The sequence below is a fragment of the Thermobia domestica genome, chromosome 1 (genome assembly GCF_964235325.1).
Source record: "Thermobia domestica chromosome 1, izTheDome1.hap1.1, whole genome shotgun sequence".
In the NCBI taxonomy this organism is placed as follows: Eukaryota; Metazoa; Arthropoda; class Insecta; order Zygentoma; family Lepismatidae; genus Thermobia; species Thermobia domestica.
The window spans coordinates 313,990,673-314,062,761 of NC_137454.1; the positions used below are offsets into that span (position 1 = coordinate 313,990,673).

At 36.3% G+C, this 72,089-nt stretch overlaps 2 protein-coding genes across 7 annotated transcripts in view; one reads left to right on the forward strand and one right to left on the reverse strand.

Annotated features, from left to right (window-relative positions):
• Window positions 1-11,768: 11,768 nt before the first annotated feature.
• On the reverse strand, window positions 11,769-42,195 carry LOC145662404 (D-aminoacyl-tRNA deacylase 2-like). 5 transcript variants are annotated; one of them, XM_081727966.1, is made up of 5 exons: window positions 42,039-42,190; window positions 25,588-25,922; window positions 22,999-23,139; window positions 19,281-19,350; window positions 11,769-13,023 (listed from the first exon to the last, which is right to left on the reverse strand). In XM_081727966.1, exons 2-5 carry the CDS (start codon window positions 25,603-25,605, stop codon window positions 12,695-12,697), a joined length of 558 nt encoding a protein of 185 aa, XP_081584092.1. In that variant the 5' UTR covers window positions 25,606-25,922; window positions 42,039-42,190; the 3' UTR covers window positions 11,769-12,694. The 5 variants fall into 5 exon arrangements, with proteins under 5 accessions (XP_081584092.1, XP_081584083.1, XP_081584101.1 ...); XM_081727957.1 differs by lacking the exon at window positions 42,039-42,190 and adding an exon at window positions 41,622-41,639; XM_081727975.1 differs by lacking the exon at window positions 42,039-42,190 and adding an exon at window positions 41,622-41,636 and having other exon boundaries at window positions 25,588-25,650.
• Window positions 42,196-58,824: 16,629 nt separating this feature from the next.
• CHMP2B (Charged multivesicular body protein 2b) overlaps window positions 58,825-72,089 on the forward strand; it is a 25,771-nt gene continuing 12,506 nt past the window's right edge. Inside the window, exons 1-4 of one of the 2 annotated variants that reach the window (XM_081727995.1) lie at window positions 58,825-59,239; window positions 61,734-61,825; window positions 67,604-67,720; window positions 68,325-68,505. In XM_081727995.1, coding sequence (XP_081584121.1) covers window positions 59,206-59,239; window positions 61,734-61,825; window positions 67,604-67,720; window positions 68,325-68,505 — 424 coding nt within the window. In that variant the 5' untranslated portion in view covers window positions 58,825-59,205. Of the gene's footprint in view, window positions 59,240-59,448; window positions 59,489-61,733; window positions 61,826-67,603; window positions 67,721-68,324; window positions 68,506-72,089 lie in introns of those variants that run through there. The other variant, XM_081728001.1, reaches the window with a different exon arrangement.

Consider the following 72,089-nt stretch of genomic DNA (forward strand, 5'->3'; position numbering starts at 1 on the left):
TAATGATGACCCATTAATGCTATTATTTGGTTAATGCCTATCTTTTAATGTGTTGTCAAAGTATTTTGTGTTTCTTCATTGTATTTAATATTCTTAATATTTATTTCAAGTTTCCCAGAACAAAAGATTCAATTGTGCTTAAAGCACGCAACTATGTGTTGATTATTCAACGATAATACTATTTTCCAGTACTACATAAAGTGTATATACTTGCCCTGTATAACATATTGGCTAACGTTTGTGCCATCGGTTCATTTCCCATTTGATCGAAAAAGCATATCACCGTAATTCAAGTTTTCCAACGTAAAATGTTACCTAACTTATACGACCAAAACAAGTTTATCATTCCTTTTCCTCAAATAGTGTACTCTTAAACGCACATCATCCCTCACAACACGAAACCGTAGAAATTCTTCGAATCATATAAAAATATTCTCATATGCTCCCAAATTCATTGTCAGCACGTCCTAATTTTCTCTTAGAATTACAATACTCACCTGCCAACATTGTGCCAACATATTTGTTACAATACTTCGTTTTCTAATTAACTAATAAATACTGACTACACAATATACTGAACAAGCTTACTCCAATGAATTTTCTGAAACATCTACTGTAAATATTGTACTAAGACAAACTTTATTAAAAACGCACAGCAAAAATAACAAGTGACAACCTAACATAAAATGTTATTTCATAATTTGCATATCCTTTGCCCTAGAGGACTCAGTGGAAGATTGTCACCTTTGGTGCATGGGGTCCCAACCCCGGCACGTAAGTTTTGTGGTGGACAATCATCGTGTGCGTGGATTTTTCCCATTTATCTTAAAAGTGAACTTTTTTCGTGATCTCATATATAAGATAGGCTATACGAAATAATTGTAGAACGTTATACTATGTCTCTGTTTCTTTAAGTCAACAGTGAAAAACAAACTTTTAAACGTTCGTCTCCTTTAGCCTCAATGCTGAAAATAAGAAATTAGAATTTCAGTTCACAGGTAAAGAGCAACACACATTAAAAAACACAACCTTATCCCTTTAAAACAAGTAATTTGTATCCACAATAGGGCTAACACAACAAGAATAAATCTTGCCTCTTTCATCAGCAACAACTAACCAAATCATCTTTTCTTTTCTCTAGATATACCAATTCAAAAGACAAGGTTCACATTTTGTTAAAATAAAACATCAAATTTTATCTACAACTAATGTAAATTCATTTTCCTTTCATTATTTTTTTCACTATATACAAATATTTACAATTTTTCGTGCAGTTTCACAATACGGATCCATAGTATAAGTAGTAATAGGAGCACAAGTAGGGGCAGGGGTAGCAGTAGAAGTAGGAACGGATGAGAAGCCCCGCCGGGGTTCGTTGGGTTCTGTTCTTGACATAAAATGAGGAAATTAAAGACCCCAAAATTTTTTGTACATTTTACAATCTGTGGATCCGTATAGTAAAACTGCACTCAATTTTTTCTTTCTTACTTTCATCACGGCTTTTTATGGGAGTCCAAAAATAATCTCACCCTTCATTATTTTTTCTTTTTGTTGTTCTCCTTTATTTCCTTTTTCCTCCTATAGCACCTCACGTGTTATATTCACCTTTCCCTTCAAGGTCCCATTTTAACCCCAAAATCATTTTTTCTGCACTTTCTCCCTTTTTCCGTCTTTATAAAGTTCCAATAGCGTCACATTGACACAATCAATGCATGTGTGCCATCTTTTCTTTATCAGTTTATTAATCAGACAACTACTGGAAATATAATACACTTTTTTCTTTTCCCTTCTTATTTTTTGTTTGCAATAATCAGCAGTGGTCATTGCTGTACTACATGCGCTTGCCAACATCTTTTCTAAAAAAAAAAAAAAAAAAAAAAAAAAATGCTTTAATTCTAAAACAGTGAACGTAAATTAAACTTCAAAAATCACACCATAACATTTTCATCATAACAGTTTCTCTAATAAATATTCACATTTAAAACACAAAATTCATTTTCCAGTTTGGCGCTCTCTTCACCTTACATCACTGCGATAAAAACCATCGTAAGCCTGCCATATTTTATCATGAGAATATGGGACACCTTCGATGCGCCTCCCCTCACCAATTTTCTAATACAATCCAATGAACAACAGTAGCTCTGCTTATGAACAACAGTATGGTAGGTCAAAATTCCCTCAGCTGCAGCTGCTCTTCTCCTGCAATAAATTGTACGGAGTGAAAGTATTTACAGTGCAACTAGAAAAGAATCGCCTTAAAAACTAAAGATGACGTCTTACGGGAAAACAATATGCAAATAATATCGTTTTATTTAAATCACTGATACAATTTACCTTCAATATTCTTCGGGCGTTACTGTATGGGCAAAAATTACATTTGTCAATTTAATCTGATGAAAATTTAGCTAATTTTACTCCTTGCGTCGTGTGTGATTGTCAGAGCCGCATTCACACATTTCTTAGCCCTAAACCAAAGCACAATTCGTCGCCCCTAGCCTATTATTTATATTTTATGTTAACTTGCACATTGTGCAATGGAAAAAGTAACATAGCAAATTGTGTCAGTCAACTTCATTGCTTTCAGAAAATGGTACTTCTTCAAATTGGAAGAAAACTTGCATTTCGGTTTATTCATTCTCGTTTATACAAAATTGGAAAACCACTTGTAATGTAGGCTATTACCAACAGTAACTCAGCTGGTGCAGTTTTTCAAAAATTCCAGATCCCCTTGACTGCCAACGGACAACTGCAACTCTGCGCTGCGAGTCTACTGGTTTGTTCGTTATGAAATGAGAGGGTGGCTTGATAAAGCTTTAGGTCGTGCTTAAATCCACACCCCCTCAAGAGAGGCGAGAGGATAGAAGCTATCAAATTTTGACTGCTGTATGATGTCACTATTCATAGCAGCCAATCACTTTTTCCGTATCAAAAGCAAAGGGTAAACATAGGGTTTTACGTCATATGAGCGGACATATTTGAATGAAAAAAACATAAGTGAGTGCAGTTTGTGTGTTCAGTTTTATCATCTTGTATGTTTAAGTTATTAGTAGGTGTGCTTATTATTTCGTAGGTGTGCCACCCTTAATTTCTGATTACAAAGTATAATGTTACTGTTGTGAAACCATTACAAAGGCCATGGTAGGGTTTACATGGGTAATTACAAAATCAAGCGTTTTTGTACTTAGTTTTCTGCATATGCAGGGTGGCACAGTGGTTTACTGGTAGTCTTATTTTTGGTGCGTGGGCTCCTTCGATCCCCGTCCAAGTCAATGTGGTAGATAACATCGAGGCATTTTTTCCGAAGGTGGTCGCCCGTCTGGTTCTTGGGGATCCTATGGTACAATTTGTACTATACGGGTGTTTCATGGTTTCATTGCGTTATAACTCTCCTATTTGAGCTTTTTCGTCCGTTTTCTTTTCAAGTCCAGAGGCATTGTAGAAGACCTTACGTATGGTTTTACACCTTCCTGCGTCGAGACATAGGAGGTTATGACGTCAAAATTCTAAATATATATTTTCTTTTATTAAACCTATGTTCATTATTTTTGGCGGGCTTATTTTTGCACGTAGAAGATTGAAATTTTGCACAAACATTCAGTCCACCGAGTAGTATTTACCAGATTTTTTCAGATTTCTGCGTTAAAACAGGTGGGATACAGAGGGGCAAAGGGTTGAAAAAAGAGATATTTTTACCCCAAAAATACCTTTTTTCGGGATTTTCCCGCCTTAGATACATGATGGAGACATGTGAATGGTACCGCCTGAAAGGCAGTTCTATTCTGAAGAAAATGATATGCAAACCATGATCCTAGGGTAATTAGGAATGTCTCAGGGAATTTTTACAAAATATCCTTCTGTATACGGGAATATGGTACAGTCGGTATATATATATTTTTGGAGGGCTTACTTTTGCACCTAGAAGATTGAAATTGTGCATAAACATTCAGCACACCTAGTAGTATTTATCAGATTTTTCAGATCTCTGCGTTAAAACAGGGGGGTCCAGAGGGGCTAAAAGTTGAAAAAAGGGATATATAGACCAAAAAAACCTTTTTTCGGGATTTTCCCGCCTGAGATACATGATGGATACACGTGAGTCATACCGTCTGAAAGGCAGTTCTATTCTGAAGAGAATGATGGGCGAAACATTACCTTAGGGTAATTAGGGATGTGTCAGGGAATTTTTATCAAAATATACTTCTGTATAGGGGAATATGGGACATTTTCGGTATTTTTTTTGGCGGGCTTATTTTTGCACCTAGAAGATTGAAATTGTGCACGAACATTCAATCCACCGAGTAGTATTTAACAGTTTTTTTAGATTTCTGCGTTAAAACAGGGGGATCCAGTGGGGCTAAAAGTTGAAAAAAGGGATATTTAGACCAAAAAATCCCTTTCTTCGGGATTTTCCCGCCTTAAATACATGATGGAGACATGTGAATGGTACCGCCTGAAAGGCAGTTCTATTCTGAAGAGAATGGTTGGCGGATTATAGTCCTAGGGTAAGTAGAGATGTCTCAGGAAATTTTTTACCTGATATCATGGTGTTTTGCAGTAATTTGGGGCATTGTGGAAATTCTTGATAAAATTTCTCCCGCCCTTAGTATTCAAGATAGAAACTTGAAATTTGGCACCACATTCAGTATACCAAGTACTATTTATCAGATTTTTGAGATCTCTACGTTCACACAGGGCCGCTCCGGAGGGGCCCAAAGTGAAAAAAATTCCCCCCGAAAATTTCCCTTTGACATCATTTGGCCCTCTCCTGGTATATAGTATGAGCATGCAGGTGGTACCATTTGAAAACCAGCTTCATTCTGAAGAGAATGAGGTACGAACCATGATCCTAGGATAAATAGTGACGATGCAGTAGCTGCTTGACTGAAAGTCTAAAAAATACCCTAAAAAGCCCGGATCCCTTAAGGGTTAATTCTCACAGCGTATTTATTGTTCATTCACTGCTAACAGGGTTCCCAGCCGTCAAAATTCTTGATTTTTCACTTTTCGATAAGCGATATTGAGAGCAGAAATGGGACGGGATTAAAATCTAGGACATTCGCCTGTCCCGACTAAATTTACGGGGACGCGGGACACTCGAGTCCAAAATTGAGACTGTCCCGTTTTTTTACGGGACGTATGGTGGGCTTAACCATAGCCAACAATAAACGCTTTCTTTCGTATTTCCATGTCCATAAATGTATCATATTCGTAAATATGAAGTTACGATTTTTTCCTCCCTTGCTATTGAACTTATGCTTTTCATTTTTTATATCATTGCTCCGCATGTCTGGCCTACACGTGAGCATCTTTTTCCTTGCGTAGGACAATGATCAGTGTTGCCAGTCCCAGAATCGTCGAAAAACATGTTTTTTCTTTTTAATTTATTCTTCTTCTTCCACACATTTGGACAAGAATGTTATAAAATAGAGGATCTACCCATACAACAAAATCGTGAAACCATACGTCACAGCTTCGCCACACCTACTCTGCCCACTCCACGTCACTAAGATCGCAATGTTTCATGCCAACAATCATGGCGGTAACGAGAGTAACCAATCAGACGTGCCGGGTCAGTTGTTTTTTTGGCTTCACTGAGTTCATAAAATACGTATGGGCAGATCCTCTATTTACTAACATCCTTGCGTTTGGAAGAACGAGGCACAAAACCTCATTGGAATCGTTCCATAAGCTTTCCAACGAAATATCGTTCATGTCCCTGGGACAATTAGGGTCGGCGCTACGGCTGCCAAACTGGAGGCGACCATAACCCATCGAAAAATATATATAGGGTGATACGTAATTGCGAAGTTACGATTGTTTTCTCCCTTGCTATTGAAACTATACCCTTCATTTATATATATATATATATATATATATATATATATATATATATATATATATATATATATATATATATATATATATATATATATATAGTGATACTTGTATAAAGCGGAAAGCGACGGGTCCAAATTTTGTTTCCGTTTTGGACAGATTTCCGTTTTATACAAATCTGAAAATAAATAGCTACAAAAATAAGACAGATGGAAATGGTTTTATTGTTTACCTTTATATTTGCTCTGGAACTCCAAAATGCAGTCTTTCATACTCTGCACACACACACACACACACACGCAAAATATTCTGTATTTTTGTAGTTTTCAGGACACACAACACTTAATATTCTCACAGCACTAAAACACTTCAAATGATGTGAACACTTCAAATACAGTAAATGCAAGGAAATCTACTGAAACTCAAGATGCAGTTTAGAAAGTTACACAAAGTATTTTTAGTTGCAGCTTACCAACATCATTTTTCCCCACTATGCTTATTCACATTTTTTCCACATTTCTTTCAAGGTAAGTTGTTTTGTTCTTTGTGACAAGGCTTTTTTTTTTTTTTTTGTAACACTTCCCTGGCAGAATAGAATGGTTCTAGAAGGTCTGAATAATTTGAGTCAGCCGCAAATTCAACGACGTCCTCAACATAATGAAGAGCTTCCCTTAAAGAACCAATTTTAGGTCCTCTGATTTCTTCAACTTCGGTGACATCGTCGTCTTTTTCTTCTTCATTTTCAGGTCCATGCAAGAGATCCACAGCCGATTCAATCGTAGAATAAGTTGCTACATCTTGATCACTTGAAATGTAAGCTGTTCCGTCATCCGGTTGTCCATTTTGTTGACACAAGAGTTTAACGGCTTCAGCAGTCTCCGTTATTTCTGGTATGTCAGAACTTTCAGAAGGAGAATTTTCAGTAAACCCAGCTTTCATAAAACATTCAGCTATGGTTTCCTTTCTAATTCTTTTAGCAGAAACAGCAACCCAATTTACAGCATCAAGTACAGACACCGATTTCACTAACTTGCTTGCAGAATTGCTTGATGACATCTTACTTACTAGAGATTCCAGCACCAATCGCCTGTAGTGACTTTTAAAGGTGAAAATTACACCTTGGTCCATAGGTTGTGACACACTTGTAGTATTCGCAGGAAACCAAGCTATAGTAACGTTGGGCAATTTTATATGGAGACGGCATGGGGCATTGTCCAAGAATAACAGAACATGACGATTTTCTTTCTTCATCTTCGCATTGAAAGAATTTAACCATTCTTCCATAATGGTACTTATTCGCCACACAACTGGCAGACATTTAACATTTAAATTTTTAAAGCAACGAGGTTTTGCAGATTTCCCAATCACAAGAGATTTTTCCATTTATCCTGTCATGTTCGCGCATAAAAACACAGTAAGTCTTTCTTTCGACATTTTCCCCCCTGTACATTTCTCCCCACGCAATGCGAACGACTTGCTCGGAAGTGCACGAAAGAATAGACCAGTTTCATCACCATTAAAAATGTCTTGGTTCATACAGTAGTTTTGTGTCAGTTTACGCACCTCGGGGATCCACTCTTCAATTGCTTTCGGATCGACATCTTTTGACTCACCACAAACTTCTCTCCACACAACATTATGCCTAGACTTAAAACTGTCCAACCACCCCGACGATGCTTGAAAATCAACTTTCCCCCAAAGATTTGGCAATCGAAAGAGCTTGAGCTTGTAAGATAGGACCAGAAATTGGCAAGTTTTTCGATCTGGCAGTTACAAACCACTCCCATACCAATTCGTTTATTTTCTCGTTGCCCGTTACTTTTCCTACCCGCTTCGCGTTGCCATTCCCTTCCATCCAGCACTTCAGAATTTTGTCCTTCTTTTTAAGTGTATCATAAATTTGTTTTTCCGCACTTAAAACGGCTCATGTTTTCTTTCACCGAAATTTTGTCCTTTTCCTTGGATTCAATGATTTGTACTTTTTCATCCGAAGTGAGAGTCACGTGTCTTTTAGCCATTATGTGTACGACTAAAATAAATCACTATAAAAAACAACTTGTTTTAACCACAGAAAAAAAAAAAAAGATACTGAACACAAACTCAGAATACTGTAGAAATGTACTTGTCTCTCGCTCCACTCCCCCTCTAGTTCTGTTTTTGATGACAACTTTCTGTCATTATGCTCGAAATGCATTTGCTTGAGGAAAATTGTGAACCGTGAACAAGCACAAGCTGTAAATGAAGATTCTCAGATTTTGAAGAGCCGCCAACACAAAGACTTGTGGACTCCCGCATTATTTTAAGACCAGGTGAAGGTGGAGGATTGAAAGCAAATGCAGATAGAAAAAATGGTACATGAACGATAATCTGTCAATCATTGGCTTCAGTGCTTCCGAACAGCAAAAGTTCGTCATAGGGAAACTAGGTCAAATCTCTAGCGGTATTTTGTGATGCATTATTTAAAGGGAAATACTAAAAGAGGAGGGTTCACTTGTTCTATTAAGTGACATTCCATATTGATCTCTTCACCTCCAAATAAAACACGCACAAGAGAGATGAAAGGTAACCTGTTGCAGCCTTCCACTGCGAAAAAGAGATTCCGTTTTCTGCAAGCTTCAAAGGTTCCCTGGGACTATTTTTGCTTTCCGTTTCCGCGTTACGGAAGATTCCGTTTTACAGAAACTATTTGTATAGGAATTCTCATAAGAGCTGCCGGGACTTTGAAAAATGTCCGCTATAGACAGATTTCCGTCTTATTCAAGTTCCGGTTTAAGCAAGTTTCACTGTATATATGATTGCACCCAATGTCTGTCCTACATGTGAACATTTTGTTTCTGGCGTAGGACAATAATCAGTGTTGCCATCGGAAATGTGAAAAAACTGTATTTTCTTTTTACTTCTACACGTTTGAAAAAGTTACCTCATTGGAATCGTTGTTCAATAAGCTTTCGAACGAGGTATCGTTCATGTCCCTGGGGAAGTTGGGGGCGTCGCTAGTGCTGCCAACATGAGACTAGACCACAATCCCTACTAAAGAATATACGGGGGACTATAGTACGTACGAGGTTCCAAATTTTTATATGCCTTGCTATTGGACCTACACCCTTTCTTTTTTATTTAATTTTACTCAACGTCCGGCTTACATATCAGATCTTTTTTCCTTCGTACGACAAAGAACAGAGTTGCTAGAGGCCCAACAAGGTCAAATTTGTGGGTTTCCTTTGTTTAGAAAAATACACTGAAAAAGGGTAAATTCAACATCCCTTTCATTCAACCCCTCGCAAGCCCAAGAGCCATATAGAAGATATCACTAGTTAGTATGTTCATTTATCTCTATTGATATCGATTTTTATGCTCCTTTGGGGGGCGAGTGACCCCTCAAATGCAGAGTAGGGGAGGGAAAACTAACAATACCCAACTTTCTCCCATTGTCCCTCCTCGCGATATCCTCCATATGGATGAAATGCATATCATTGGAAAATTTCGTCCTTCCTGAAGAGATTGACACCTAAATCATCTCTAGGTTAATTAGGAGCTGAGCTACAGAGGTTTAAACTGCTGTCTGTATCACAGACAGCCGTCCTCTAAAAGTTAATGTGGTAAATTAATATTTACAATATATACAACGTGCATGATAAAACTTGAAAATAAATACACGTTTGAATAATTCCGGCTGAGAACATTAGCGCCTTGTCACCTTCGAAGATTACGTCGTAGTTAGGGCACATTTATTCCATTGAATGTTCCTGGTCACCTGTCCACATAATTTCTGGCAATAATTTGTCCCTTAGGGGTAATAATAAGAGTAGCGAAATACCATGATATTGCATCCACAGCCATGTTTAGGGACTAGGCAGTCAGAAGGATATACCTCTTTGGGCAGGCGTATTAGTCTCCTCCGATCATAGGCGGTCCATATTTTATAGTCTCGGCACAATTTTTTTCATGAAATCGTAATGCATTCGCGATCATTGAGATTATGCATCTCTCATCGGGCGATGATTATAGAAAGTATGTTATTCCAAATGTTGATTTAATTCTGTAGTCAGCTCTCACAGCTCCACGGTTCTTTGCAAAATTCCTCTTCATGGTCCGGAGATTTCCTCACCTAGATTAGGTTTTCATTTACTATTCATCCCTTCTGATGGTCACTAATTGTGCGTATCATCATCTTGATACATCTAACATAGTGGCAGGGTTCGAAACAGTCACTTAAACTAACTATGCATCCAGAACTTGTCCAAAAATCGGAAGTGTCTCCATTTTGCTCACCATTGTCTTACCCACTGCACAATGAATCTGTAGACCACCACTTTGCAGTACCATCCAACATAGCACAAACACAAGACAGCCACAGTCCAAGCACGTTCAATTTTAGTGACTCTAAAAGATTTTCTGTTGCAACAATATATGAAGGTTTCTACTATTTTGATATCTGTATATACTGAATCTATTCATAAAGTTCAGGTACTGAAGTTTTCACGCGCCACCCATCTACCATGTAACACCTAATTTATTGTAAATTCACCAAGGAGAAAGCATAGTGTTTGGTACCTGAACCATGGAACGGAGGATTACAAAGATTGAGTGCAAGCGATAGCAGAAAAGTATGAGATTTTGAACACCACAAAGGAACACAAAATAAGTCGCACGAAGTTCAACGAGATTGCACCTGTAGAAGACAAACCATGGCAATGATGTCCACGCGCCTGCGGGGCAAGCAACTGATAAATTTCTGTTATGCCATATTCTGCGTAACCCGGTGAAGAAGCAGTCGGCGATGTCTAGAACATGCAGATGTTACAACTACACAATGACATGGAGTTGACAGAATATCGGAGACCAGTCACTTTCCCATACTGCAGTGGAAGATTTAGACGCCTGTTGCAGCGTCACGCTCACAATTACCATTGGAAAATTCTATTCACTTATATTTTCACGGTTAAGTAGTCGTTTAATCGCCAGAATATTTGTGTGTATGCTTCCACCTCCTGAAAAGCTGTGATAGAAATTCATGAATACTTCAGACTCACCATCTTACCTTATGTAACCTACAACAGCACCTCCGACACACTTTTTTTTTGTGTGTGTGTGCAAAATGTGAAAACCTCTGTCAAAGTGTTTTAAAATGACCGTGTTGGCATCCATTCTGAAGCTTTTGAACCACATGTTGCTCAGCAACAAACAGGAGCAATTCCACTTAGGCCTGGTTTCGCACGAAAGTCCTAAATTTCACTACGCCAACTGACTTGGTATATAGCAGCCCCGACATCAATTTACATAACTAAATTGTGGACAATGTTTCAGGGCAAGAAGTAATCCTGATAAAGGCTGTGGTTGGGTTCCTCCAGGACATAGTATATAATACCATTGATAAAGTGGTCAAAAAGACTTTAGGCGTATGTGAAGTGACTGATGATTATTTTGAACACCAACGCAAAGTTGGTCGGAAGAAACGAAGGTCGTAAGTTTTCATAGTCTGTAATTTGCGTGAAAGTTGTTGGAGGTGCTAGTTGTTGTATAAACAGACCACAATACAAATGCAAATCACCAAGGTGCGTATTGTGTGATGGAATTCACACGACTACGTAACAGTGCAGATTCATTTTCGCACAAAATACAAGAAACAAGCACCGCATAGGAACTGCATTTCACATAGGCAGCGCATCTCTAATGCAGTAGAGTAGATAACTGAGGATACGTTGAGATGCGTCTGGCAAGAACTAGATTATCCGTTGGACGTCTACGTGTGACCTATGGTGCTCGTATCCAATAATTGTAATATCCACAAAAACATACCTTTCTTTCTTATATCAGATTAATATTGCTTTATATGTCATTTCAATATGAAATAAATACCTGTGCCTTCTTTTTGGATAGCCCTGTATAATAACCTCATTCTGAAATGAAATAAAAATAAAAATGATCCAATATTGAAATATTTTAATTATATTTTATTAACAGCTTTTTTACAGTTTAGTTCACTACATTTGATATAACTAGTTTCAACTGTCAATTTCACATAAATACTGGATACAGGTATCATGATTGTCTACATACAATAACTTAGTCAATAACAACATTATCAAGAATGTTTTTAATTAAAATTTGACTAGAATCTTATGTTTGTGCTGCAAATCTTCTCTGCGTTACAATAAAAGTCTCTGTAGTTTTTTCAGCTATTGAGAATGACAGTAAACCAGTGTGTAATTTACACTGTATCATATGTATAAATTAATTAAAAAATGTCTGAGAGTTAGCAGTGATTTTCAGTAGCAACGCGACTGAACGCTCGTTATGATAAGAATATTAGGTATCTTATATCTTATTGGTCTGGAAATGGACATTATGCTCATATGCAGTCCGGACCGACTACAGCAGTTAGTCCGCAGTGGAGAATAGATTCATCTGTACATTTCAAAACTTTTTTCACAGATATTGTACCCGCTAAGCGCTACAACCATCTGTCATCGATCTTGATAGCAGCAAGCCGTTCGTCTGCGGAAAAACAACTTCTTTTCCCAACAATGATAAATCATCCTAATGTTATTACTTACGGTTTACAAAGCAAAAGAGTTGTACACAAAATATCTATGATTCCGCTGGAAGCCCGTGCATAAAGGCAACTTTTCGAACGTACACTCATTCAGAGGAGAGTACATTCACATTCCACAGCACCTCAAAATAACATTAGATTACAAAACAGTCACCAAGTTGCACGGCTTATATCGTGCCGCAACTAGTGAGATCAACAACGAACGTACATTTGGAAGCCCTGGAATGTTTCGATATGCATTCATGTTCAAAAAACGATCTAATAAGCCATTCACTATAACAGATGGAAAATAATAATGAACGTCTATGAAAATTCGAAATGATGTGTAAATGGTCCATTTGTTTCCATGCTAAGTATCTGTTTTTCTCCATACACTCCCCACTGAACAGTTTTCTGATTTTCAGAAAAGTTCGCATTTGCAGTTGCTTCTTCTGTGATTTTCTGAACGAACTTCTTGTATAACTCTAATCCTTCTTCTTTCTTGATGTTTGCATGGTACTGAAGAACTTTGCCTTTTGCTCTTCCACCCAATGTGGCTTGCGGAACAATGAGTATGTCACCCGGCAAGTCCAGTACTGAAACTAGCTTCCCATTGTCATCTTCGCAAAGTTTGATTTTTAATATGAAATTCACTGTAAGATGAAACAACATAAATACATGAATATATACATATACAGCCGCAACTGGCACAAGACAAATTTTCATACGTCTTTCTACTCTGTCTGCTTTATATACATATATAAAGCAGACAGAGTAAAAAGAGGTATGAAAATTTGTCTCGTATACATTGAACTTTTAAAAAAATGTATACACACTTTAGAGGCATATTATACATGACAAATGCTTTAAGTGGCGTTCGCTATGGGTTCAACGTATAGACTATCATTTAACAACAGCAACAGATTGTATTGGTGTTAATCGATGCAATCCGACGTAGTGATTGCAAAAATATGGTTATCATTTGAGTAGCGACGAAACATCCTAAAAGGATATTAGAAGTGTGAGAATGTCTATGAAGTTCAACGACACTGGAGGGACGAATATGAAACTGAACCGCAAACAGTCTACGTATTGCTTGCTTGCGCTGTAAGTTTCAAGTAAGGAAGCGGAGTGACGGATATGCATAGGGGAAAATCATACCGGCTTCGCATAACTACAAGTAATTGCAGAATTGTACTCGAGAAGTGTTTCGAGGGTGGTGCTTTGCAGTTTGAGCACTTATCGTAATTACTGCTCTATGTTACAACTTTTCCCTTTGTATTGTTGTAACACTCACAGTAACAGAGAGCTATTCTATTTTAAAGTATGTATACATTTTTTGGAATAATCGGATATAAAAAGATATTTTTTCGTGTAACTTACAATTCCATACAAAATACAATTGACTTCGATCTATGTCTGAGCAATTGCTATAAAAACTGTTTGAATCTTCCTTAACTGAAAAGTATAGATAAGCGTGTGCAAGAAGAATGTATATTACCACATTCTTGTACATGGTTCCTTTCTCAGGTCGGTGATTTTACTAGGTTTCCCTATTTTTGTAATAAAACATCTAGAAAACGTTTGGCTAATCTAATATTTATCTTATGAAAATATAATCCTTACAACTACAGGATACATTATTTGTAAGCTATTTGTACATATCGATACATTTTTAGTTGTATTATATGCGAGCCTAGTTCCGAAATTAATGTCTCCTATTTTTTTGTGTTGACTTTGTATGTCTGTTCCAGATGTCGTTGGTGTAGTGCTAAAGCTTGAACCTTTCCTCTTTTATTTGCAGCTTGTCCCGTTGTTCTGCGGTAGTTGGTGCCAGCATAGGAGTGTTCCAAAATGGAGCCTGATATGGATGTGCGTATACAACAACGAAGTGTGAATGAATTCCTCACTGCTAAAGGAATTGCGCCGATTGAAATTCATCGACGCTTGGCAAAGTTTTATGGAGACGATACAATAGACGTGAGCAATGTGAGGCGATGGGTACGGCATTTCCAAGATGGTGAAAAGGGTGTTCATGACAAGCCACGACCCTGTCAACCCTGCACAGCTGTCATCCCTCGCAATGAAGAGCGTCTTGATCAACTCATCCGTGCTGATCGCCGGATAACGACCAGAGAATTGTATACAAAGTTGAATGTCGGCTGTAATGCCTTGGAAAAAATGCTGGACTATCTTGGTTATCGCCAAGTCTGTGCGAGATGGGTGCCGCGGATGCTTACAGAAGATCACAAAACTCAGCGAATGGAAATTTGTTGGGACTTGCTGGACCAATACGCAGCTGGACGTGACAATTTTCTGGATAGAATCGTCACTGGAGATAAGACGTGGTGTCATCACTACGACTTGGAATCCAGACTCGGAAGCTGTTGTCAAAGCTATAAGGAAGTGATTAGCCTCAGCTGGTTCCAATTTTTACAAGCGCGGCATGCAGGCTCTGGTTCATCGTTGGCCAAAGTGCATAACAAATGGTTGGAACTATGTGAATAACTGGCAATCAGTAGCTGAAATATTGCTCTGTTTAGCTGTGCTGTTTTTATTTATGTATCTCCATTAGTGTCCATGAAAAAAGGAGGCATTACTTTCGGAACAACCCTCGTAAATAATGCTTTCTACATACATACAAGGTATGATGAACAACACAATCGAATATTTGAATGATTTTAATTGCATTTTGTGCATATGACAATATCTTTAATGGTGAAAGCAAACAAGAAATTCATATAATATATTCTTAGAATTTTCATAGAATTCATAGAATAGAATAGTTTTAGTATATATAGAATAAAGGCATCAGTTTGCACTTCAAATTTATGGCAAAGCTGGTTATTTATTCGATATATATATATTGTACAAACCTATCAAAAACCAACCACGATATGTTTGGCTACTTACAATAGCTATCATAATAATTTGGGAAAAAACACTTTCTTCCATCATTTGTACAATTTTCTGGTAAAAACACACTAGCTAATCAGTTGATCAGCTCTGACTTTGTTTAAATTGTAACCTAGAATAATATATGGTTTTACAGACCAACTATTCTTTACGTGCACTTAAGTGAAAGTCGATTTATGTAGAGCAGAAAGCGCAGAAAGACTACCTGCATAATTTAATTACAGAACAAGTACAGGACCTTTCCAAACATACACACATTTATTATTATTATTTTGTCAATTACACTTTTCAGTATTTTTTTTTTCAGTTCTTCGGATTTATGTCCCCGTAATTTGAAGAAGATAGAAACGCTAATATAGTATCAATCCATACATAACACGTGTATTTTCCAAATAATCACTACACAATCTCAATAAAAATGATTCTACTTGGTTATATATATTTTCTAAGGAATCTGTATATACACTGCTCCACAAAACTTAAGCAAGCCGAGAGAACGTGGTATAAGCGACGTGTGGGGCCCATTCAACACTGGTTAGTGGCATGCAAATACACAGAGACGCGTCAGAGACACACAGGCAAACCGAGCACACGTTCTATTGCATAAGCAGCACCGTTTCAAGCGCGGTGAACAAATTATGCCATGAGGCGCACACCACAGCCTAGTAGTGTCCGAGGCTCCAAGCATTGTGTTAGTGGTTCTTGTGTGAGGTACACACCTTGCAATGACTGATAGACGACATTTGAGTGACTTTGACCGCGGGCGAATAATTGGGCGGTTGGAATTGGGTCGATCGCAAGTGGAAGTGGCGCAGGAATTCAACGTGAACAAAAGCGTTGTGTCAAGGCTGTGGAGTCGCTTCCAAAGTGGAGGTGAAGTCAGTAGACGTCATGGAGGAGGCCGTCCGAAGAAGACGTTGACCGTCGATGACGGATTTCTCACAATTTCTGCCAAACGTAACCGTCAAGAGTCACGCTCTCAACTGGCCAATGAGTTGTTTCAGGCTACAGAACAACGCGTGAGTCGTGAAACTGTTCGTCGTCGGCTCAACAGAGCAGGACTGTATGCAGGAAGGCCTGTGCTGTGTACGCCATTGAAAGTGGAGCACAAACGTGCGCGTTACACATGGTGTCAGGAACATGTTGCATGGGGGAACACCAGTGGGCGCGTGTCATGTTCTCCGATGAGTCGAGATTCAGTTTGTCGTATGATTCTGGTCGGACTTTAGTGTGGAGAGAGCCAGGAACACCTTCAAACTTCATTGCTGAACGGCCTTTCTATGGCAGTGTTTCCATTATGGTGTGGGGTGGAATTATGCTGAATGGGAAAATGGACCTCCATATTGTGCAACATGGCACTTTAACAGCACAACGGTACCGGGATGAAATTCTGAATGCACATGTGCGCAATTTCCGCGGAGCATTTGGCCCAGACTTCCTGTTCATGGATGACAATGCCCACCCACACCGTGCACATCTTGTTTCCGACTATCTGGAGAGCGAAGACATTACGCGTATTGCATAGCCTGCATATTCGCTGGACTTGAATCCCATCAAGCATGTGTTGGATGCTCTTGGACGGCGAATAGCGCAGTACCGTCCACCACCACGCACTCTCCCTGAACTGGGAGCAGCTCTCCTCGAGGAGTGGCAACATCTGCCACAAGACTTGATCAACACTCTGATTTGCAGCATGGAGGCCAGATGTCGTGACTGTATAGCTGTTCGTGGTGGTCACATACGAGCATGGAGGCCATATTGACTGCCTATGCCCTCGCACAATCCAGCTTCACCTGTTGAGGTATTGTTGTGCTGAACTTTTTGGTCACTCTGTACATCCTAACTGTATTGTTCGTCTTCACTTGTGTTGCATTGTGCATCTAGACCGTCGGTTTGTTCATTATACTTGGTGCAGTGATGGTGTCGTTTTATTTTCTGCCACTTTCTTCGAGTTGCTTAAGTTTTGTGGAGCAGTGTATATATATATACACAGTATATCTCGCATTTCACCATGTATCCTGTTTCGGTGTAAGGACAAAGCCCACATTTGTCTTCTATACATACCCAGAGAGAAATACAATACAATACAATACAATACAATACAATACAAATGTGACCGCGAAATGGATCAATTCCTTCATCAATAGTAACACAAAATGTTGCTTTTTACCTAGATAAAAATAACATTTGCCTACAATACTATCCGAAAACGGATTAATTTTTGGAAGGAATCAAAGCGTTTGATTGTATAATTCGTAGCTGAATTGTATGAATTTTAATTTAGCATCCCTTTTAGCAGCGAGGCTATATGAGACGCGGACCTACAGCTTAACGTAAGATCCGAACCACACGAGCTCCTCCCAACAATCGAACCCGGGGTCTCCTACGCCAAAGGCACGTACGTTAACCACTTAGCCACAAGGGAGCTCTCAAAAATTATGACAGAGAAACTAACTTCAAGCATGTTATTGTATTCAGCTTAATATGATCTATCGACTGATATGTAAAGTAAAATCGCTCAAATCGTCCTTAGGCGGCTTCAAAGGAAACGGAATACCATTGAAGAAAACCACATGTTTCTTTGTTACATGAGAGGTATATTTCAACAAGTCCTTCCAGTTGACCTGCTGAAAAAGAAAGCGATGTTGCAATATTATATCCAGTATTTTTTCGTTACTTTTCTTTTCGTTGCAGACTCCTCCTTTCGTCTCTCTTAGCTTAAAGTTCATAATTGTGGGACGTTAAACTGAAATAGTTCATTTGATTTTAGTTAAATTTGGATATGTTGTAATGAAAAAAGAAATCAAAAATTAGTTTCATGATGTGTGCTTATTTTAATCTTAAATAGTACATATCGTTAATATTGTGTAACTTCCATAACGATTACACTTGTACGAACCAAACACGTTAAGTTGTTCGTCCCCCCTCCCACGTAAAGCATCAGTCCTGCAAAAGCCCGATGAGAAAAATATAATCTTTCGTTGCCACCCCCAGATGTCAGTCTTTGAACCGCCCCTGTTCATACTACTATATAGGATTCTTTTAATAAATGTTATGTCGTTAATATAAGTTTAGCGATGGCAACAACGTAGCTCGACACCAAACACGTGCTATTTATGGCTTTTTTGGAGAGTTATTTATGACGGTGGTTAGGGTAAATTTTCTGCTTGAGTACAAAGGAAGCCATTGGAGACCAATTGAAATATCCTGTATTTGTACTCGGGCAATCAGCCACGTGAATTCTACGTCGTCACACGTTTTGAGAACCAACAATATTCTTCTCGTCTTCAGGGTACCGGTCTTCAATTCAGTCAAACATGGCTTCCCCTCATAGGAAATAGTATTCAAAACAACCAATCAGGGTTTGCTAACCATCCAAGTCAACCAGCCAATTACAATTGAGGCCACAGACTGACGCTGATTGGACGTCGCCATTAACCAATCAAACACTGTCCCCTTCTCGCCAGCACCTATATAATAAAGGCTTCTGTTTTTGGTCTCCCATTTTTAATCCTGAAGATGAAAACAATGTTATCGGTTCTCGAAACGTTGGACGATATAGAATTCACACGGCTGATTGCACGAGAACAACTATATTCATCACGACAACCGGAAAGCTTCAGTTCTTTAGGTTTACATTTTTTTTCTCTCTCAATTTTCTTGACTACCTACGCATGAGCTATTACTCATACATTGAATTTGTTCAGCTAAGATGAATCGATTTCCTGTTTGTTTGTTTGTTAAACGCAAATAATATCGTAGAATTAACATCTTTCTTTATGTTGTTTACAGGCCTATGTTTATTTAATTTCTAAAACTTCTGATCCCTAAAAAAAGGTGTGATCCCTCGAACCTAGCCCTCTACGAGAAAAGTCATCACACGCAACTAACCTAATATCTTTTTGAGTTTAAGACCATTTTTTCCATTTTTAATCGTTATCACACTTTTGTATGACACGAAGTGTCCATTAATAAAATAAATAAATAGCAATACCTATTTTATCCAGAATTTCTTCTGATGCTCCTTGAAGAAAACAGATGTACAATATCATTCCTCTGTTAATCTGAAAGAGAAGAAAGAAATAATTGTTCGAAATATTCAATAGAAAAAACTATTAAATTAATAGAATTAGATTTTTTTAGTATACAGTATTAGAATTTTATATCTTGACTCCTGAAGATTAAAAAACCTAAGGTAGGCGCATGTCAAAAAAATAAATAAAAGAACCAATATTAAAAAACAATACACGTGGCACAATCTTCCGTATAACCTCTGAGTAAAACTCTGCTGCCTGGCAATGCAGCCAGTCCAGCACTGATGTCTTGAGCATTTCACTGTCGTTGAAACGTTTCGATGCAAGCCACTTTTTCTGATAAAGAAAAATAAAGAAATCGCTAGGGGCAAAATTGGAGTTGTAAGGGGGATGATCTAATAATCCCCATCGAAATCTGAAGTGTCTCAACAGTACGAGCAGCTGTATGTGGGTTGGCGTTGTCATGGATCAGAACAATTCCAAAGCATAGCATTCTTCTTCGGCGATTTTGGATAGAAAGTCGTAGATTACCCAGTGTTTGGCAATACACATCTGCTGTAATTGTTCGTCTCGGTACCAAGAAATTCCACAAGAATCACACCCTTTTGGTCCAAAACATGGCTGTCATGATTTTCTCAACTGATGGCGTTTATTTGAAGTTATTCCCTTTAGGAGAATCAGAATGCCGCAATTGCATTGACTGCTGCTTCGACTCCCAGTGGCATGCGATATTCAAGTTTCAGGTCCCGTCACTACGTGAGAAAAGAGGTCATCCCTATCCTTCCCCCAGCAGGCCAAAAAATCGAATACAGCTGTCGTTCTTTGTGAACATCTGTCAGTATTTTTGGCAATCACCTCGCACACAGTTTGTGATAACTCAGCTTGTCAGTCACAACTCGATGTAGGAAACTCTTCGGGAAGTTCATTTATTGTGAACCGGTGACTGGATAGCACTTTCTCGTTAACACGTTTCACCAGATTGTCCCTCTGAACACTAGGCCTTCCGCTGCGCTCATCGCCATATTTAATTAAACGCCTTTCCCGAAACTTTCTACACCACTGCCTGATCTTCCCTTCATTCATTGCTATCGGACAGTAAATGGCACACAGTTCCCGATAGATGTTAGCTGCATTCTGTCTTTTGACGTTCAGAAATCATATAACAGATCTCACTTCACATTTGGCGAGATTTTGTATTACGGCAGCCATTTCATCCTACTGATATTCGCACGTATGCAACTGCACTCGGACGACTCTATCTCTGTTGCAAGCACAGAATACTAGGACATGCTCAATTTTATCAGTATTGTCAACCCTACATAAAAAACTGTCAACTCTTTTTTCTGACATAAGCCTCCTACTTAGAGCTATAATGGATGTCAATTTCCCTAATTTCATACAATACCCACTTTCTCGTTCAACAGACGGAATACTCAAATTGTAAATTTACACGTTAGAAAACATAAGGAAAAACTCTGAAGAAAATACGGAGGCTGATGAATACATTTTTTTAAAAGATTAACGTCCAACGAATAAGCAGCAAAGATGAGACGGTGATGATGAGACTGATGATAACGATGGAACGTAGAAAGTGGATGCAAACGGGAGAATCTCGAAATGAAATCTTTCAGTTTAATGTCCCACGCTTATGCCTTTTCAACTATGGGAGACGATGATTAAGGCAAAAGACTAATGATGGAAGACTTGGTGGAATGAGAATGTGGAAGGAAACAGACGTACTCCAAGCAAACCCACTGACACAATTTTCAATCACAAAATTACTTGCCCGGGAATCGAACCAGGGATTCCATGCACCAGAGGCAAGGAGGTAAGTGCTGGACCACTAAGCTACAGTCCCCTCCGATAGAATCCCGAGAAAACCGACACACATGTTTGCTTGTTTGTTCACCACCAAGTCCACTTGGCGCGAGCGAGGATCGAACCAAGGCTCCCACGTAACCAGATTAGCGCTCTATCGCTGAACATAGAAAACTTTGTAAAAAGAAATTAAGTAAGTTTAATCCAGACTTTCAAACTATGTTGATCAACGACGTAGAAACTGTACATGACAAACCGTTAGAAGACAGTAAGATTTTACATTTTGAAGTTAAGAAATTTTCTTCCAGTGTATCATTGACTGATTGTGAAGTGTCACGACGGAAGAAGAAACAATGAGAGAGAAGTGAGTGAACAGTGAAACCGTCTGTTATGATATTGTTACTTTCTGGATGCAACGTAAGAAATGTTTTCTCTCCTCTAAATACTCAATGTGCATCCTGCATCTTCCCTAAGTACATATTCCACTACTAAGACTGTTTTGTTACCGCATTTCTGTATCTTGTCTGTAAACCATTGCTGACACTCAATTCAAAGGTGATCCAACCAAGGATTGTGGCTTCCAAAAAATCTCTTGCTATTCATTTTCTGCGTATTAACTTGTTAAAATTACTTTTGTAATGCAAGTTTATATCAACTGCTCAACAAATTTTGAATGAAATCACAATTTTACGCTCTTGATCTTGTTCTCTGTTTCAAACCCAAATAGTCCTTCTGACTTTTATTTATTTGTTGTTCGCTTTTATTTGAAGTTGCAATATGATGAAATCTTACCTAAGATAAAAGATACGAGCCAAACTTTGATGCTCCTGTTTCCTAAAGTAATTATGTTATGCGGCTGTTATTAGTGAAAATTGTTTGTATGTATACATATGTATGTATAAATTTTTCCCCGTAAAATACCCCGTGTGAATTTTTTCATGAAAAATAATTTACTACGTTTTATGGGTTTATTATTCAAATATTTATTTATGAACTATGAATAAAATCGCCTTAGTTGTTTTTGAGAAAGCACATCCCCAAGAGTAAACTGTCTCCTGTTGATTTTTTCCAAATGCCGTGGTGGCTCAGTGGTAGAACGTTCGTCTCTGGTGTATAGGATCCTTAGTTCGATCCCAGCTCGAGCTCCTTTATAGCTAAACAGTTAGCGTACGCGCCTGTGGCGTGGGAGACTCGGGTTCGACTCCCGGCAGAAGCTCATATGGTTCGGATTCCAAGTTAATCACCAGGTCCCGTCTCATATAGCCTCGCTGCTGAGCGGGACGTTAAATTCAAAATCAACTCTACTCAAATATGCCAGCTTTGTGGTGGATAAACACCGTTCACCGTGTATCTTAGTTTTCTCGGCGTTCTCCCGTTTCCTCCTACTTTCTTCATCTACTATTTCATTCATTTCTCATCATCATTGTCTCCTTTAGCCTAGCAGTATAACCATCGGACGTAAAACAAAGATTTAATTTAATTTAATTTAATTTAATTTTTAGTAAAGAAATGACATACTACAGTATAGAATTGTTAATGATGTATTGATATATGAAACATAAAATAAATCGTTAGAATAGTTTGCGACAAAATAGTGATTTTTTATTTTTTTATTTTCACCTTTTAGTAACTTACCTTTATTTTAGAGAAGCAGAGAGAAAATTAAATTAAAAAAAAAAACTACCTGGAGAAGGTTATTCAAAAATCACTCTCACGAAACCTCTTACGAAATCACTCTTCAAAAATCACTCTAAGTATACCTGTTCGAATCTCGACTTCGAGTTTTTAAAAAACTATTATCATATTTTTTTGTCTCCTATCGTCGCTCAAAAGTAAAAATTGTAGAAAGAGCATACTTACTTCGCGTGGGGTATCCGTTCTCTCAACGTGTACTATTGGATGCTTGAGGGTTGCATGAATACATTGTTGTGCCAACACCCGCGCTTTTGGGGCTTTTGATTCTGCCATGTTACAATCTTCGCTGCACTGTCTTTCACTTATCTGAAAAAAGTGGAATTATCATTTCAACCTACTGTAAGTCCCTGAGCTGTGAAAGAAATGTAAGTGATCAATTGTGACATTAAATAATGTAGAAGCACTTCGAAAGCAAAAAGCGAAACAGATTGAAGCTAGCTCAAAATTAAATCATTCAGCTAAAAATATTCATAAAGACCCATTCGATATTTAAAGATTACTGGAAAGATTTAAACCTAATGAATAAATTCAGTCATAAAGAATGGGATGTGAAAATGAATTAATTGGCATAAGAATAAATGCTCTAGTCTTATAACTAGTCTACAAACTAAAATTTAATAATTTATAATACAATAATGAATCGAATACAGACCCTAAGAGTATATAAAATTCATTTGTCACAGCTGTCCTATACACAGGACCCTAATGTTTTCTATTTTTATTGTGAGATTTCGTGAAATGGTAACTTTAAATAATAACTTTGCATTATCGTTGTTTACAAAGAATTATTTATATTTGGCCAATTTCTGTAACTTCATTACGGGTCTGTCGATTTTTAATAGTTGATAATGTGTTATGATTCTCGCTCTTTAGAGTAATTTGAAACTAAGAGTAATTAGGGGATCATCCATAATATTGGGAATTTATTTGATATAAGTTCTCTGTATAAAACATTGATCACACAAGGTGAGATGAATTATTCAATTCCTCATTTTAAGTATTTTCCAAATTGTCGAGTTATTCAAACGACAGGATATTAATTGAAGCAGGCATTTGACTGATGACTTACGAAAGATCAATAAATACTACTGCACCACAACCCAACAATATCATTAATGAACAAGATTTCATTATTTGCTACTACAAGATAACGTTAAATATTTTATGATTGCTAGTTAATGCAGTTTAAGACTGTTCTTTTGTAATATCATGTACAAAAATAATACATAACGATAGGCTGGCCTAGAAAAAAGAACAGAAAATACATGATGTAACGGAATGCTTATTTAAAAAAAAAATCTAAGCAGCTATGGATGGACACAAAGTTCTGAAGAAGCAATTCTTAAGGTCAATGAATGCAGTGTTAAGATATTCACTGTACGAATTCTTCGATAGTCTAAATCGAAATTATTTATATGTATATATAGTTTCGGTGTAGAAAAAATATACTTCAACTAAAAAAAAAAAAAAAAAAAATCCATCCTCATCTCCGATTTTTTCAATTTGTTAAATGGAAGCTATACGTGCTTTTAAGGGACCCATATTCTTTTTTTATCGATTTTTTCCACTAAATAACGTCATCAATGATGGCTAGTACAATTTATGAATTGAAACCAACACGGAAATTGGTCAACTTTGGAGCCCCACCATTCAGCTACTGAGACTGGTAAAGTTATAATTCTTTTTGTGGTATGTACATATAAAGGCGCTAAAACTATATTTTATTATAGTTTGGTTTCCGCATACGTATTTCATTTTAAAATTAACAAATGAACCTCAGTTTATCTGGAAAAGTCTATGTTTGCGATTTTCTTCGAATGCTCTTGGTTCGAATTTTTAAAATTCTGTTTTCACAGTTTGAAAGTGCAAGTTATCCTCTTTCTCAAACAAATTTTGTATCGACTCTGTGTGCAACCGTTTTAAAAAAATTGAGATATTGCCAAATTTTTCAAAACTCGCCATTTTTGGGCACTATTTTCTCGACAAACCCATTTTATAAAAATCGGAAATTTTGACAGGTTGTTCATTTGTACATGAATAATAAACACACGAAAGCACATTATCAACCAGTGCTTCACGAATTAGCTACAGCCTTTTGAAGTAAGCGAATGTTTTAAAGCGTGATATCTACATCCATGTACAAACCACAACAAGAATTATAACTTTACCAATTTCCACAGCTGAATGGTAGAGCTCCGCAGTTCAACATTTTCCATGTTGGCTTCAATTCATAACTTGCACGAGAGCAATTCATAACTCTCTTTAAAAACACACAGTTTCCATTTTAAAAAAACGTGAACAATATCGGAGATGGTGATGTTACATACTGTGCCTAAATTGCAACGAACTAGCCCATTCTGGTCCTGTTTAGACACTAGTTATGGTGACCTCCTTAATCATTTACAGAGAAAAGCAAGTATTGGATCACATTTACGAGGATAAATTAAAGGAGATTTGCTTGAAATAGCTCAAAAGAAGCCAAATAAATTTTAATTCACAAAGGGATGCACACGCAAGAGCACTAAAATTATTTAGTTTTTATAACTCTCCTAGTACTTCATGCCTGCGGTTTTCTTTCTTTATCAATTTGCTAAAATTATTTTTTCGGAATATATATATATATATATATATATATATATATATATACATGATGAGTCTAACAATGGAAATCGGAGCAGATCTCCAGATTATCAACACAATGATTACGCTAATGTCAACTGGATTTACGATGAAAGGATTGATTACGATACTTACTCTTTGTATTGCAGTCATAGGTATCCTGCACAGTTCCAGCTTCTCATCGCTTGGTCTTCATTTCTAAAATCACATCTTACTTAAAGACTGTTTTTTATACTTTTATCCATTTCTTTCTTTCTTTTTAAATGGCTTTCATTCAACATGTTTTCCAAGTTTTTTAAACTACCTTGGTTTTATTCTGGATATTAAATGCAAATTCATGTAAAGGATATATTCCCCCTCTTATTGCAGCGAAATCCTACTTAGAAGATTTTCTTTCCGTTCTTCTAGGATTTATAATTCAAATTCCAAATAGCCTATTATCTATTCTGCCTTGCTTCTTGCTACCTAGACTAATCGATATTTCGAAGAATTTAAAATTTCTTCAAAACTGTCTACATTAAAGTCTACATACATTTACAGCAGTGTATTAAACAGTATGAAAGACTCAGGACAACAAACTCGAATACTGAAGCAGGACTCAAATTATAGAGATCAATATGGCACAAACGTTTTCGAAAATGTTTGGGAACTTTTATTATTAATACCGAGATACATGCGTAACTAAGAATACGTCATGCTTGCTACACAAATTGATATTAAGTAAAATAATACTGATATTCACAAAAGCACAGCATTTTCATGATCTGAGAATTAAAGAATAACAGGAGATACACTTCAGTCATATAGAGAACCAGTTAAACAATTACAAAATGTCCGGCTGCCTGTGCATATGAAAGATATATTGCATTCGCAGGCTTGCAGGGGGTGATTAAGCAAGAAAATATTGGAACTACACAAGAAAGCAAACAAGCAGGATAAGAGAAGAAAACACTAAAATATAAAAGCCAAGCGTGAAAATTATTCTAATATATAGGAAATTCCTCTTATCATCATTAGGATATCCTTTTTAAATTGGAACTCTGTTCTGTTTGTAATTTCTGTTCTGAAGCATACGCTTTTCATCCCTCAAAACAAAACCGTTTTATTATTATTTTTTAATTGATTGCAATTAAAAGTTTCTTTTCGGCACTGTAGTTGAAACCTTCAAGTTTTATGTCCCACGGTTATGCCAGCTAGGCTAAAGGAGAGAGTAATGATAAAAATGAATGAAATGGTGGAATAAAGAAAGTGGGACGAAACGGGAGAACCCTCCAAGAAAATCCACGCACATGGTGTATGTCCACCACAAAGCTTACTTGGCCATAGCTGCGACTGAACTAAGAACCCTATGCACCAGAGGTGAACGCTCTACCACTGAGCCACCGCGATCCCAGCACTGTAGTTATATGAAACGGAATTCAGAGTGAAAGATGCAACTAAGCAAAGAATCGAAGCTGGGTCTTCGGTTTATCATGCTCGTGCGCTACCTACTATACTACCCAACAAATCCACTACACAATCCCACTCTGCTGATCAACCATTCAGACCAGATGAACTATACCACAATTACTACAGATTTTTTTTTTTTAATTAAAAAACACTTAAGAAGTGGAAAAAGCAACTTATATTTTTACAATATATTCAAAAAATTCATGTTATTTACCGTGTTCTTGGTCTGTTTTTAAATATCGATATCATAAAAGTTGTCATCTACTTATTGATCTGTTGATTTTTTCCAATTGAGTTGGTTATGAAAAGGAATGAGGTAAGTTTATAAAAATTACTTAATGAACTGATAGATGCATATCAAGTAATAACGAAAGTTCAGTACCTACCGAAGCATTCATTTATCAATCCTAAACACAGACGTTTCAGCGCTTATTTTTCGCTTTCTTCAGTGTGTGTACTTCAAAATTCTTTATGTAGCTTGAAGAACTACAGTATTGATAACTAGGGCCTAGATCTTATTAGCAAGTCTACTTCTTTTCTGTTCGCTCAAGACGAGGCAAGTTGACACAAAAACATTTACCCACCTACTGTACGTTCTAAAAGTATATTTTTAAAAGGTCAGTTTTTGGAGATTTCTTTGACCGTTTTAAAGTTTTAGGTAATTTATTAATATTTAAATGTAATTTTTTGATCACTTAAGGTCATTTTATCTCTAGATTGTTGACGAGGGGCTGGGGTTAGTGGGTGCCCAAAGCCGATGTTCTCAAGTTGATGACTACAAAGGAAACTATCACGTGAGTAACAAAATATAGTCAGATTATAAAGCAAACGAACATTTTAAACAGAACTTCTTTTCTATTATTGTCATGTATATAGTCCATACATGCAGCACACTTATTCTTTCAAGAGTGTTTTCTGGTTTCTATCGGCAGTGAATAGAGGCTTTCAGTACGTACAGTGCCGAAATCTACACCATCTAGAGCATGAAAATCCCTAGCAATCAACTAATGTGCAATTTCCGCTCGCATTGCACTTTCATCTCCCTTAACTTACGTTTAGGAGAGAAGTCGGAATTATATTTCTTCTGCAAAATGGAGTACTGCCTTTTTTTATTATAACAACACAAGTGCTGCACAACAAAAAACATTGCTTATCCTTTGACATTACAAAGGAGACACAGTGTTGTCATTCTTTATAGAAATGATCCATTTCTCCTTCTTTTATTCGAATCATTTTACTTCAATTCAAATTCACTTTAAAAAAGAAAAAGTGCCTGGTGAAGTAAAAGTGGTAGCACTAAAATGGTATATTAAGCGACAGTATATGAATCGCAAGAAACATTACGCATTGTTAAAAATACGCATAAGAAGACTTGTTCACAATTGTTACCTGTGGAAAGTGCTTCCATTAGAAAAGCAAGTCTTCATGGATTTCACGAGTTATGTGAAGTTTTAGTGTTTTCAAACATTTCTCTATGGAAACTTCAAGATATGAAATTAAGAGGGTATCCTGGAACGGTACATGTTCCATTCCAGACGAATCGGCGCTTGGAAAAAAGTACTTGCTAAAATGTTACGATGACATAAGAAACGCACAAGATCTTTATAAAAGAATTACAGGATTCTAAACGCTTATCATATGTCTTAAATTAATGCATTTTTCTTTTTGCAAGATGTGAAGAAACTCATGAAATTTGTTCCCAGGAAAGGTCACGTTGTTGCGTCATCAGGTTTCACATTCACTTAACTTTAACTAAAACTTTCAGTGTCAAAGTGTCGGCTGGGCAGTGCGATGGCGAATCCAGTCAAGAAAGCACAGTGCGTTTAGTTACTTGGTTAACTGGTACTAAATTACTGATCTCCGCATAACATAACTTTTGTCATGAGTATGGGAGATCCTCAAACACAGATCTGAGTATTCGTAAGTGGCTTACGCAATTTGAAGATACAGGAAGTTTTTTTGAAAGGAAAATCACCCAGAAGGTAGGGCATAAACCTGAGAAACTGTGGACTGAATTAATGTTGTGTGTGCCAAGTTCCAAAACGTCATTGAAACGTCGAAGATTAGAACTTGAGATCCCTCCATCTAACATATACAAAGTAGTACGCAAGACATTAAAACTGTCTGCTTACAAAATCCAACTGGTGCACTAAATTAAACCCAGTGACAAGCCTGAAATAATAGAATCTGATGCTACCACAGGCGAGAAAATTGATGACAATCAAAACTTTCTGACCAGTGCGATGTTTAGTAGCGAAGCAATATTTCACACGAGTGTCGTTGTAACCGCTATAACTGCAGGGTTTGGGGTCTATATCATCTCAAGAATTAGCACGATACTTCAGTTTCACGTTCGTTAAGCTATGGACAAACGGTTTCCTAGCAGATAGGCAGAAAAGGACCAATTGTTTGGCCTCCGTGAAACCTTGACTGATGCCTTTGGACTTTTTGTTTGAGGACTCGTAAAAGAACTGGCGTATGTTCAGGAAATTAAAGATTTAAATCACCTTAAACAGAGAATAATGAACACAGTCGCATCTGTCCTACCAGGCAGGAAACAGAATGTAGGTTGAACCTATGAAAGCCACCAAAGGTACACATGCCAAAAAGAACTTCTAGATATATTCATTCATCGCATTGTTCCATAATCCAATGTTTCTCACGTGAGCTGTAGGATGAGTGCATGAAACTCTGGATATTTTTGTGCCGTCATACAAAGCAAATTATCTTGGTTTTATGGCAACTAACTTGGCTTTTCTTTTTTTTTTTTTTTTTTTTTTTTTTTAAAGGGAGGGAATGGTAAATTTGGGGAGATAGCGCCCAAGCACTTGGGAAGATGGACAACAGTCCTCTTAATATTCCTTTTCGTAACCTGTGCTATTCTTCTATTACCTTTGATAAAATTCTCTGTTAAAATAATGATGCGCTCTAATAAGACATTGTTCTTAAGTTTCCTTTGTTCTACAGCATGCCTTATAGTCAACTCATTATTATTCAGAACTAAGTTCTGTGTACATACACTACATGGCGGCACTTCCCCCCTTCAATTCTTGACTGATTAATTAAGGGTTAACGGGAACGTCAACATCGAGGCTATCTGTCCCCGTCACGATCAACACGGACTATATATAAAAATCAAACAGATTAAGATTAAAGATTAAAGATTAAAGAAACAAAAATTGATGCAAAATATAAATAAAAACCGAAAAAGAGATAATAAAAATGTGAGAATAAATATATAATTATAATAATAAACAGGAAATATATATTAATAATAAATAAAATTAATAATAATAATAGAGAAATACATACAATAAATAGTAAAAAAAAAAAAAAAAAAAAAACAATAAAAAGTCAGAAATTAACGCTTGAGGCGAACCTTTCCACGGAAATCAAGCACCGTCAATTCAGTATTCATCAGTTCATCTTCCGCTATATCAGATTTCAAATGAACTGCAGCTGGCTTACAAATGAAGATTTTGTTCTTCTCACGGAAAGTAGCGTATCATTAACAGGGCGCATATGCTGGCTAAGTTTTAGGCCGGCGACATAAGATGAGCGACGAAGAATTGGAGTTCGCCCAAAATCAACACTAACAGAAACACGTCAAGTTTTGAACGTTCGCTAGGCGATGCGACTGGGGTCTTTATGTCAGGACTTTTATGGGGGACAAGATCTGTTTGGATGGAAACGTCAGACATTTGGGTTGTCACAGATTTACAAGAAGAAGCAAAGGGCATAGAAAGCGAGGAAGGGATGCTTTCTTTTAAAGTGATGCGTAGCATCGGCAGCACAGATCTTTTTCTCAGATACGTTTTTCATGCTGAAAGACTGGACAGTACCGAGACCAAGCAGAATGTAATTGACACAAAATGGTTTATCGCTTACAGGGTTCCGCATCATGACTACCTTGGTCACAATTAGCACAAAAAGCAGCACTCGCATTACACGACATGCTGATGTGCCCGAAGTATTGACATTTGAAACACAGCAGGGGACTGGGAACATACGGATAGACCTGAAGTCGATAATACCCAGCCTTTACGTAGTTCGGAAGTGTAGGCAAACTAAAATAAGAATTAGTGAGTGAGTAGCAATGAGTTCACCTGACTTCTTATTTTTAATCCGAATTACATCTACAACATGTTGGTCAGTCGGCTCCGATTTAATCATCATCTCGGTAGCATTTACGAGGCCAGAGAGAAACAAAGTGCCTTTAGTAATTTCTTGATATCTTTAACCTGTACGGTGCTCCTTAATAGCACTCGGGCGATTTGGTTCAGCATCGGCACTATCAGCATCCTTATCCTTAATTACAAAATATCGAACAACATGCATCGCGATGCTTGTCTTGTGCACACTATCTATAATTTGAGAAAATGTAGGAATTCTAAGTCTCAGGAACTAAGTAGGAATATAAAAGAAAAACAACATATTAATTTTATTAGTCTAAAATTTTAAATTAGTCGCATATTAGTTGATGATACACATAATGGATACGCTGACTTCTGCAAAAGATCGTGGGAAGTTTGTTATTGCAACACATATATTTATTTACAAACTAATATACAAAAATTGGATATTGGTCATGTACCCGTGAAAACTGAAAATATCTTGGCGTTGTTATATTTACGATAGGTACAAAAAGAAAATATCTCTCCTAAGTCTTAACTCTGCATTACGCTCTCCAGTTTATCTTCACGCGCATCGAAAAGTAGAACTACTTTAGAAGTATTTTGCAAGAAATGGCATTGTTGTACCATTAACGACAAACCATGCTTGGTGTAATTGTGTGGGAAAAACTCACCGACTTCTGCTATGTGGTCACTTCAAGTTAATGTTGCATCAAATCTGCGTCAGGAGAGAATAAATAAAGCAGGGCGGGGGGGGGGGGGGAAGCAGGCGTGTTAGCTAAAATGAATATGCGAATCAAACATTTATTTCTTGTATACTTGCTAAATTGACTTTTCTTTAAGATAAGAATATATATGAGGTGTTCCGATTAGCAAGGGCAAACTCAACGAAAGTATATTTCCTGTAAATCTCCCTCATTAGTGTATTCTAAACGGTCCGTTCATTTTGAAATACTGTCTAACTGAAAGACGAACGACTTTCGCCAACTATGAATACAGAGGGAAGAACTGCAGTTTGTGTAACTACTTGAACATCTCAAATGTAATTTCTGGGCATTCAGATTTCCCACAACTTTTGTTGAATTCAACTTCACTATTTAGAATGCCTTAACATTTTCATATATACATACTGTATGTCCACTACTTTCACAGTACTTGGAACATGAACATTGATCAAGGACGCAAACTGCAAAACAACCAATTTCTGAAGCATGAATTTGATTACTTGTTACTTGTAATTCATATTTCAATGGTTTTGAAGTGCTATCATCTGACTGTAATAAAAGATGACTGGAATTGTACAACATTATTATTATACTCATACTTTTCGTAACGAAGATAAATAAAATTTAGTTTGACATGTTGACCCCTGGCTATACTCTCCAGGATCCCCAGTGATTTGCGAACCATAGTTTAAAATTTTCTGATGTAATTGTTTCAGTAGTTCAGTAAACTTATTTGGAATCTAAGTAAGTAGTCAAATGACTTACAAGTGGAACAGACAGTAGTAAATAGCCTAAAACAGGTAGGAGCGAAGAAAAAGTTCAACCTTCAAAACTAAAAATATTACATTACTTTAGCGTTTCACCGGGATTTATATTTTAATTTTCCTTAGAATCAACTGATTTTATCTTGAGTAACAGTATTAGATAAATCTGGGGTAATTTACTATGTATTGTCACTTTGCCACATTTTAAACTCGGTTTCAAACTCTTTCCTCAGTCATTTCAATGGAAGTACACCGAACTATATTTACTTGTAAAGTTCTACAAAAGTAGCACAAGTCTTCAATCTCTTGTGGATATTTTACAAGCATTAGTTTCACTAGTGTTTTGTGAAACAGCATCACTGATAAAGAAAGCCACGTACCCTTGTAACACTAGTCCAAGACCTTGTAATTATTATTTTACTCTTGTAAGTTCAAGAAACACATACTCGTATATTTACACCAATATAACAAGTAAATGAAGATCACTAATCTAATAGCCTTAAGAAACAGGTCCCAGGATTCTACCAGCATCCCAGCAGGATTCGGTACTTGAGCGTCCGTGAAAGTACCGAATATCACGGTATGACCTGAACTCGGCAGAAATTTACTTTTATCCGATCCACTGTAATTATAGTTGAGGCTTACTATTTCCTGCCCTGGTTACCTCAAATCGTTCAAGTTTATGCTGAGATGCCAAAAACAGTTGAAGTACTCCCGGAGCCAATGGCACATGTAAGTCGCCATTTTGGAGTGAACCTCCCCTACACGGTCGACAAGGGGTTTTCTTCAATTCTGAATACAAGGAGAGGGAAGCAAATGCGAAACAGAAGAACTTAAGAACAACACCTAATTAAAACTATATTGTTATTTATAAAATGAAGTTTATTTACAGGTAATAGATAAATAGCACAGGTTAGAAAAAGAAATATTAGGAGCACTACTTTAGTAACCTTACTCATTGCTTGTAAGTAAAATGAAATCTTTAAGTTTTACGTCCCACGGTTACAGGGTTTGAAAAAACCCGTGTATTTTTTAAAAAGCCCAACCCATCTGTGCCCACATGGGTTTTTTCGGGTTTAATTGGTTTTTTCGAAATATTTCAATGTCTTTGGGGTAAAAGTGTTAAAATTTGATTTATATTTCAAGACAGTCACTGTCGCAACTTGCAACAATATTCTGCTCACTACTGTTTTGAAAAAATGGCTATTTTGAAATTTTACATGGAATCACCGAGAAAATCTACACAACAAATTTAGAACCTCTTGCTTCTATCCCCAAAATTTAAACTTAAAAGTCCAAGATCTAATAAAAATCACTTTCAATGTGATCACCTTAGTCGTACCAATAATATACTAACAAATAGGTCAAAAACCCAGGTGGATTTTCTTCAGGTGGGTGCAACCCGATTCGGGTTGGTCCCACTTGGGCAAACCCTGCACGGTTATGAAAAAGGAGACGGTGATGATGAGAGATGAGTGAAATGGTAGAATGAAGAAAGTGGGAAGAAACGGGAGAACCCCGAGAAAACCCACGAGCACGGTGTTTGTCCACCACAAAGTCCACACGGCGCGAGCTGAGATCGAACCAGGGACCCCAAGCACCGGAGGTGAACGCTCTACCACTGAGCCACCGCGCCCCCTTGCTTGTAAGTGAATGAGATTTATCAACAATGTATCGGGTAGCAGTGGATCGCTACATCTTGTGAGTGGAGTACCTAGTTCGATCCCAGCCAGCGCTAAGAATGGAAAAAATCATTTTTTTCTCGTATAATACACGTCGCGAACTGAAGAAAAAACATTAGAAGTTAGTATTAAATTTTAATTATGCCATTTAAGTGAAAGTATTGGGGCTGAATTTTGAAACTAATCCCCAATGGCTAACCTATTTCAATCCCAATGTTTCTTAAGCATAAAGGAAAAAGTACAGCAACGATATCAATATGACATTTTCTTCACAAAAGTTACTGAAATCTGGCAGAGGCATATTAAAAAAAAAAAAAAAAAAAAAAAAAAAAAAAAAAAAATGAAACTAGCTTGCGGCAGGGAATACATGTAAAATACATAAATTTCGCCTAGTTATAAAATAAAATAAAAAAAGTTTCGGAGAGATCGGCCCCTCTAAATACGCCCCTATTATCTGGGAACATACAAACAGACGATCACCCAAAAAAAATTTCGTCTTAAATGTCGAATGATTTCCCCAGCGGAATAGCTAACAATATACAAACCCTATGTTACGAAGAGAAGGAAGTAGAATTTCCCCATTACCCGTTCAAAACGGGATTTTCCCTAATCATCCTCTGCATGACACTCGTCTTCATATTGTGCCGTACATACACTTGAATCTTGTATTATGATTATCTTCCATACTCGAAATAACAAGAACAGAAACGGGATTTTACTTATTTTCACTTTAAATTAATTTATTTCGGAATTTGATTAAAATCAACTATTTTTATTTTAAAAAGCAAGTGATTTTAAACTTGATTTAAATCTCACTGATTTTAATCTTGATTTAAATCACACTGATTTAAATCAATCCACTCTGGCGCTAAGTGAGCTTCGTGGTGGACAAACACTGTGTCTGTGAGGGTTTTCTCGGGGTTTTCCTGCTACCTCGCACTTTCCTTATACTACTTGTATCATCCATCTTATTAGCAACGCCCTCATTAGTCTCGGCGCATAATGGTTGAACCAAAAAAAAAATCAATAATGTAGTTGTTCAAGGAACGTGGAATTTTTTCAAGTATACGCACTGGGTTTATTATTTGAATGCCTTGGTAAGTACTGGACTTGTGTTATTATTATATACCAGTAGAATAATTTTTGCGATTTACTGTCCCTTTCTTGTTTGTTCGTCTATGTGTATATTGCGGCACACCATTCTCAATTCTGAATTCTTTTTTTCCCCTTCAAATCAAGTAACTTCCTGAAAAACGAACTGAGACAGTGCCTTTGATATAGTATTGTGATTATTTGGAAACTAAAGAATGCTAATAAATATTATGTATTTATTTTAAACCTACTTATTATTTCAATCCAAGATTTTGTGGCTCAGAAGTAGAGCACACATCTCAGGTACTTCGGATCCCTGGTTCGACCCAGTTTATGCCAAGAGGGATACAATATCATATAGCCTTGTGTGCAGAGGAGTAACTTCAAAATACTGAGAATTAAATTATCTATCTATTAAAATGCTACAATAGCAAGAAAAGCACCTGAGCTCCAATCTATAACCTTTGATTTACGGTTATTTGTGATTTCACGTTTAAGAGAAACAAATATTTTAAACTATGTGTACTTTAAATACGTTATTTAAGTAGACCTTTTTCATATAAAATTTATTCTTTTTAAATTATTGTTCAAAGTCTTTGCATTTTAATAAGGCTTTTTCAAAATCAATGCAAATGAACTGTGATGCCATCTTTGGAGTTGTTCTAAACTATACGTTTGTGGGCGTTTGTAACAGACCGACCATCGGCTGTTTACATTTGGGTCCGTATTGTTATGTGTACCGGTTGAAGTTGAAGTTGGTTCCCGCATAGTATTACTGTGCCCAGTTTTGTTACGTGTAAGTCTACACTAATTTAATGTTAATTCGTTTTATATTGTTAGTACAAGGAATGGCACAGAAAAAAAAAATACATGCACTCAATTTTGATATGAGATACGCACGTAAACACATCCGGAAATCTTTTTAAATCTAGTCCTTACTGATTCACTTCAAACTGTAACCGTTTCTTTAACGTCCATATCGTATTCTTAGCTCACACATACGAATAATTAATATAAGTAAAATTAAATACTATTGAAAATTCTACCTTAAAAATTTACCGAATACGATGTAGTTATATTTCATTCATTTGTTACTTACTTCGGCTTTCATTTGTTATATTACATTACTGCTGATATGGCGATCATTCTGGGTATTCCCACAAGAGGACATTTGAGTCGCTATCGAGCAATCGCTGTTAATAAAGATGGCGACCATATGCAGTTAGCAAGTAGCGGTCGCCTTGACAACCGAGTAAATAAGACCGGGCAGATATAGGTGAGTTAAAATTTTTTATCATATTTAAAAACTATAGAATCCGGATATTAAATACCATGCATAAATTAGTTTGTTTCGAAGGCTAAGTGTCGGTATTGACATGTAATGGCTATAAATATTATTTCAATCGTGGTCACATATCTAGTATCGAAAACACGTTTATAAAGGTCTGGTATTGTGAGAAAGATGACGTAGTTCACCACCATGAGATAAAGAATACAGAAGGCGGTCTGAGTTAGGCTCCTTTAAATTTCGGAAAATTCGATAGCTAAAACAGTTCTGGAAGTCAACCCTGTCTAAATTTTAATATTTTGGTCAACCTGAATAAGTAGAAAGAAAAGGAAAAGAAAATCGAGGAGCCTGACTTCAAAATTAATTTAAATCCCGTTAGGCCCAAGGCCGCCAAATACCATCTCCGCCATTACTGGTGAGGTATAGTGGTGGCAAGGGGGATGTAATTCTTCAAAGTTGACGACAATGGGCCACACGGACGGTCTCCTACGACTGTAGGGTATCGAACTGGTGATCCAGTGGCATCAATTTTTTTTGAAGTTTAAGAAGTGGGTATACGAAATCTGATTATTGAACTGAAAGATTGGACTTGCATAACCTGTGGAACCTTCCTAACTGGTAATATCTTTTCTTTGTTTTTTTTCTTGTTCAGTCATGAAGTGCTTCAAGATTACTATGCGTAGTTAAATCGAAAAGCGTTACGCGTCTTTCAAGCTCATTGTCATAGTCCACTCATGTACTTATAATTGCATGCCATAAGCATGTATGATCGAAGTATGAAATCTTATGTACTTGATACGTGAACCTGAAAATCTTGTGTGTTGATACGGTAAAACTTTACTTTGCACGCACTCTTCCATATAATGTACTTTAAGATTTTGAATGTTTAGGTTAGGTAGTAATGTACTTTGAGATTTTTTTTTTGAATGTTTAGGTTAGGTAAGCTTAGTTAAACGCATGTCCCTTGATGATGTTTATTTTGTGAAATATTTGCTGTAGGTTTAGGTTAGGTAAAATTTGAATGTGTGAACCATAATAGTTATGTTGATTAGGTTAGGAAATTTAATTTTGTCCGTACTTCGGTTAGGTTAGAGAAATTAATTTTTGTCCGTGATGTCAGATCTAATATGTGCCTTTTTGTTTTGTCGTGTGATATATTTTGTTTTGCCGGGGTGAACTTCACTTTGAACGCACTTGTGATAACTTGACGGTTTATGTTAGAATATTAAATGCTCCGTAACGTATGTCATTGGTAAATGTTAATGATGATGAAATTTCTTTGAGGGTGTTTTTCATTTATATATATACTACTGTGTCCTTTCTTTTAAAATACATTTGTGTAGGTTAGGGAAAAGTATATCGTAAATGTAGAGCCGGTAATAATTGTACTTTGAACGTGTTTTCCATATTTTGCCGTGTGTCCTTTTGATATTATTTCGTAATATAGTTTGTATGTGCGCTTCCCATATTTCATCGTGTGCTCTTTAATATTGATTTGTAATACATTTCTACATGCGCAATATGTGTGAAATCGGAAAAATTGTACTTTGAACGCGTTTTATTATTTAGTGATGTGCCTTTTTCATAGTATCTCGTAATATGCTCGTAATTTAAAATTCTCTTTCATATGTCTTGTCACATTGTTTTCGCAACATATATTTAGTATTGTAGGTTAGGAAAATTTAAAAGAAAATTTACGTATTCTTTGATGTTGATATCGGTCTGTGCTGATCCGGTGAAATTTTTTTTGGACATACCTTTGGATTTAATATCATTATTTCTAAAACTATCACTTCGTGCAACGTTTTTTTTTTTTTTTTTTTTTTCTTCTGTAGGTAGATGTTTACTTTGAACGTGCCATGATTATAATTACGTGCCTATCCAATCCATTAAACATATATTTTGCCTCATCGAAACTAGTAACGTTGGAATATGTCTCAACTTGCTTCACCCAATTAGAATATGATTCCTTACGCGTATCCATCCCTCTTCAAGCTTAACTGATTATGAACAGAAACAATAATAAGTTAAAATAATAATAGTTGGAAAGGCGTTCTAATATTTGAACCTGTCGAGTAGATTTTTTTTTCTTTCACTCACTATACATTTGTAAATATTTCATTCTTCATTGATAGCAGTGTTTTCCACGTTATATGTATTATGAAAATGATGAATAGGCTAATGTGAAGTAATAATACTACTTATTCACGTTAAGTTAAAAGAATGACGTTGTAGTAGTAATGATATGGCCTATGTTTGTATTTCATTTGATATATGACAGGGATACCATAAAGAATGAACGCTCAATTAAGATGTTTATTTATAAATATAGAAGTAGAGAGGATGGATCGCAAATTTTGTGTTAGTATTAAGAATTTCCTATATGTATTAAAGTTGAGAATCATGTCTGATAATCTGAATATGTTAAACCATTATGATGACATAATTTCATAAAATGTTGATAGAGTATCTTTGAGATACCACGATGGAGGCAAATGTTTAATAATTTTTTTTTTTTTTTTTTAAATCTGTTATATTGTAATTAACGAATGGCACGAATAAACTAATCACGAAAAATTTAACTCTATGATTTCGAATGTAATCTATAAACTTGAACTTGTACAGTTCCAATTGCTCAATTAAGTTGAACAATGTTGACTCTTATTCTTGGTTGGCCACAAGACAAGAATTTGGAAATCTTCTGATGATAGATAATAACTTTATTATATTGTCTTCCTTCTTTTTTTTGCTAAAGCTAACGCAACCTGAACACTAAGTCTAATATAACCTCGATTTTTTTTTTCTCAATACCCTGAGATTGTATTTACTTTAGCGCTAAAGCACAATGAATGAAAACGATTTGTTATACGTTTATATGTTTGTAGTCAATCCTTTCGACAATGAGATCTCGGAAACTACAGGCTCTAGAAAGATGACGTTTTCACTGGTCGATTGCAAATTTTGTGTAGATTGTCCAGTTCTAATTGAGTATCTAAAAAACATGGCCATTATTTATTACAATTTTACGGGTACACTGGAAGTGTTGAGATTAAAAAAGAAAAAAAAAAACTAAAGCATCATATCCTACACATTATTCATTCCAACACCACATAATTGTATACATGGGTTACATATCTCTCAGGTGTTTGTTTCATGGCCAAATGATAATGAAAAACGAAGGATAACTATTTCTCCACTCTAACAGGACGCTGAATCTTTATTGTTTGGTGTGTTTTGCCTAATGAACACCATATATCACTGACATTATAATTAATTGTGGGTGTAATATATTTGCTTATTACATACTGCATGCAAGAGGAAAGAAAACACTAATCATACATGAATTAAAAATTCCAAAAGGAAGTAGGCTCAAATCTTGCAAACGGTGCGAGATATTGAAAAAGTAATCGACAAAATCTCGCCTTCATGGTATATCTTACCAATTTTTATCAAGACGTCTTTCATTTGTGTATGTAAAGGGACATGTACAGATGTGGGGAATAACAAGAAGATTCATGCTCATATGTGAATGATGCGCTGTGTAGAGAGCGCAGGTTCAGCTAGTATTTTAAATTTACGTAAACATAACATCTGGTTATATTTTGTTTCTTGAACTATTAAAAGAATATCATGTCCACATCTCACTGGAGGAAACGGTCGTCCAGGATGGAAGCTTTCGGTGAACTGAAATTAACAGCACAGAAACACGGAAGGAACTTTAAGAAATAAAAATGTTCTTGCACCAATTACGCAACGTTAAAAGTAGTCATTAATATTTTATTTTAATGGTTTTCTAAGTGATTCGTTACTAGGACAACTAATTCAACGCACCGACTCTCTAGCTTCGCTCTCTCCTAACTAGAAGCAATACTAGCTCGTACCAATCTCTAGCAAAGGTTGGTAGGAGTTTCCCCACTCTCGATAGAACTGCACAGTAGTGCAAATTACTCCACAAGAACAACAGTTGATGTTAATGTAAACTTAAATCAAAGCAACTTTTCGGTAAATTGCTGCATTTACAAATAACATCTTTGGAATCTGCATTTGTAGGATATTTATTTATTTATTTTTCGAACATCAATATTTGTATTCACCGGTTTAAAAAAGTGCAGATTAGGAATAGCTCGTCATAAAAAGATAATTCCATGGTTAAAATGAGTAAGAGGATTGTTTTAAAAACATTACAGTAATATTCATCGGCGGAACGTTTCCCCACAATGTACAGATCCAGAATTTTACAAGTGTCAAACCAAAACAAGCGCATTTGAAAGATGATTCTGCAACATATTAATTTCCACCGATGGTTTCTGCACAATGCTGGGAACGTTTGTTCTATGTTTACAAGTGTGAAACCATGACAAGTGTTCTACCTAAACAATTGTTTTTATGGGATATAGTGTTTTATCCCACTATCCTCGACTGTGCTCATACCCTCTCTCACTAACGCGCATACTCTCTACGAACATGCTGCCAGGCGCAACTTCCTGCTGCGCTCCTGCCCTGATTCGGTTAGATGGCATTCATGCATATTAGTGGGTACCTAGCACAAACTGGTTAGTTTTTATGGCATTCGTTCGGACGTAATTATACCTGTAAGGGTCACATCACCTTGCACGTACATTTTCGATCTGTACGCAATTACTTGGGCACGCGCCAAGGAAGAAAAGGGTGCATAATGTCTTGGCGAATCATTTGCAGCACAAACAAAGAAGTACTATTATTATTTGACGAGCTATTCCCAATCTGGACGTACAAGTATTAGTCCTCTTAATGATACTAAGGAACGTTTGCCACCACCTCGGCCTATTACTGACATTTCATGCGACTAACTACACTTATGATTGAGCGAAAGCATTTCTTATTGAATAGTACTAGAAAGGCCATTCTTTCGTTTTGCCAACCCTTTTTTCACGTGGGCAAAAATCTAACCTCTACTAGCAGTTGAAACAAGATCATGCATCACAACCAACTAATACTACTACCCGATCCGCATTCCTCAGTATGGAAACAAAAAAGAAAGTGTAAAAAGGGCTCACTTTACTTATTTTCCAATAAACAGATGGACTACCATGACAGTTAAGTTTTTTCAGTGCCTGGAAAGCAAAAGGTCTAATATTTAAAGGTATCATTTTAATTCTTTTCACTACTAGAAGCGATTACGTAAGCGCAGGTACATCAGCCCGGGCTAATTGATTATTCATTCGAGTTGCGCCAACGCAATCTTTGAAAAAGGAAGATAAACAATTCAAATACCAAATAAATTTATAAAGAATTTATGAGTTTTTTAAATACGTGTTCTCAAGTTCAAATTGTACCTTAAATATGAATTAATAATTATATCACTACATCTGAAGACACGTCATTACTAAAAACTATATTAATTATTGAAATGAATTAAGCCGGTTCAAACTGAATGTTCACTTATTCAAATTCTCTTTACACAATTTACTTACATCACATTGTATATTTATAAGAAAAAAAATATTTTTATTTCTGGTAATCACGTCTTATTTCTTATAATTATAGATCCCTTGTCCTCAAATTTTCTACTTTTCTAGCAGAAGATCAAAAACAGACTGTACGCGCAAGCAGTATCCAACCTACAGTATTGCCAGATTCAAATACATACATTTTTTGTGTTGAATAAAAGATGCCTTAAAGAACCAAAAATGTATAGTGAATACGTTCTGTACATTTAGGTTTTAATGTTCTCTATTTCTGGTGCATAAGCAGGCAGCGTCTTTATTTCGTGGTAACCGTGCAGTCTTACTATACGGATCCATAGTATACGTAGTAGTTGAAGTAGGGCTAGCAGTAAGAGTAGAAACGGGTTAGAAGCCCCGTAGGGGTTCGTTGGGTTCTGTTCTCGACATAAAATGGGTAAATTAAAGACTTCCCTAAATTTTTTGGCCTTGTACAACCTGTGGAACCGTATAGTAAAACTGCACTGTGGTAACTACTTCGGGTGCGTGGGTCCGTGGTTCGATCCCCGGCCAAGAAAATTTGTGGTAGACAAAAGGGTAGTCCCGTTTCCTCCCATATTCTCATTCCACCGAGTCTTCCATTAGCATTTAATTGTCTTAATTATCCGTCTCCCTTAGCCTAACGGATATAATTGTGGGGCATTACCCTGAAAGATATTTCGTGGTAATCGTGGTAGGTGAGGATAATAAAGGATTTAGTATTCTTCGGGATGAGTTTGAAAAGGCTATATCCGAGATTAGGAATGGAAAGGCAACAGGAATAGATAACATTCGAATTGAATTCATTAAAAATATAAGAGACAAGGGAAAGAAAGAATTGTGGCGACTATGCAGTGAAATATATGAAACAGGAGAATGGCCAAGAGATTTTCTGAAAACGATCATGATACCGATGGCTAAGAAATCGAACCCAAAGAGATGTGAGGATTATAGAACTATTAGTCTCATATCTCATGCAGCTAAAATTCTGCTCCGAATACTGAACAGAAGGTTATATGGAAGAACAAATAAAAATGTTGAGGAAGAGCAGTTCGGGTTCAGAAGAGGCAAGGGCACAAGAGATGCTATTGGATTATTAAGGGTGATCGGTGAAAGGTTTATAGAAAAAGGAAAAGAGGTGTATGTTGTATTTATTGATCTAGAAAAGGCTTTTGACCGCGTGAATTGGGAATTGTTGTTGGGAGTTCTAACAAAGATAGGGTTGGAATGGAAAAATAGAAGACTCATAAGAAACTTATACATGAACCAACAAGTAAATGTTAGGATAGGGGAAGAACTGACGGAAGAGAGTGCAATTGGAAGGGGAGTTCGACAAGGATGCTGCCTCTCGCCAACACTATTTAATGTCTATCTAGAAGAAATAGTGAAAAAGAGCCTACATGATGATTATGGCATTTCGGTAGGAGGTAGAATGATTAGATGTATAAGATTTGCAGACGATATGGCGCTTGTTGCAGAATCTGAAAAGAAAAATCAATAAAATGTTAGAAAAAATGAGAAAGGGCTTTGAGGAATATGGGATGACAATAAATGTTAGATAGACAAAAGCCATGGTGATTGGAACGAAGGGGTCTGTGTCATATATAAAAGTAGGAGGGGAGAAAATAGAACAAGTGAATAGTTTTCGATACCTGGGTAGTGTTCTTAGTAATGACATGAAATGCGAACGTGAAATAAAAGCAAGGATAGGAATGGCGAAAGAAGCCTTTAAAAGAAAGAAAAGTCTATTTTGTGGGACATTGGACAAAGAGTTGAGAAAAAGACTCATAAAATGCTTCGTGTGGAGTGTTGTACTGTATGGCGCGGAAACGTGGACACTACGTAAAGGTGACGAAAATCGACTGGAAGCCTTCGAAATGTGGGTGTGGAGAAGAATGGAAAGAATTAGTTGAGTCGAGCGGAAAACGAATGAGAGAGTGTTAGAAATGGTGGGTGAGAAAAGAACACTTTTAGATATTATTAGGAAGAGGAAGAGAAACTGGTTGGGACATTGCCTAAGAAGAGATTGTATCATGAGGGACGTCCTAGAGGGTATGCTGGCGGGAAAGAGAGGGAGGGGCCGAAAGAGACTACAATTAATGGATGATATTAAAACAGAAAGATCATACGCGAAGACGAAAAGGTTAGCGGAGGACCGTGGAGCATGGAAGCTTCTCACCTGCCAATAAAGGCAGAATACCTATGATGATGATGATGATGATGATGGAAATGACACTTCTTGACGTCAAGGTGATAACGTGATGACAACTTTTTTTTGTCACGAGTTTGACATGTAAAACAACAGCGAAAAACAATTCTGATAGTATTGTAGAGAAAAAGCTTTCGACAATATAGATTGCAATATCATGTTTAGAGCGTTGAAGAATCTCAAGGTGGATTACAGAGACAGAAGAATAACAAACCAACTTTACAGAAACCAGACAACTTACAGGAAGAGATAAGAAGGAAACAAGAATAAGTAAAGCAAGGATGTGGACTTTCACCTCTCCTGTTCCACGCCCATATAGAAGAGGCTATGAAAGAATACTTTGATAAAAACGAGAAATATGTAAAAGTAAATGGTCAGGTTTTCAGCATAATGAAGTTTGCTAATGACATAGCACTAATAGTGGAGAACGGAAAGGACTTGAAGGAAGCACTTTCAAACTTGAACGTCTAACTGAAAAAAAAAAACGTCAGATGAAGATAAATAAGAAAACCAAAGAAATAAAGTGTACAAGAGTAGCACAAAAAGGGGCAAACGTATAGCTAGAGGGAGAGAAAATTGAAGACGTTCCCCTATTTAAGAAGTCTAATATTCTCGGATGGGAGAAATGAAAAAGACGCAAGTTCAAGAATAACGCAGTCCAAACAAGCATTCTATAGGAAAAGAGGACTGCTAACATCAAAAGTGTGTCGTTGGACGTTCGAAAACGATTTATTAAGACTCTGGTATGGAAACGTGGCGGTTTACGGATCAGAAACGTGAACATGAGGATAGCTGAAATATCCAAGCTGGAAGCATTTGAAATGTGGTGTTCGCGCATAATACTCCGCATAAAAAGGACCGAAAGGAAAAGAAATCATGACGTACTAAAGGAAGCTAAGGAAGAACGACAGTTCATGTAGATAATAGGAAAAAGAAGAAATACCATGTTTGGCCATCTTATTATGCACTCCAATTGGATCACCGTTTTGATAGAGGGTAAGATAGGACAATCAGGAAGATGAAGATCAAGGATAGAATATCTAGATGCAGTTACGAAGAAAAGACCTTATCAAAGTATAAAACAGTTCTCCCAATTAAGAGAAAAGTTTTAAAATTTCCATGTTGACCACCAACCTATAGAGGAAGTGAGAAAGAAGAAGTAAGGTTCGAAAAATCAAGATTCGGACTGCAATGAGTCGATTCTAGTTTAATGATGTAAACCGTTATGCAAAGTTCCCATTTGCTGCCTATCAGCCTTCGTAAAAATTACGGAGAGTGACACAACACAGAACTTGTTAAAATAATTTATAAAGTTTTCTCTGTTACAAATTAAAGCGCAGAATTTATATTGCGTCAGGCATGCTCACAGCGATTTATTTCGGAAGGAGTCCAAATGAAATAAATTGTATCAAAATGTATAAAATAACTCCTTAAATTACACTAAACTTACATATAAGTTGGGACTTCGAGTATCAGGACATCAAGACCCACTTCCTCCGTTGCGACAAATCGGTATGTAATGGGCCTCAGGGTCAAATTCCTTCCGGGTTTCCTTATTGTAGGGATACATTCCGTACCAGTCTGAGCAAATTCTGCTTTCTACAACGGACTTTAAAAATGCAAAAACTTATCTATTTATTTATTTCACGATCAATTGACCATACTATTTTACATGCGGTATATAACATGTCAATATATTTCTATGTGAATAACAAAGGTACTTTACATTAGCATAAGTTTATGTATAACATGACCAGATGATTTGATATAACCAGATTATAAAAAATCAATAATTAAATCGCTTATTATTGATACATATTCTTACCTGCATATCTACCTGTTGTACTATTTACTCTGGTACATAGGATCCTTTATTCGATCCTAGCTCGCATCAAATGAGCCTTCTGCTGGACCAATACCATATGTGTGGGTTTTCTCGGGGTTCCCCCTTGTCCTCCCATTCTCTTCATTCCACCCTTTCATTCATACTCATCATCACCGTTTCCTTTAGCCTAGCCAGCATAATCGTGGGACGTAAATCGTAAAGATTTTCATTTCATTTCATATTTACTGTTGTCAACTTCATTTTGTTAACTTTATAGTTTCTAGCTTATCATTTGATTGTAGCTTTATAATTTTCTTGTGTATTTTCAAGGTGGTCAGAGAGAGAATAAAACAACGTTTCAACATGGAATGTGTTAATCTTACTTTCAAAATTTTCCCTGATTCGGAGTAGGGATGGTCATTTCAAAAAAAAAAAAAAAAAAAAAAACAGCTTACCGGTTTTCGGAAATAAAACTTTCCGTGTTCCGCAATTCTGAAACATTTTCTGTCTTTCTGAAAAAATCCGTTTTTCGCTTTTCCGGAAAATTTAAGGTCTTCTGTTCTTCCGGAAAACTTCTGTTTTCTGCTTCTCCCGAAACTTTCCGTTTTCCAGAAAATTTTCCGTTTCCCCCTTTTTCGGAAAATTTTGCTTTTCTCTATCATTTTGCAGAGAATTTCCACTTCTCAGGAAAATATAACTGAAGAGATATCCTTTTCTATTCTATTATGGAGAGTAAGATTTCGATCTGTGTAGATGGATACTTACTGGCTTAATCTATCAGAACATTTATTAGTAAATTTTATTACTGAGTTACTTTTCATATGAGTAGGCTAATAGCTAAACCCGTTAAATCCACATTTTAAAATTTGTGGGAAATCGAGAAAAACTGTTGAACACGTCATAATTGTGAAATAACATTAGAAACTATTTTTAAAAAGTAAGAATAATGTGATTATTGCTCTGTCGAAAGCTGTATAATCACGCTAGACTCTGAATTGAGTTATTGAAGAAAATAGTTTGGATTTAACAGGTTTTGCGTATGTGAATGGAAATAACAGCTTTTGCATCTGACAAGCGGCAGGCACGTAGCCAGGATTTCGTGAAGGGGGGGGGGGTCCGTGACATGAAATACTTTGGTCATCACAAAAGGGGTTCGATCACTCTAAACTATTTTGCTGGAACATATATTGGTTCGTTTAGCCAGGATTTCGTAACGGCGGGGGGGAGTGACATGAAATTCTAGAGCTCGATCAATCTAAACTACTTTATTATCAACATATATTGGTTTGTTAGGACAATAAAATGAGGATATGTTGGCAAGTATTTTAATAACAAACTATGAAGAAATTTCGAGCAAAATAATAAAAAAAGTATTGAAAAAGATTTTGCAATATTTACGTCCTTCTCCTGTTTATTCAAATATAACAATTTTCCTTTCGTTATAACCTCAATTATTATAAAAAGTACATACTGAATACTGCCTTGTAAACTATCTTCTAATATAAATAAAATAAAGAATTTGTTTGTGTGTTTGTCTGTCTATCTGTCTGCGTGCGGCCTAGGGACCAGACGAGTGGACCGAGAGTTACCAAATATTGGTCAAGGGTGCCTTGGCCCAGGCCCCAGATCAAGACGAAGCGATTTTTTTTAAATTTCGAAACAGTGGGGTCTCAGGGGGGCGTTTACCGGAACCGGCTTGGGAACCGGACAAATTGACCGAGAGTTACCAAATTTTAGTCACGAATACCTTTGTCCAGGCTCCAGACCGGAGTTAAACGTTTTTGTCGAAATTCGAACCAGGGGGTCTCAGGGGAGCGTTTACCGGGACATGTAAAAGTAGTAGAAAATGACCGATATTTATTTATTTATTTATTTAACAATCACCAGATACAGCTCATAGGCCATTTTACATTGAATACCCAAGAACATTAACAATGGAAAGGATTTGGGAAGGTATCGGCCAGGGCCTATTTAGTAGGTGCCATCCCGGCATTTATCTGGTAGGACTGAGGGAAACCCTGGAAAACCTCAGTCAGGATGGTAGGCAGCGGGATTCGAAGCCACGACCTCCCGAATTCGAAGCCAACGCTCTACCACTTGAGCTATTAGTGTCGAATTCATATTTTCGCGGTCGCTAAAGTCAATGGTGAAACTCCAGTCGCATTAACTTCCAAATTCACGCTATTCGGCTCCGAGCCGGGGGTCACCGGAGGGGAGTGAGATACCAAGTAATATAAAGTAATCCAAAGTGACCGATATTAGTGTCTGCGAAGCATGTGTATATTCAACTAGTTTTACAATATATGCGTTCCTTTCTCTGTTGAATCAAATGCTAACAGAACGTTCTTTTAACATAATTTTTGTTTTTATTCTTCCGTCAACTACTGTCGGTTCCAAATGACAGGTTAAAGGAGCAACAGAAAATTGTCCTTGAAATAACATGTTTGATACTGCAAGGATGCGATGACGAAAAGTTATGATTAAAAATGTCCACGCGGTTACACAACGACACTTATGCTTTCGAAAGCTTGAAATCTTCCTGACTAGTAGCAGGAATTCTGAAAATTCCATAACTTTTCTTGAAATTTCAAATTCCCCGACTCTTCCAGAATATCTCGCTTACCTCACCACCATATTGCAAGTAATAAAAAACTCCTCATAAGAAAGAGTAAGCAAAAGCTTCCTGTAGTTTTCTTTTTAATTTTAACGCTGATCCTTCTTTTTGTCATTTCATTTTGTTTTATCCTTCCTTAATTTTTTTCATTTCTGGACCCCCCGGACCCCCCCCCCCTTGGCTACGTGCCTGCAAGCGGCCATTTTTGTTGAGGCTCAAGATACAAAATCTGTTAAAAAGAAAGGGAATCAGAGTCAGAAATCAGTATTATGCCTTCTAAAATATTGGGGGAAAAATGTATCAATTATACATTGCACAGAGTGACACAAATGAATATTGATACATCATTTTTTTTTGTATTGAAAACAACGCAAAACAAATTAGCAAAAAATTGAGTTATGTAAGTTCATCTCTTCATCATCTACTAAATGGAAATCCACATGCATCATCGTCCTCTGGTGCAACACCATTTTCTCGGTTTCGTATTTCTGAAAAAAAAAAAAAAAAAAAAAAAACTCTTTATAAAACTTAAGCTTAAGCTGCTTTCAATGCTCACACCCTTTATAACTATACAACCGGAGTTAATTGCGCCTATCCATATACATTTCTAAACTGAATGACTATATTTTGGAAGAGTTTGTAACCTTTTATGGACTAACTTGGGATCAATATTAATTTGCCAATTATTCCAATATATGAATTTGAAATATAGCAAAAGAAAATGTGCAAACCTTTAGTTTGAGCAAAACAATGGCAGAAATGGTAAATAAGTGGCAATTTTTTTAACATGTTGTACCAGAAGGGGGAATGTTATAATTTCGAATGTTAATTGACAAGAGCCTTTTTGAAGAAAGAGGTTCTGCTCAAGGTGAAGAGACTGTTTAGAGCAGAACCTCACCCAACAATGTTCTGCTCAAATTAAAGAGCAAACGTTTTTGGTGTTGTCTGAATAGTCTAACAAAAATATGATAATCGCTTGGAGTATTGTTTTCTTTGCGTGGATTTGCCTAGTAATTATTAAAGAAAAGCCGATAAGCACAGAAACGTGTCACGAACAGTAAGGTTAAAGCGTATAGTGTCTCAATTTTCAGTCCAAAAATAAAAACTAACAAAAGCACAGATTTCAAATTCTGCCAATTAAAATTTTGAATGATATTTACCAATAGTTGCAATAAATATTCATTCTACTAAACTAATCCTATACAGTACGAAACCTCAAATTGTTTGAAATATGGAATTAACCGTGTCTGATTCTGCTTTTCTCATGAAGTTATTTAAAGGATTGGGATTTAACAGTTTATGAAAGTGAATATGGAAGAGGGATTTAACTGGTTTTGTATCTGTAGCCATGATGAATTTAACAAGTTTTAGAAATTGGCACATATTTCAATGTCAATTTTCATCTAGTTAAAATCAGTGTTGGGTAAGTTACTTGTAAAAATGTAACGCGTTACAAGTTACTTTACTTTCTCTTAAAATGTAACGCGTTAGTAACGCGTTACTTGCAACAAAAAAGTAACTGTTACTTTACTTCGAAAGTAACGCGTCACTAACGCGTTACTTTTAGGTCTGAAACTTTAAAAATGTGAAAAAAATTATTACTTCAATTTTCCGTACTACTATTACTACCGCTATTATTATTATTATTATTATTATTATTATTATTATTATTATTATTATTATTATTATTATTATTATTATTATTATTATTATTATTATTTATAACAACGCTGTATATAAACATGAAAGGCGGTTTGTATTTGAATACTAAAAAACTAGTTGATTGCCAACCTCGATAGTCGTGAAGTCTAGGAGTCAAGGACATTGTTCACGAGATTCTGAATTTGGGTTGAGGGTCTTGGTTGAGTATTCGGGCTCTAGCCAAACACTATTAAAAGTTACAGGGCACTGGCCAAATATCTTCAAAACTGCTCGGGCCAGATTTAGAATTGTCAACGACTCGAGCAGCTCGGCTCACACCTCATTCACTATCGACCCGAACCGAGAAGTAAGCCGAGCCAACAGCTCACCCAACCGACTCGGCTAGAGCCCTCGGCTCAGTTGAGCCGAACCGAGCAGATGGCTCTCCCTACCAAGCTAGCTCGAGCCGATGGTTCACCCCAAGTGAGCCGGCTCGAGCCATCTTCTCAGTTGAGCCGAGCCGAGCTGAGATTGTTATAAAAAATCTCTTGTGGTCTCGCTATCGAGACGAGACGAGATGCGAGCAATGTCCCATCTCGTGAGCAACACTAAAAGTATTCCATATTACTGTTTAGCTTACATTTCTCATGGCTTTCGTTTTCCACTGTAATCAGGCCACGATTTCAAGACGAGTTAAAACGAACGAGCCATTTATCAAACTCGACTGGACTCGAAACTCGACGCGAAAAACTGAATCGGCTCGGAATTCGACTCGAGGTTATTACCTTTGACTTGACTCGAAACTCGACTTGAATTCGAGTCGAGTCGAGTTTTAGCTTGACTCGTGCTCATCCCTATGCGCTAGAAAAAATGGTTGCTTATTATTATTCTGCTAAACTAATTATATAATAATAACAAAGTTGTTATGTAAAATTAAAAACACAGAATATAGAGAAACATTACACTACAACTAATAAAATGAGAACATATGACCTGGGAGTGAGTTTAAACTTGCCAGTAACTCTAAAATCGATACATGCTTTTTAAAGCTAGTGTCAAACTTTATGATCAACGGGACTCTAAGATAAGCAAACTGATCTGAAAGAACTCCAATATTACATACCATCAGCAAACAATTTTCTAGTAATAAAGTAGGCCTGCTCATCAGAACACAGTTTATTCATATTAATCCCTTACTATACATCGTTAATTATGGCACCCTAGTTGTTGATAAATATTTTCCGCCGGGGTACTTCAGACACTTTACTTTTAAATTCTGTCCACCATCATCCTCAGTTCTTAAGAAAAAAGTTCGAACGGTAAAATATTTTCGTTCTCCATCTTTATAAAAAACAACACCAATCAAAGTAAAATAGACTACCGGTTTCATTGCACTCCTAGTTCACTCACTGAATGTATTGATTTGGAGCTGTCAAAATCTACGACGAAATCTTCTAGGTGCTTGCAATCAGTACACATGATTTCCCTAAGACTGTCCTCATCTTCCAAAAACAGCAAGTGGCACTACGAACTTATCTGTTTCTCTGTCTGTGACTGTCGGTCACTGACATACGTAGTTCATGCTCGATTGTTTCATTCTGAGAAATCCACTTACAGGAAAGAAACATTTGTTTCCGAAAAATATACATATATTGTAGTTACTCATCCGAAATGTAACGCGAAAAAAAGTAACGCAAACTAGGTACGTTACTTAAAAATTTGTAACGCGTTACCGTTACAGTTACTTTGGAGAAAATGTAACGCGTTACTAGGAAACGTTACTTAAAAAGTAACGCGTTACTTGCGTTACGTTACTTCCCAAGACTGGTTAAAATGGCTTTTTGTACTGATTTTTTTTAAATAATAGCTTTCCAACTAAGGTTTCCAGAGCAACCATTATCTCATTTTCTTTTTTAAAAGTGGATTTAACGGTTTTTGTCCTTGGCCTACTCAGATATTGCTACAGTCTGTACGATGGATAAAAGTGAGTGTTTCTAGAATTCAGAAGTATAGAATATGAAGCAATTATAGTGCCGATGTGAAAAGTATGCTAATAAACCAACCTTTTATTAATGTGACCCTCTACAATCCCTACCTCTCAACTTTTGAGCTTACATATTATGGAACGTTTTCGACAATCTTACAGAATAAGTAAAGAGAAAAGCAAACCAAACTTTTATGTTGATAAATAAGTAAGATTGGTAATTAAATAATAGCATGTATTTGAGGCTGTCTTATAACATGTTCTACATATAAGTAGCTAGTTCACTTATGTCTTTATAAAAAATTAAATGTTTTTTCTTTAACGTCTTATAGTTATGCCTGTTAGGCAAGAGTAGACGGATGACTAATAAAAGAGAATGATAATTATACTAAATTTTGTGCTCTGCCACATGCACCAAAGGGGCACACTAATTGATTAACCGAACATTTCTCTGTCATTTTATTTTCCTGATTTCCACAGTTTACTTAATTTTACTTTTTGCTAATAATCTTTACGGACAGCAACACGATCAAAAAATTGTCGAGGATAGTTAAGATTTCAAAGCCTCTCCCACTATGTATAGAATCCATTCTACTACTTTTTTGGTGACTATTGAATAAAGATTTAGCTACTTACAAATCTAGCGACTTTTTGCTGCAAACAACCTGTTCATCTGTAGAGAAACGGATTTCACGAATAAGTTTTCTTTTAGCGTCTTTTCAACCAAAATTTGAGTCGTTTCACCTCAGGTTCAGCGACTTTTTGTGTCAACATTTTGGCAACACTGTTGCAGCCGGTAGCTGAGTAGCAGTGATGCCAATTTAGCCTATTTTTGGGCTAAATCTAGCCTATTTGGAGAGGCATTTAGCCCTACAAACCTACGAAATGCTTATAGCCTTAAATATAGCTTATTTTAGAAAACTCTTTTACCATTTTTGACCTTTTTTTATTAGCCATTAAATTAATTCTAAATTTACTTTTTTCCTTTCAAAGTCAAGTGTATTTTTTTAAAATAAGCTTTTTTGTCATTATAAAATAATTGTTTTAATTGATTTCTCTTGGCTGACCGTGTTTTATTACGCAAGAAACCAGTTTCTTCTTCTTCTTCTCTCTCCCCACCTACATATTTACAGGTACTTAACAATACTTGTCGACTCAGAAAGAATTTTAATGTCGCTCCCGTGACGGTCCCGTTTGCTACTTTTTAATTATTTTAATTTTCGCATTTTGTTGCAAGAATGAGAGTTTTCTTTTACAGATTTAGTAACTGTTCGGTTCTTCAAGCCACAGTGATTGTTTTAGTTCATTAACGGAAAAAATAAAATATATAATTAGCTTGAAAACATTCAATGTAATAATGACGATTCGTGTAGGTGTACGAAGAAATTAGAAGCCTTGTAAGGACTATGACCTACCGAATGAAGTAGGTCTAATACTGGAACAATGGCAGTCTACACAAACGCAACCAATCTACAATCCAACGATGGTGCATCCAGTTCCAGCGACTCGGCTAGCTCCGACATCATCGATGATGAATTGTTTTAATTCAACTGATAAAATGGCTGTTGACTTTCACAAATGAGATGAGTTACTCATGGATTTTATTGTAATTTAAAGTCATGTATGTTGCCTGTTAGACTTGAGCGAATAAAATTTAACATTCCAAATTGGTACTATAACTCACTTATAATTCTAAACATACAAAAAAGGGGTTTAAAATCTACAATATGAGTCATAGGTTAGCAGTTCAAAATCTAGCAATTTTTTGCTTAAAAAAGCTTATTTCTGAAGGTCATCTAGCCTATTTTCGTCAGAAGTTGTTGGCAACACTGGAGAGTAGGGGAGGTTGTTTAGCATGCGGAGCGCATATTTGCGGATCCCAAACGTTTCAGCATATCCTCTGATCTGATTGGTCGATACAGATGCGATATCACAAGACATGATCTACATATACCACAAAGTAAACAAAAATTGGTGTCGCCTCTGGTAGTCGAGTGGTCTAGCGTAACATGCTAATGACGAAAATGTTTTTGGCGAGGGTTCGAATCCTGCCTACGGACAGTTTTTTTTTACTACTTTTAAAACTGTTTATAACACTTCTTTCGTTAAAATAAGATTAAAAATAATATTCAAAAAGTGATTTAACGATCATTGTTTTAAAATTTTCATTAAACTTCTTTCATTAAAATAAGTTTGCCCTTGTACTATATAGATCCACAGCAAATGTAGTAGTAGTAGTAGTACGTTTGCCCTTGTACTATATAGATCCACAGCTAATGTAGTAGTAGTTGTAGTAGTAGTAGTAGGAACGGGTTAGAAGCCCCGCAGGGGTTGTTTGGATTATGTTCTCGACATCAAATTGGCAAGAATGCTGAAACGTTTGGGATCGGCAAAAATGCATGCGGAGCACTTGGTACAATTGTATCAAATTCAGCCCTTTTTGTCATTCATCAGCACATTGGTACCACGCTGGCATTTTGAGCCCCTTTTGTAAAAAAGTTGGTACAATACTACCCAATTCAGCACCATTTAACAAATACTTGTCAAATTATTAATAATGTGTTGTGGTGTCTTTCAGGGAAGGTTCTAGGACCCTGGACCAGTTTTACACTTCTTACAAATGCCAGTTTACTTACCTTATATTCTTCTTACAGTCTATTATTCTTCTTCGGTCGTGAAATAAGCGACAATAAAGTGCAATAATATATTTTAATATTTTATTATAACGCACTGTTTACACACGAACTCGGACATGATTCTTTCTCATTATATATATATAACCATAATACCGTTTTGGTTTATTGATAACATTGAAATAGAGGTGCGTTTGGTTTCTTTACAGTACATGCCAAAGATGATAACCGTTTTCCCTTTGAATTTGCGACCTCTTTTATATTTCGTATATGCGAGAAAAGTTTAATCTACTTCCACAGTTGCTCGGGGTCCTCCTATTTGGATTTTTATAAAAAGAGGACCTTCTTGGTTTGAACTTTTGAAAGAGAGGGGAAGCAGTGTTCTAGAAAATTACCTCTTTTAGTTTTGTGTTATGGAGCCATGTATTACAGTTGTATAAAATAATGAATTCAGCCCTTTTTCTTTCAATTTGGTACTTTTTTTCAGCCCACTCCAGAGCTAGGACTGTGGCAACACTGATGCGGAGTGTCTCAATCTATGCTGCTTTGCACACACTGCATGAAGTAGAAGGAAAGACTTGCTTTTCAAGGAAAAATACTAGCTCATATTGTTTCAGGGTTGACTCTGTAGTACATTTTCAATGCATTCTTTTCTACACTCATATACAAGTTATTACTAAGGAAAAAATAAAATACTTTATTAATACATTTTACAATCTCGGAATTTAATAACACCTCGTGTATGTTGACTTATTTTTTGCGAGCATTGAGAGAATGAAGAAGTACTGTTGAACATGTAATGTAATTTACTTGAACTAGGGCCTACAGTGTAAGTTGATTTCCTTCTGAAATTATAAAATGGAAATAAGCATGTGAAGCCACAATCAAATATGTAACTCACAATTAAATATAAAATCGTCAATTATCGAGTCATGTGGAGTAAGTTTAAGAGGGAAAAAGCTCATGGGAGTCCAGTAAATTCGGTCCCCGCTAGACTTGTAGAATTTCACACATATTTTGGAGCTTTGTTGTGGATATAGTACTAGTAACAGATAAGACTAGTAACAATAAATGTAGATTAAGGGTTGGCTTAATGAGAGAAGAAAACATAACAAGATTTCAAAAGGTACTATCATTAGTTGATTGGAATTTTATGTATAGCTCCTTGCACGATGCTAAGGATAAACTAGAATTTTTTATGTCTGTAATGTCGTTCTCAACTGAAAGTGCGTTTCCTGTTAAATACGTTATGGGTAAGCCAACTAAACCGAAACCTACTAGAGTTAAGAGTAAAGAAATTGATAGTCTCAAAGCAAAATGCGAATTTTATTATGACTATTATAGTAGTACTGGCTCAAGTGTCATAAAGAATTTATATAAAATTAGTAAGAAAAAGTTATATAAACTAGTGAAAGAAACTAGAATTAAGGTTAATGATAATACCATCAACAACTCTGGCAGTAAGTCTAAAGCAATGTGGAATATCGTAAAAGAAGAAAGTTATCCTATCTACAATAACAAAAATCTCTGATAACCAGCTGAATGCCTTGAATTTAATAACTTTTTTGTTAACAAAATTGAAGAGATACTGAGGGAAGTTTCATCATATCCTCATAATAATGATTCAGGTTTGTATTTAAATAAATTGTCTAAACCTACCACAACGTTTAATTTTCATCCTGTTGAAGTAAAAGATATTGAGAAAGCGATTATTAAAGTGAGTAGCAGTAGATGTGAGGATGAGTCCTATTATGTTAAAATATGGTATAAATTTCATAAAGGAACCTTTAACTCATATTATAAACTCTTGTATATTAGACTGTTATTTTCCTGAATGCTTTAAATTAGTGAAAGTAGTACCTATAATGAAAAAAGAAACAAGTCTTCTCTTGATAACTATAGACCAATTTCACTGGTTCCAGTCAGGGGCGGATCCAGGACCGACTTCTGGGGGGGGGCGGTGGGTTGTCATACTGCTACTTTTAAGGGCTCTAAACTTTGCGATGGGTTTATTTATATATATAAAATAAAAAGTTTCCTCTTCTGGGGGGGGCGATCGGGGCGATCGCCCCCCTCTGGATCCGCCCCTGGTTCCAGTTATATCTAAAGTTTTTGAGATTGTTTTGAATGAACATATTGTTAACTATTTTGAACATAATAATTTATTTAGCAATTCTCAATTTGGCTGTAGATCCGGATTAGGAACTGTTAAGGCTGCTGTCTCATTTTTGGTAAATTGTATTTCTGGATTGGACAGTAAAAACTTTGTTCATGTAAAACTTATGATCTATCGAAAGCATTTGATACGGTGTCTCATGATATTTTGTTGCAAAAACTAGAATTCTATGGTTTTGATAATGCAGCTCTGTCACTTCTTCATTCATATTTAAATCGACGATATCAGAGAGTTGTTTATGAAGGGGAAAAGTCTAACCTGTTGTCTGTTAGACACGGAGTACCTCAGGGATCTATTCTTGGTCCAATTCTTTTTATTATTTATATCAATGACCTCCCATACAACGTCGCTCCACCCTTCGTTAATAGTTATTTATTTACTGATGATCTGAATATTTGTGTTAACTCACGACAAAAAGACTCAGTTCAGTCTATATTAAACATCACCTCAGATATTATTAAAGACTGGTGTACTTCCAACTTGCTTTGTATTAACTCTGATAAGATCAAAGACTTGGTGCTTACCTACAATAACAAAAATTCGAATGCAGAACTTAAAAAATATTCCGCTTCTTTTTTGGAGTTTTTAATTGATAATCATTTGAACTGGGACGACCATATCCTTAAAGTAGAATCTAGAGCTAGTAAAGGGGTTTATCTAATTCGTAGATTAAGACTGTGCGTAAGTTTAAAGGTACTTAAAACTGTTTATTATGCACAAATTCACAGTCATTTAAGTTACGGAACGATACTTTGGAGTCATCAGTCCTCCATTAAAAGCCAAAATACAAAATATATGTGTAAGATTAATGCTCGGTCTCCCTAGTCGTGCACATTGTAGGTCAAGCTTCGTTAAATTAGGAATTATGACAGTACCTGCAATTGTCATATACCAATGTTTGCTTTACATAAAGGAAAACAATCATATTTACAATGAGTTAGGGTACTCTCATACGTATCAAACTAGAAACAGGAACCGTTTAGGATTATTTAGATGTGAATATAGTAAGACGCAAAAGACCTTTTACTATATGTCAATTAAATTTTATAATTTTCTTCCTATGTTTCTAAGAAAACTTCCATTTCTGGCTTTCAGAAAAGAAGTACAGAAATTACTTATTAATAATTGTATATATAGTGTTGAAGAACTTTTGAACTCAAAATTGATAGTTAAAATATTTGCGTCTGTTATCCAGTGATCTTTGTTTATATTATGGTATATTATGTTATGTTATATATGTAACCCTAAAAATTACAACTTCTATTTCTGACGATTGTAATACATCTGATGTTCTCAGATATTTCTGCAATAAAATTTATTATTATTATTATTATTATTATTATTATTATTATTATTATTATTATTATTATTATTATTATTATTATTATTATTATACGTTTAATAAACGCGTATACCGCACGAAATACCACAGTTCGATTCCCATTAGTAGGAGAATTGTTCTTCACTTGCGTAATTAATATTGCACACAGAGTTGGTCTTTTCCTGAATCGAATTTTGAAAGGAAAAGGATATTGAAGTACAAAATTAAACGTTATTGACCGTTATGTAACGTTATGCTCTTTGAGTGGCTCCTTAATGAAGTACTTACTAACGTAGAGTGCATAACTGGACATAACTCTGAACCTTATTGGTGATCACGTAGTGGTTCAATTTCACTTTTCAAATTCAGATGCTGAACTGCAGTAGCAGTAATGCGTGCACAATATAGTCATAGTCACTGAGATTTCGCTCATTGGTTCATCAGTAATAATTCTTATCCGTGACAGCGAGAGGGTTTAAACTTTGTTATTAACGGGACAGATTGGTAGCTACCTTGAAACATAAACTACTAAAGCAAATTTTAATATTGTAATATTCAAATAACGAAAATGGTGTAGTGAAATTATGTAATACAAGTAATGTGTCCTGTATATTGGAGACAAGCAATCTCTGAAATTTTGTACTTAGTAATCACGCATGTGACAATGACTAATTCATACTGATTTGATTGCTCACCGTCGTCCAGATACTTTGTATGAAATTTTAGTTCAGTTGTTGAAGAAAGGTACGGCAATAATGAATATATTTGGAAAGAAGCCTACAGTGAAAGGTAATTATGAAATAATAAAATTATTTTTATTGAATTATCTTGTAGTTATGAACTGAAAGTTTGAGTGCAAGGGTTGAACTAAGTCGTGTAATTTCATCCATCAGAAATGTGAGAATCGGCACTTCCGAATCATAATTACTCTTATGGTACAAAACATTCGGATTGTCATTACCCTAGCGCATTCTAAAGGGTTACGTTCAGCTTACTAATGTGCATGCAAACTGATGTACCCTAGAAATGAGTGGAAAGGTACACTTATGATTTTATCATTTATGAAAAAGGAAGTGTGGAAATAGTGAGTAAAATTACAAGATCGTGTCATATCGTGTTTGAGTTTTATCGAGTTGTACAGAAATAATGATTGTCAGTTGTTGAAATTGGGTGAAAGGCATGGTCTAATAAACAGTCCAACAGTTTATCATAAGTGTTGAAACGAATTGAAACCACAAAAAAGAAATGGAACATTTAAACCAAACCTAATCGAATCTAGCCCGATTTGGTACATTTGGGATCACATTTAGTGCCTCCCTCTAAACTGTACGGCTTGTATATAGCCCGCTCCCCCCAGTTCTTTGTCACCGGAACTGGAAGGGTCACTAGTACTACTACTGCTACTACTTATATCGAGAACAGAACCCAACCAACTCCTGCGAGGCTTCTAACCCGTTCCTACTACTACTACTACTATTGCTACTAACTACCACTACTACTGCTGCTACTACTCTACTACTACTACTACTTATACTAAAGCTTCCTTACCACAATATTTACATCTTAAATCTTTATAACATGCGATTCCGATTCATTATGAACTTACATGAATCGTTACAATCACTATGATTCGTTAAAAATCACTGGGGGGAACGGGCTATACTCAATCCAACTGTACAACACATAAGCCATGCATTTTTTGACATACAAAGTGTTTTTCACTATCTTCATTTATGTGTATACCGATCGTCATTAACGCGTCTGCTCCTCACGGACGCACTTTCTCGCTGCTGCTCGGGCCTCCCCTGCGAGTCGGGAGTGTGAAAATAAGTAATAACTCTCAGTGCACATCATATTGAAGTGAATTTGAGTCATAGTGAAAGTATTGTATGTGTAACTGTGCTTTTGGGTCAAGTTCCAAAGTTGGGCGTCCGTTTCCAGCAATATTTTAAAAATGTACAGGAAAGATATGGATAATTTGATCGTTTGTGTGCTTGATAATATATAAGGGTCTCGAAAATCTTTTTATTTGTTATATACAAGCGGTTATAAACTTGGGACTATACGCCGAGCGGAGGGAACTACTTGCCGCAAGGTAATCGAACAGTTGCATTGTGGGAAAGAAACTAGCATTTATGTTATCAACATGGCGAATGTACAAGGGCAATGAACTAACAGTTTTAACATTTGTGAAGCAATACGTTGACAACGGGCAAAATCTTTAAAAGTTCGTGAAGAGCACGGATATAATGAACCTAATAACAAATTGCAGAAAATTTGGAAAGGAGATAACAACGAAAAAACGTGGCGAAAACGGACGCCCAACTTCGGAATAAATGTGCTTTTGCACTATCCTCGTTTTTATGCGTATACCCCATTTTGCTGACACGCCTGCTTCCTGTGGACGCACCTCCTCACTGCCGCTCGGGCCCCGCTGTTGCGCTCCTGCTCGAATTCGGTTAGATGGCGTTCGTGCTTTTTTAGTGCCACATAGCACAAGTTGGTGCGTGTTTTATGCATTGTAATTTTTATGCTATATTTCCACACTGAGTCCTCTGAAGTCAATCTGCGAATAGTAATGGAACTCCTCATTTAGGGCGTGCTCTACTAAAAGAAATACAATGCTGTAGCCTGACCTGAAAATGTAAGAAATGTGTCAAAATTTGGTAGGCTAGAAGCGTCTGCTCGAGTAATGCCTACAATTCTTTTACATTTGCGTGTAAATACAGATTACGAATGTGTGGTATAAAAACTACAGTGTAAAAAATACAAAACAACCTGTGCTAAGCGGCTACTAAAAAGCACGAATGTTATCTAACCGTGTCAGGATTATTAAATTACGACTATGTAGATTATTAAATTGCAGTGTCGGACATTTTTTTCACAATGTAGGAAACCAGTATTTCATATTTATAAGTATGAAGCTATTATAAGGTATACGAAGGTTAAAATGAATGAATACATATGAAAGACGACTGTATAACATTAATTTCCATCGGCGATACAAGTAATACAAGTGTAAACTTTGAGTTCTTGTTACGTGTAAATACCTTGCACCTCGTGGTCGGGTGAAGTTTTTAAAAAGCATAATACTAGATCTCGGAGTTCGGATCTACTGTATATTCTATTGACGTTCTTGTGTTAACGCAACAATTGTTCTGTCTACACTCTTTGTGTTGACCAAACAACAAATTAGTACACACTATTTGAGAAAATAAGAATGACAGTGGAATGATAAAACTTAAAGGTAATATGAAATTGATTTTTTTTTTTTAAATTTCAGAACAAATAAGGCAGAATGACCGAGAGCTCAGGAAAGTCAACCGAGGAATTGAGCGAGACAGGCGAGAGTTGGAAAGGGAGGAGAAGAAGCTTGTAAGTGATTTTCTTATGTTGCGTAACATTCGAGTATATATTTTTCAAACATTACTAAATCCTTTACATGCTATCATAATAAGATAAAAAGTTATTTTCTATACATTGAAAGACTTGATACTTCATTTTTGGAATGGCAAATATGAAAATGTGCCAGTAAAGCTGCTTATCTTATTTACCGGTATATAAGACGTACATTCTTTGCCAATAAAAAATTCTCAAATAGGGTACACCTTATATAACAATAAATCAGGGATGCAAATAAGCAACAAAATTTTACTACCCCGAGGAAAAAGCTACTAGCCCACATCAGGGGCGGATCCAGGACGGACTTCTGGGGGGGCGGTGGGTTGTAATACTGCTACTTACAGCTACTTCTAAGAGCTCCAAACTCTGTTCTATTTATATATAAAATAGGAAAGTTTCCTCTTCGAGGAGGGGCAATTGCCCCCCACCTGGATCCGCCACTGGCCCACAACAGAAATCATTTACTTATCTTTGAAGTAAATAATAGTGATATTAGAAATGCCCGCAACAATGAGCCACTCGCCTCGGGCGAGTGGTTATTTGCATCCCTGCAATAGATATATTGATTTTCACTTGCTTGTATGTTTTTAGCGCCTCTTTTCAGCATCGAGGTTTCGCGAGACGTGGATGTACAGTTTAGTATGGAATCTGAGCCACCGTAATGCGTTCAATGTTTTCCTCCTGAAATCGAACCCGTGATCATGTTCGAATCGAACCCGCAAGTCACCAGACCAACAGAAAGGGCTATGTTGATTTAGAATGTGAGGAAAGTGGTGTGCTGTTTTAAGGTTAACGTCGCATGATTATGTATCGAGATTGAGGGAGACGGTGATAATGAGTTGGATTAGAATGGTTGTATGAATAAAGTTTGAAGAAACGGGAGAACCCATGCACACGGTGTCTGTGCACCAGAAAAACCCACTTGGTGAGAGCTGTGATCGAACTAAGGACCTTACACGCCAGAGGTGAGCTCTATCACTAAACAACTTCAGTCCCATGTACTGCTCTAATTTCGGAGTAAAAACTTGTATTAATATTGACTGGTATGAGAAGTAGAATGCCTTGAATAAAATTGGATGAAATCAGGAGATTTGCACTCTTTAATTTTTCCTGTGAATCATGGCCCAAGTTGATATGGTATCCAAAATACAGACTCATATGTAGATCTGTGCTATTGTACAGTCCGCAGCAAAAAACCTGCAACACGAGCGTGTAAGTTTATTGTGAAACTACGCCTAACAGCCCAGAGAATCAACATAACGTCTAGGTGGCACGAATCATGCCAGGAGATACCTCGGCGTCCTCCTTTGCACACTTATTTTGGAGCGAAAGACTTCGTCGTTTTAGAATAAACTTACATGCTCGTGCTGCAGGTTTTTTGCTGCGGACTGTACAAGGTAAGAGAACAGTTTTCTATATCCTTGTAATGTTAAAACATTTGGAAGAAATTAGACATACTTTTGGTAAGGGTAAAGGAAATGGGGCCGCACGTGATGGGATGCACTTTCGTCATCACGACTATCTTGGGTTCAGTTAAAAAAAATAATAAAGCAGTTCATTCGATACGTTAACCAAAAATACAATACATTATTAACTTAAAAGTTATTATCCGCGGAACTGCGGATACCATCCTGCAAAGTGTACTCAATATGACCGCCTGCTATCAGATACACGATGCCACTGAACTTGAATCTGTCTTTCAAGGGAAGGTAGGATGTCTTAAAGAAGTCGCTGGATTAATCAGTAATTTTTTAAAGGTGTTCCACTATCTAATCTTTCCTGCAGAAGCTGGGAGGCAGGATAGTATGGTATCAAAAATATAACCATCGGTGAGTTTACTTTTGCAAGAGTTTTATTTAACGGTCGTTGGATCTAGAAAGAATATTGATCTGAAAGAAAGAAGAAGAGAAACTTTGTAATTGAGGAAATGGTAATCGATGAAATAGACACGTTGAGATGCCTTAGGGATACTTGCATTCGTCCGAAAGACGAACAGAACTACCTTCGGGATAAGGACGTTGTTAAAGGAAAGATGTCATCACCGGAATCCCACTCATCGAAGAGTAATTGAGCGTCTACACTAGTCTTGTGCTGCCAATGTATATGTAACGGTATATATATATATATATATATATATATATATATATATATAAATGTTGAAGCAACCTTCATTGGTCAGGCGACCTCATATGGATTGACCCATTTTTAAAGCATTTTTTCTGGTACTTGAAACCTTGCATAATGTTAACGGATTTAGTCATTTCGTACAGAATATGAACTACCCACCATACAAAATATGGCTGTAAAATAGTATTATTTTTGGCCAAACAAATCTCTTGATTCTTTAAATGCATTTATTTTTTTAGCAGACTGCCACAGCAAGGATGTTCGTTTCATAACATACAGAGAGGTGCAAGGGGTGATTAAGTGAAGTCAAGCGAGTGGCATTATGTAAAAGGGCCGAATGCGCAGAGACAGGCGCTATTTGAAGTATCACAGATTTACAATACTTCAGACAAGTGCTTATAGGTGTCGGGGTACATAAGATGTATAGAGTGGTTCTCTTGTGGAGATACACTCATGTCCAAAATGATTGTCGCATATCTATAACTGTCTTCTTGTAAGAATATAATTTGATAATAATTTTGCAGGGTACTTTTAATACTCATACTATGCGTATAATTGGGGAATGTATATTTGTTGTAAATTTCATAGGAAAAGAGTTATAAATACGAACATTAGAATGAGTAAAACAATGTTGCTAAATAGACACGAAAGTTTTATTTTAGTTTTATTGTTTTTATTTACTGCTCTTTCGACACGAAATTTGTCACATACATGCCTTTGCCGATTGTACACAAATTAACATTATAAGAAATACCGAGAGAGTTCGTTATCAAATTATATAACTACAACAACATGTTTATAGACATGCGACAATAATTTTGGACATGAGTGTACATGTGGAAGTCACTTCTACCTTATTACTACAATTACAGATTTGCCAGTTTTTTATATACGTTCCTTATACATTATTCTTTCTTTGTAAAGTTATGTATTTTACCCTAATGTTTCTAATGTAATCCGGACCGTTCTCAATCTGCACCATTATAAATAGATTTAGTTATTAAATTATCAGGGCGTTTTTTCCTTATTTTGAGCGTGAGTTATATCACTTTTTATACACTCTTGAGTTTGAGCTGAGATAAGCTCGTTTCAAAAGTAAGCGTTTTCAACCCTGAAGAACTTTATATGCGTGTGGGGTCTAAACATATTATTTGAGAGAATATTATAGCATGTTGACAAAACAGAGATGCCTCGATAATTATTACAGTCAGATTTGTCACCTTCTTGTGAATTGGAACAGTGATTGATTCTTTCCGCTTTTGTGGCAAGTCCTCTTTGTTCCAGATGAGGAGAACGAGTGTATGTATTTCTTCCACAATTTTTCCCTTCCAATTTCGTCTCCAACGGAGATTTGTTTCTTAATTTCTTAGTAGCTATTTCTCTTGGGTATACGGACTCTGGAATATACGGTTCTGCTGTGTGTATTTCACTTTCTCTACGAACATAATTTCTTACTACAAGTTGAGCAAATTGCCAAATATCTTATACCTATTCAAAATACTATTCGTATCCGTGAGAATTGTTCCATCTGCTTTCTTTAATATGTAAGCGCGAAGTTGGCAACCTTCCTTAAATTCGTTGATATATTTTTAGCACATGCCACTAATATTGTTCTTTTTGCTGTTACTTTTAAGTTCCAGTAATCTTTCAACATATAGCTTTTCTTTGTTCTAAAAGTTTTGGAAGTTTCCTGCTTGATATCGAGGAAATTTTGTGCAGTTATATTCGGATTTTGTAGCCAACGCAATCTTGCCTGTGTTCTCTTGTCTGCTAGTTTAATGCATTTCAGGTCGAACAATAGTTCACTACTATGTGTTTCCGCATGGCCCATTTTTTTCCTTTTTGCTGAAAGATTAATGTTATCCGTAATTTTATTCAAGGTATCCTCCACGCGACTCCATTCCGAACTTCCTAAAACCGAGAATCTATTTGACACTTGGTATCCCCCTCTCGCCAGACCTTCCTTTAATTTCTTTCATTTAAACCTATCCATTATCAAATGCTTATTATTTCTCATTTTTAACGATGTTGTCTCTCTTATAATCGCTGCTAGAAAATGGTGGTCAGTATCACAATCAGCTCTAAAAGACCGAATATTAATTATGCTAGACTGTCTTCTTTTATCTACTAAAATGTGATCAATTTGATTTGTTTTCCATCTACAGAGGGCCAAGTATATTTATGTCACGATGTGGGAATTCTGCTTCACGATAAGGTTTTTTGATTGCAAAGTTCGCTAGTCTAACTCCGTTGTCATTACTTTCCTTATGCAGACTTTCGTTTGCTATAACTGATTTGAAATTATCGTCTCATCTTACATTTGCATTGAAATCCCTTAATAGAATATGGTGTCAGGAGAGTTGGTCAAATAAGCGTTCTGGCTCTTTGTAAAAACTGTCTTTTATATAATCATCCTTACCTTCTGTTGGGGTATGAACATTCAGATCAATACCGCACCACCGAGTTTGTAAAAGAAAGTCTATCATTATCAGATTCACGTTTAATTGCTGATATTATTCGTTTGTGAACAAAAACCGATCCTGTTCTTGGTGGTTTTTATGTCTTTCTCATAAAATGAACGTAAAATTTCCTGTCTGCTGCACTCACTTCCCTTCCCATGTAACTTCCTGAACTACTACCAGTTCCATCCTATATTTTTGTAACTCATTTGTTACGGATTTTAGTTCACCTGCCCTATAAAGATGTCTTATATTCCAAGTTTAAAATCTCACGTCTTTTTACTTTGTTAAGGTCGTACCAAGCTATCAGCCCTAGTCTGAGGCTACTGAGAATGTTTCTGAACTTTTTTTTTATTTATTTTTATTTTTATTTATTTATTTATTTATTTATTTTTTTTTTTTTTATTACAGGATGAGGTTGTTAGCCTCTGCCAAACTTCCAAGCTGAAGGCCCACGTTTGTCGGTGATTGCTTATTCAATATATTCGTAGCTAACCTCCGTATCTAGAGGCCTTCTTCTCGATCTGCAGGATGCGCCACCCTTTGATGGCAGAAACCTGCGTTACAAAAACTATGCTTCACAACAAACCAGATTGGAGACTGAATGAATTACCAGAAATCAGTGAAATTGTAATCACTGAATGAAACGCATCACAAGCGCTTTTGCAAAACGCTTTACATTGGAAAGGGCCTTTATTTATTTATTTATTTATTTTGGATGAAAACTATAAAATGAATAAGACGATTTCAGTAAACACGTAATTTAAGGAGGTCAAAATTTTCTGCAAGTTAACGAAGCAATAATAATCAAATGGACTGATACACGAAAGATTTTTGGTTAAGAAATTTTGGGTCTTCTATTGTTTTCAAGTGTACTTTAAGCTCCATGCTCAGGGATTGCTAAATCCAGGTTTCCATTTTATGTGGTTATGTTTGATTGTTTTCACTGCGGTGGAATTGTTTCTCAAGTTGGAATAGCAGTAACGGTGGTAGTAACAAAAGAATTTAGAACTACAACTGTATGTCATTGTAATAAATGTACCATATTTTGCAAATATAAAGTTGTCTTATAAAAATGTATGGTATGATTGGTTGTGGCCGTAAAATAAACGTACTGATTATGATAATGTTCTTTATTTGTTTATAACATTTGTCTGTTTTATAGGAAATGGAAATTAAGAAGTTAGCGAAAGAAGGGAATACTGAGGCGTGCAAAATGCTAGCCAAACAGTTGATTCTGTTAAGAAAACAGAAGAATCGTACATACACCGCAAGCAGTAAGGTTAGTTTCTTTCTCATGCTTCGGTAACACTATAGATTTAATTGTAACAAATAAAAATTGAATATCGATAGAGTGAAAAATGCTCAATTGCTGGAAATTCATTTTGATTACTTTTTGAAAGGTCATTGTTTAATTCTCTGTCAAGTGTTTATTGCCTCTAAAGTGACTGTAAGGTTAGATCCAACTTGTTTTTTGTGCCACATAATTATTGTTTTGTACATTTTTTTTTATGATAAGCTTTTACGACTCATGTGCTTGTGTCCATTTATGAACGTACTTTCAAACAAACGTTCATTCTATCAGGACATTATTTTCGACTTTAATACTCGAAATTATTATTGCAGTACATTTTTTTTTTTTTTTTTTAACGTAAGCTTCCTCTGCGCCATTTTTATTGATTCCAGAGTTGTCTAAGAGTATTAAACTGGAAAGTTACACCATTAAAATCTTTTCCTTTGGCTGGGACACCTCGTATAGCATTGTATAATATCTATTACCACTCAACTTTTCTCCGTCCAGTTCTTTTGACAGCTGTCGTACACGGTTGTATAATCTACCAGACTGTATATCATTGATCTCTTAATGTTACTTTGTTTTGGTATAGGTACAAGCTGTGAGTGCGCAAACAAAAGCTATGGGGGCCAACGTAAAACTGGCAGATGCAATGAGCACTACCGCGAAAACGATGGGCACCATGAATAAAATAATGAAGCCAGAGAAGGTGGCGCATGATATGAAGGAGTTCGGAAGGGCAGCAATGAAGATGGACATGACAGAAGAAATGGGTAAGTGTATTTTTTGGAGATTAAAATAATAAATACGTATGCTTTTTAAATTTTCTGCAAGAAACGTTACATAAAAAATCACGCTAAACTCATGCACATTAGTCCTCTATTATGGTGGTGTGCATTCATAAAATTTATTAGGAGAAAGGATAATTTCTTTTTAAGTTGCCTACAAGTACTCGACGCCAATGAATTCAGTGCAAAATGCCACATAAAAAGACGTATTTTTTTTTTCAGCGATTATTTCTTTTTAATTTCAGTTTACAGATTCATTATGCACGATAGAAATATGAAAAGTTCTGGTCAAAGAAGAAATTACCCAGTCGTGAAACTTCTCACAAATCCTCATATATTTATTCCAAAACTTATCACACTTGACACATCGTTGCAGATGTTCCTTTAACTCTTACAAAAATAGTTTCTTTTTTTGTCTATGGGAAGTAACTCTGTTGCTGCATCACCCCTAAATTCTTCAAAAACTCTGTTTTCAATGTTTTTTAAGTCTAGGAGGTAAAGAATGCTCATTCTGGTTATATTCTAATGATTAGAATGATGAGAGAATGTTTTGTAGGCTTTACGTTATGGAGCATTTTGCTATAAAAGCAGAGCATATTTTGTCAGTTTTCTTCGCCACTTTTCTTGAAGTTCATTAATTTATCTAGCAAGGGGCAGTCTGCTGTAATTGTTTAACCCTTCTAAAGACACTGAGTAAATACCGTCCTTATCTAAAGATGAATGGCTGGGGCTTCACCTGATTTCTAAATTTTCATTTTTATTGGCCTTGAGAAATTGAGTGATGCAGTTATGAGAGCGTGTGGTCTCTGGATCATAGTGGTGCAGCTAGGTTTAAGAGACATCAGTCATTGTAGGGAAAATAAGTAAATAAATAAATAAAATAAAACTTCTCGATTCTTCAACAATGCTAAAAAGATCAACTTTAAAACATTTCGACTACCTACTTGTCAGAAACTTTATGCGTATTGAACTGATCATAGAGTACGATGAAATAATTACAGGCTAATGTTAACTTCAAGTTCCTGGAGCTACTGCAGGAAGACATGAAGGATGATGAAAGTGGTCGTGCTGTGGTTTGCATGTTATACATGGATCATTTCGTTTTGCGTTCAAGAAAGTGAAATCGGAAATAGAAGAGTTCTTATTTGCACTGTACAACTTCAAGGATTCACCTGCAAGAAGAGGAGACTATATTGATTGTTCCGGTTCAAATATTTTTCCTAAGAAGTTTTGCAGGACACGCTGGCTGGAAAGTGTATCTGCAGCAAGTACGAGCCAACATGTAACAGCTACAAAATTGTAATACTTGCCTTGGAATCGCAATTTCTTGAAGCAAGGTTGGGCTTCTTTATGTCTGTGGCTGCACAGTTGGAACCTTTGTTGGTTGTTCTTCAGACAGACAAACCAGTAGTACCTTTTATATATGCGGACCTGACGTATGTGATGAAGAATTTATTGATGAGGTTCCTGAAGTCATGTGTTATCAGTAAACCAGTGGTAAAAATAGATGTGTTGAAAAAAAGAAAACCAGCTTCTTTACCATGAGTGTGATATTGGATTTGCTGCAAAAGCTGCTCTGAACAAAGCGAAAGTAAATGAACGGGAACATTTAGAATTCCATAAGAAATGCGGCACCATTTTGGTAGCTCTGGTTGGCAAGATTAAGGATCGTAGTCCCCTGAAATATCTGTTAGCCAAAGAACTCACTGCTTTGAATCCTGAAATTATCGTTAACCCAACCAATATTGTCAGTACAAAGATTGTATGTTGCTCTTGAAGTTTTAGTTTCAAAAAAGCAAATTACAACAATTACAGCAGGGGAACTAAAGAGGTAATACACATCTTTCGTAGAGTCCCCAACCTTCAAAGCTAATTTGGAGTCCTTCTCAAGGAAAGCAGACAGGTTAGATCAGTTATTCTCACAACTACTCAAAAGCAAAAAGGAATACAAACAACTGTATCATTTTGTGAATTTATTATATTTCACGGAAACGCCTCTGTTGAGTCTGGCTTTTCAGTAAACAAAGATATCTTATTACCTAATCTTCAAGAAGTGTCACTTACTGCACAACGTCTAGTGTATGACAGTGTTCTTAAATTGGGAGGCATTCTGAATATTGAAATTACGAAGCTCATGATACATTATGTGCATAATTCATCACTAAAAAGAAAGGGAGCATTAGCAGAAAGTTATCTTCAGAAGCAACACCTGAAGGACGAACAATCAGAGCGAAAATGAACGGCTCAAAAAGTCAAAGAAATTGAAGCTAAGAAAGCCAAACTTCAAGAAAACACTGACCAGGAGATTGCTTAATTAGACAACCAGATAGAAGTGTTGCAGAAACTGTAAAGAATCTGACTAACGTTGTGAAGTGCATGTAAATACTCGTACAGTTTTAAGGTTGTATGTTTGTTCGTGAACATTTAATACTACTCAATAAGAGTTATGTATCCCAGCAGAAAAAAACACGTACCGTACATGCGCCTGGAAAACCCTTGAAATTGGAACACTGTTTTACGCCTGATCATGTGCTCATGTTTTTTAAAAACATTGCGTGTTCAGTCCCTGGAAACGGAAAAACACAGGTAAACAAGGAAGAAGTGAACACCTGGTTTGTACCTGGAAAACACATGTTTTGTACCTATAACCGAACGGAACATCTGTGGACTGCATGTTTTGCAACTGTTTTTAACGTGTTTTCTCTTCAACAGCAGCTGATCATCCGCTGAACATTGCATGTAAAAGGAAGAAGACCAGTGCTATTCTAGTATTGTTCGAGAGCACTGAACATGCAATGTACAGGGATCGTAAACATGCGGTGAAAGGGGAACAGGAAATAGGCGGTTCAGACGATACGAACACTACATTTTTCGATCAGTTAACACTGAATGCACAGATCCGAATTTCAAGATGGCAGCCATTATTTCAAACTAGCGGGCATCTACACTATAGGGCACAATTCTCGGTTTTTTAACCTGTCCCTGGTCTTTAGACCTACTAGTTATTTTCCATTTTGTGGTAATTATAAAATGTGTACACTGTTGAATGAAACTTGAGTTCGAAAGTTTGCTGAAGGAATAAGAATCAAGACTGAATTTCCAGCAACACAGTGTTTCTAAACATACCAGTATCTGCTGCTGGTCCAGGAAAATATAAATTCGCACCTGCAAATTTCTACCCACACAGTGAGCCTTCCAAAATTGTCGAGATTAGTCTGTTTTGCTGGAAATTCAAGAATTTATTCAAAAGCAACATGTAGCTAGACACTGCATGTACATGATGTTGATACAAGCAACATACACCTAATAACAAAACAGCTTTATTATTATTATTATTATTATTATGAGAAACCCATCTGAAAATGGCCATTTCTCGGATTTAAATCTGTCTACCGGGCATGTTTCTTTTATATTTCAGACAGTGTACTGTTTCTCTGTAACCTGCAAATACATGCTGTCACTACATACCATGTACAGTTCATATTTATACAACCCTTTTCTGCTAAAACAAACCACCTGGAAATCCTATTTTCCGTATTAAAAACATACTATGTACCAGACATGTAAAC

Bases quoted from the DNA above. Each gene is read 5' to 3' on its own strand.
- LOC145662404 (XM_081727947.1), bottom strand. From the start codon at position 41,714: ATGATACCTTTAAATATTAGACCTTTTGCTTTCCAGGCACTGAAAAAA. The intron at 23,140-41,621 runs GTGAGCCCTTTT...CACTTTTTTCAG, and splicing joins TTTATTGGAAAATAAGTAAA to ATAAGTGAAAGACAGTGCAG. The intron at 13,024-19,280 runs GTATTGCTATTT...TTCATCTTACAG, and splicing joins AGAAATTCTGGATAAAATAG to TGAATTTCATATTAAAAATC.